Source organism: Pinus tabuliformis, chromosome 1_1 (genome assembly GCF_031772625.1).
Source record: "Pinus tabuliformis cultivar Carrire ecotype Pingquan chromosome 1_1, CPIR1, whole genome shotgun sequence".
Lineage (NCBI taxonomy): Eukaryota > Viridiplantae > Streptophyta > Pinopsida > Pinales > Pinaceae > Pinus > Pinus tabuliformis.
Window position 1 is genome coordinate 262,442,767 of NC_142297.1, and position 72,089 is coordinate 262,514,855.

The window sequence follows — 72,089 nt, forward strand, 5'->3', positions numbered from 1 at the left end:
AAGGGAAGCATGCCCATACACAACATGGCGAAAATTACAGGGTCTTTTGATTTTCCGGTTTCTCCTCTTTCCGACTCTGTTTGCATCTTTGGTGAGTGGATAGTTCCCAAGGTCTAACAATGAACAGGGGTTTCTGTCATTGTCCTATCAGACACGGAAATTAAATCATTGTGTTGGCGTGGCACAATTCATCAATCTGAAATTTGAAATTATCTGCATTCACATGAACGATTGCAATGTATCTACATTTCTGATCCCAAATTCATTTGCTGCAAATATAAACAAATAGATGATATTCACTCTGATTCATTCATTCACATGATTCAAATGTGGGCCAGATTCAAATCACAGGCGATGCATTGTGGTCAGTCTGGTACAGGGTGTGTACATGCTTATGTCATGCTTTGATTCTCCTCCCAATCTAAATTACCATAATGAAACAAGCATTGATGATTTAGATAATTTCTCATATCACGTTGAATCAACCAATGTACGACCAAATAGTGCATTATCTGAAGATGATGGGATGAAACGTGTTAACTCATCTACTCATGAGAAATTGAGATCCATAATACCTACAAATTTAGAACACACATATTTAGATCTACCAAGTTGTTCAATGCACATGCCTGTTCTAAATTTGTAAGTATTATGGATCTCAATTTCTCATGAGTAGATGAGTTAACACATTTCATCCCATCATCTTTAGAGAATGTACTATTTGGTCGTACATTGGTTGATTCAACATTATATGAGAAATTTTATAAATCATCAATGCTTGTTTCATTATGATAATTTTGATTGGGAGGAGAATCAAAGCATGTAAAAAGCTCTATTTGGATTTATGGGCCCAATATAAGTGTTTCATTCAAATAAAATAAAATTCTAGGCTTTTCTGCAATAGGATTAGTGACACTAGGTAGTACATTTTCACCCAAAATAGTGTTACTCACCGACATCTCAACATTCAATACATGTTTACATGTTTACTACAACAAACCTTCCATAATAAATTACGTACAACAACCCTTCCAAGTATAGACAATTGATTGCCTCACTAATGTACTTGGTGAATACTTGACTAGACATATTATTTGTAGTAAATGTTCTAAGTCAGTTCCAAGGGTAGAAAAAAAGCATATTGTGAGATATCAACGAAGAACAATGTAAACTTTGAAACGGGAACTGATACTGTTACCCATTTCGTAGAGATAGCAAAAAAGTGACCTGATTTTGAAAAGGGGTGATGCAGAACGAACATGTTTTTTTAGAGCATAGTTTTTGGAAGGAATGTCATGGGAAGGATAGTTTTATGTACATTACATTTTAGAATGGTAGTGATTTTCATGCTGATTTTTAAAAGTGAGTATTTTGCATCACCCCCTTTTTTTAAAAGACCTATTTTTTGGCTTTAAATTTTCTAATGTATAAAATGTAAATAACTATTTTGTAAATTTGATCATTTTTGAAGTGGTCGTTTTCTTCACATTTTCTTGTTTTTTATTTTAATTTTAACTTTTTTTTAGTGAGGTTTTTATTGTTTTGCATTTTTAAATTAGGAGGTCGATATTTAGAATTTTCGATATTCTACATATTTATACATCCTTAATTAATTTTTCAATCCACATGAAATAATTGTTTCTAAAAAACAATATTTTTTAACAATGGACATAAAAATAACCATTTTTAACATAAATATAACTAAAAAACTACATGTTTTGATAATTTTTTGCTAGAATTGACATGTCAAAATCACAATTTTTATACGATAATTTTAACTAAAAATGGTTAAATAATAGCTTTTTTTATGAATTTCATGTAAAAAAAATAATAATAATCACTTTTTTTTTCAAAAAATAATGATTAACTTAAAAATCAATGCGAAAATCACATATTACAAATATTGAATGTATAACAACCCTAATTGAGTGTTTATTCTTCTCATAAAATGTCAAAGTCAAAACATTGCAAAGCTTGATTTACAAGCATAACTTAAATTTAATAAAAAATGTCACGTAATCCAAACTCTTCGTCCTCTAGAGTTTCATCATTGTCTTCTTCCACAATATTTTCTGTTTCCTTTTGCTCATTTTCCTCTTCTAATGGGTCTTTGATGTCTGCGAACCTTCCAATGTATGTCTTTCCAAACATTCCATGTAATGGTGGTTGGGGTTCCTTTGCCTTTTTTGCCACACGTGATTCACTAAAGTCCCCTTTCTTCAACCCAATTTCTTGCATTGCATCTAGAAGAAATTGAAGAGCATTAATTCTTTGCTAAATGAAATTGCACTGTAATGGATCTTTCTCAATTGCAATGCAATTTCTTCCTTTTTGAAGGCAGCGTGCTAGTGTTGTACCTAATTATCAAGCACAAAAGAAATAATGAAGTAAATTAGTACAATGGCATATTAATTAAAAAAAGAACATATTGAAATTCAAATCCATATAACAAAACTTACTTGAGCCAGAAAATAAATCCAGAACCCAATCTCCTTCATTTGACTGTCGCAAAGACATGGCTAAATCGAGCTCCTAAATAACATTGGGTTACATTGTTTAAGTGCTCAAACAGCTCGATCGAGCGCTTAAAAAGGGCTCAATTGAGCAATCATTTTTTCCACCCAAATGTGCCATCTCTTGCCAAAAAGTGTAACCCAGCTCCATGCTTTCACCCTTATAGATTATGAATTTCTAACAATCTATATCCTAATTATTATTATTATCCAATTTTAAGGTCATAGCCAAGCCAGACACCAAATTGGTGTATGAAACCCCCTTGTTTGTGGGATAAGAGACCCACCTCCACGCAACGATTTGATTATTTTCTACGAAGGCATACCTACTCTAACCCCTTCTGGTTTTTGAACCTACGACCTCTTAGGAGGAAACACATGCTCTTAACCATTAGGCACTTGACCTGAGATGCCTCATGTTTAACTCTAATGTTATAGGAGCATTTTCTCAAGAACTCTATCCAATAATTGGACCTCACACACTCTATTGACCTCTAATTTCAATTTTGTGGCATTTCAAAGTTTACCCTCCAAAACTCATTTAAGGCCATAAATCACACTTAATATTGGTTTACTATATTTTTGAAATTTCTAATTCTTTATAACTAATCATTTAGTTTAGGTTGTTGTTTCTAAAAGGGTATGGCCCAAAGCTTAATTATGTCCAATGTCACTTCATAATCTAATGATATGTAAGAAAGATCTCTTCCACTTGAATTAATAAGACAATAGAAACCTCACATACTCAAAACAAACATATTGAAAACCAATTTGATTCAATAGACCTAATCAAAACAAATAAAATCATTTTTCACATAAATGGCTTATTGAGATCAGTTTTTCATATTGTACAACTGTACATCAATTGGCGTGTTTTTCATTTGATTTCATGGCGTACATTTTGCTAACAATGTTGACAAAATCCAATCCATTTAATGTTGACAAAATACGATCTATTTAATGAAGTAAAAAATTACAATAAAATTTTTGCCTTTTTGGAAATGAAGTTCTAAAACATCTTTAATCCATCTCTTTTACAGGGCATTGACAACAAACAAGCAGTTCACATCACAAGGCTCAACCGACATATTGTTGAGCATAGATGCTATTTTAGATTTGTTTTTCAACCTCTTCAATTTCTTGCAATGATAATATGAATGTGTTGTGCCTTATTTTCATAAAAAGTTCACATCACAGGGCTAATGTAATTTGTCTTATTTTTTTTTTATCTATTGTAACAACGTAAATATCTATCTCTCTTTTTGTGTCTTCATATAATTATGTGTATCTCTATGTAAGAAAGAAACTATATAGGTACAAATAGAAAGTAAATAGTATATCTATCTTAAGAAACTAAATAGTATATCTATTTTAAGAGGAACATGATTATTCACAAATGAATGTACTATCTATTTGTGATGAACTTGATGATATATATTGTATTATCAAGATTCATTGTCTCGATTTTTGTTCGTAGTTAGTCACTTGATGATATATATTGTATTATCGAGATTCATTGTCTCGATTTTTGTACTTAGTTGGCATGTTCTATACATGTTTATTTAATGTTTATATATGATATTGTTAAATTTATTTATTTAATTACAATAGTTTTTTCTTTTCTAACATATTTATATTGGTACACGCATATGTATGACTTTTTCGGGACATTAATCAAGAATTTCCATTGCAAATTTGTAAAAGAGAGATCTCAAATATAGTTTTTACTTCTCTATCCTAAAAAGAGCTTTTTGTCTTGAATAAAGCTTGAATGATCTTGGATCCAGTTTCAAGTGCAGATCAAGAAAAAGTTACAGAGTATACCTAAGTAAGCAGCAAAGCAAAGTCAAAGGTAGATGGTCCTTTCCGTTCTTGTCACGGACTTCCATCCACCACTGTTGTGGCTCTTGTTATAAACTCGTTTCTTTTATCTACCACTGTTGTGGCTCTCGTTATAAACTCGTTTCTTTTAGACAAATTGGTTAGTTTTATCTCACGGCCAGTAGCCATTTGGACACAGAGTTTATGCGATATGTATATATTCCCAAGCGTAAGTTGCATTTTCTTTAACTTCATGATATTTAGCTGCATTTTTTGACAGTAAATGTTTACTTGTCTAAATCTTGTTTACAGTGGATATGACTCTTGGTGAAGACATTTATCAAACTCTATATATAATGTTTATTTCAAGACTGATAAATTCCTTTTCTTTTATACTGGAAAGAAAGAGGATTTCGACCTGTCTATATTGTTCCTACTTTCTTTTCGCTGTTTAGAAAATGAGGTCTCAATTTAGTTGGTTGTAAAACCTCATCTTTCTTCTTTGTAGTTTTATAACGAATTTCTTTAAACAACATTATTCACACATAACCATGATTTTAATTTATTCATAGACCCCACATCATATAATGAAAACATATATATATTAGCTCCACGACTTAGATACAAAATTTGAATTGTGAGGACAGGGTGGACCCACCTCATCGACCCACCAACAGTTGGGGGTCCAAGCCCTTATACAAAGTGTTTTACCTCGATCCAGTGTCGATGGCTATATATATACACGTGGCCTACCTCCTGCCCCCATCGGGTACTTACACACACTGACCATTCCATTGATATCTGGGTCAAGTTATACATGTACTGGGGTCATTTTAATTACATTTATTAATTTTAAAATGAATATATATCACTTTTCTTATGAACCCAAACGATTATTGATTCAATGTTATAGGCAACCTGAGTTGAATGGTTTATGTTGAATTAATCCTGGGCTGAACTATTTACGACATTTTGCACTTATTAATTTGGCATTGTATAATTCGAGTGGGTGACTTCATTGGCCCATTTTAAAGGTGAATAAAAAAACAAAAGTTGCATCTTAAATATGATTCTTTGACTTCAAGACTATACATCATTAAATCAAATTCCGTCAGGATTATGTCAATCCACTTGTAAAAAGTCCACAAAACCCTTATTTTGGATCCATGTCCAGAGATCCTAAAAACTGGTAGTTAAGCACTAACATACCAATAAAAGACAACCATATGTATAGGTTGGCAATACAAAGGAAAGTGTAAAAGAAATGTAAGAACTGACACATAAATAGTCATATATTAAAAAAATTTAAAAATATGTTCAGGTAAAATCCTAAGAACTTTCATAAGGAGATGGTCATCTTTATCATGAAACAACCAGAGCAAATTACTCTTCTAAAATCTTAATATCCACCCTTCAAATCATTAACAACATCATATGGAATAGGTGTGACTGTCTCCAAAACAGCACCCTCAACAAGAAATCCTGGCTTACGGCCTTCAGGCTGCCTCTTGGTACTGAGAGGAGGCTCACCACGCGCTTTAGCCTTTGCCTTCAATCGGTCATTGGTTTTTCTTCTTAACAAGGCATCCTTTGCGCACCTAGATGGTTGCACATGCTCAATTCGAACATGAATTCTCTTCTTGATAATCTTGTTACGAACCTCTTCCACGCCGATGGCTCGCTTGGTGACGTTCTAGACAATGCCCGTGCAGCCATGGTAGAACTTGTGAGGCATCCCTTTGTGAATCAAACCATTGACCTTAACGTCCACGTACTGACCTATCTTGAAGGTCCTACCGAGTGGTGGGACGATTCTCAGAATCGCCCCGCCACCGCCTTGCCACCACAACTGGTGGCGGGCCGGTGGCGGGGTGATTCTGAGAATCGCCCAATCACCCGGTGATGATGTTGTTAATGATTTGAAGGGTGGATATTCAGATTTAAGAAGAGTAATTTGTTGTGGTTTTTTCATAATAAATATGACCATCTCCTTATGAAAGTTCTGCCCAGTAAGCACTGTTTGGGGCGATTCTGAGAATCACCCCACCACCCGGCGATTCTCAGAATCGCCCCAAACAGTGCTTACTGGGCAGAATTTTCATAAGGAGATGGTCATCTTTATCATGAAACAACCAGAGCAAATTACACTTCTAAAATCTTAATATCCACCCTTCAAATCATTAACAACATCATATGGAATAGGTGTGATTGTCTCCGAAACAACACCCTCAACAAGAAATCCTGGTTCACGGCCTTCAGGCTGCCTCTTGGTACTGAGAGGAGGCTCACCACGCGCTTTAGCCTTTGCCTTCAATCGGTCATTGGTTTTTCTTCTTAACAAGGCATCCTCTGCGCACCTAGACGGTTGCACATGCTCAATTCGAACATGAATTCTCTTCTTGATAATCTTGTTATGAACCTCTTCCACGCCGATGGCTCGCTTGGTGACTTTCCAGACAATGCCCGTGCAGCCATGGTAGAACTTGTGAGGCATCCCTTTGTGAATCAAACCATTGACCTTAACGTCCACGTACTGACCTATCTTGAAGGTCCTACCGGGTGGTGAGGTGAGTCTCATAATCGCCCCGCCACCGCCCTGCCACCACAACTGTTGGCGGGGTGGTGGCGGGGCAATTTTGAGAATCGCCCAACCACCCGGCGATGATGTTGTTAATGATTTGAAGGGTGGATATTAAGATTTAAGAAGAGTAATTTGTTGTGGTTGTTTCATGATAAACATGACCTTCTCCTTATGAAAGTTCTGCCCAGTAAGCACTGTTTGGGGAGATTCTGAGAATCTCCCCACCACCCGGCGATGGCGATTCTGAGAATCGCCCCAAACAGTGCTTACTAGGCATAACTTTCATAAGGAGATGGTCATCTTTATCATGAAACAACCAAAGCAAATTACTCTTCTAAAATCTTAATATCCACCCTTCAAATCATTAACAATATCATATGGAATAGGTGTGACTATCTCCAAAACAGCACCCTCAACAAGAAATCCTGGCTTACGGCCTTCAGGCTGCCTCTTGGTACTGAAAGGAGGCTCACCATGTGCTTTAGCCTTTGCCTTCAATCGGTCATTGGCTTTTCTTCTTAACAAGGCATCCTCTGCACACCTAGACGGTTGCACATGCTCAATTCGAACATGAATTCTCTTCTTGATAATCTTGTTACGAACCTCTTCCACGTCGATGGCTCGCTTGGTGACGTTCCAGACAATGCCCGTGCGGCCATGGCAGAACTTGTGAGGCATCCCTTTGTGAATCAAACCATTGACCTTAACATCCACGTACTGACCTATCTTGAAGGTCCTACCGGGTGGTGAGGTGATTCTGAAAATCGCCCCGCCACTGCCTTGCCACCACAACTGGTGGCGGGGTGGTGGCGGGGAGATTCTGAGAATCGCCCAACCACTTGGCGATGATGTTGTTAATGATTTGAAGGGTGGATATTAAGATTTAATAAGAGTAATTTGCTGTGGTTGTTTCATGATAAAGATGACCATCTCCTTATGAAAGTTCTGCCCAGTAAGCACTATTTGGGGCGATTCTGAGAATTGCCCCACCACCTGGTGATTCTCAGAATCACCCCAAATAGTGCTTACTGGGCAGAACTTTCATAAGGAGATGGTCATCTTTATCATGAAACAACCAGATCAAATTACTCTTCTAAAATCTTAATATCCACCCTTTAAATCATTAACAACATCATATGGAATAGGTGTGACTGTCTCCGAAACAACACCCTCAACAAGAAATCCTGGCTTAGGGCCTTCAGGCTGCCTCTTGGTACTGAGAGGAGGCTCGCCACGCGCTTTAGCCTCTGCCTTCAATCGGTTATTGGTTTTTCTTCTTAACAAGGCATCCTTTGCGCACCTAAACGGTTGCACATGCTCAATTCGAACATGAATTGTCTTCTTGATAATATTGTTACGAACCTCTTTGTTCATTTCCACACCGATGGCTCACTTAGTGACGTTCCAGACAACGCCCGTGCAGCCATGGTAGAACTTGTGAGGAATCCCTTTGTGAATCGAACCATTGACCTTAACGTCCACGTACTGACCTATCTTGAAGGTCCTGCCGGGTGGTGGGGTGATTCTCAGAATCGCCCCGCCACCTCCTCGCCACCAGTTATGGTGGCGGGGCGATTCTGAGAATCGCCCCACCACCCGACGATTCTCAGAATCGCCCCAAACAGTGCTTACTGGGCAGAACTTTCATAAGGAGATGGTCATCTTTATCATGAAACAACCAGAGCAAATTACTCTTCTAAAATCTTAATATCCACCCTTCAAATCATTAACAACATCATATGGAATAGGTGTGACTGTCTCCAAAACAGCACCCTCAACAAGAAATCCTGGCTTAGGGCCTTCAGGCTGCCTCTTGGCACTGAGAGAAGGCTCACCACGTGCTTTAGCCTCCGCCTTCAATCGGTCGTTGGTTTTTCTTCTTAACAAGGCATCCTCTGCGCACCTAGACGGTTTCACATGCTCAATTCGAACATGAATTCTCTTCTTGATAATCTTGTTACGAACCTCTTCCACGCCGATGGCTCGCTTGGTGACATTCCAGACAACGCCCGTGCGACCATGGTAGAACTTGTGAGGCATCCCTTTGTGAATCGAACCATTGACCTTAACGTCCACGTGCTGACCTCTCTTGAATGTCCTGCCGGCTCTGGTTGTTTCATGATAAAGATGACCATCTCCTTATGAACGTTCTGCCCAGTAAGCACTGTTTGGGGCAATTCTGAGAATCGCCGAGTGGTGGGGCGATTCTGAGAATCACCCCACCACCCTGCAATTCTCAGAATCGCCCCAAAAATGCTTACTGGGCAGAACTTTCATAAGGATATGGTCATCTTTATCATGAAACAACTAAAGAAAATTACTCTTCTAAAATCTTAATATCCACCCTTCAAATCATTAACAACATCATATGGAATAGGTGTCACTGCCTCCAAAACAGCACCCTCAACAAGAAATCCTGGCTTAGGGCCTTCAGACTGCCTCTTGATACTGAGAGGAGGCTCACCATGCGCTTTAGCCTCTGCCTTCAATCGATCATTGGTTTTTCTTCTTGACAAGGCATCCTCTGCGCACCTAGACGGTTGCACATGCTCAATTCGATAATGAATTCTCTTCTTGATAATCTTGTTACAAACCTCTTCCACGTCGATGGCTCGCTTGGTGACGTTCCAGACAATGCCCAGGCGGCCATGGTAGAACTTTTGAGGCATCCCTTTGTGAATCAAACCATTGACCTTAACGTCCACGTACTGACCTATCTTGAAGGTCCTGCCGGGTGGTGGGGCAATTCTCAGAATCGCCCCGCCACTGCTCCGCCACCACAACTGGTGGCAGGGCGGTGGCGGGGCGATTCTCAGAATCGCCCCACCACCCGATGATTCTCAGAATCGCCCCAAACAGTGCTTACTGGGAAGAACTTTCATAAGGAGATGGTCATCTTTATCATGAAACAACCAGAGCAAATTACTCTTCTAAAATCTTAATATCCACCCTTCAAATCATTAACAACATCATATGGAATAGGTGTGACTGTCTCCAAAATAACGCCTTCAACAAGAAATCCTGGCTTAGGGCCTTCAGGCTGCCTCTTAGCACTGAGAGGAGGCTCACCACGTGCTTTAGCCTCTGCCTTCAATTGGTCATTGGTTTTTCTTCTTAACAAGGCATCCTCTGCGCACCTAGACAGTTGCACATGCTCAATTCGAACATGAATTCTCTTCTTGATAATCTTGTTACGAACCTCTTCCATGCTGATGGCTCGCTTGGTGACGTTCCAGAAAACACCTGTGCTGCCATGGTAGAACTTGTGAGGCACCCTTTGTGAATCGAACCATTGACCTTAACGTCCACGTACTGACCTATCTTGAAGGTCCCGTCGGCTCTGGTTGTTTCATGATAAAGATGACCATCTCCTTATGAAAGTTCTGCCCAGTAAGCACTGTTTGGGGCGATTCTGAGAATCGCCGGGTGGTGGGGCGATTCTGAGAATCATCTCGCCACCGCCCCGCCACCACAATTGGTGGTGGAGCGGTGGCGGGGTGATTCTGAGAATCGCCCCACCACCCGGCGATTCTCAGAATCGCCCCAAACAGTGCTTACTGGGTAGAACTTTCATAAGGAGATGGTCATCTTTATCATGAAACAACCAGAGAAAATTACTCTTCTAAAATCTTAATATCCACCCTTCAAATCATTAACAACATCATATGGAATAGGTGTGACTGTCTCCAAAACAGCACCCTCAACAAGAAATCCTGGCTTAGGGCCTTCAGGCTGCCTCTTGGTACTGAGAGGAGGCTCACCACGTGCTTTAGCCTCTGCCTTCAATCGGTCATTGGTTTTTCTTCTTAACAAGGCATCCTCTGCGCACCTAGATGGTTGCACATGCTCAATTCGAACATGAATTCTCTTCTTGATAATCTTGTTACGAACCTCTTCCACGCCGATGGCTCGCTTGGTGACGTTCCAGACAACGCCCGTGCGGCCATGGTAGAACTTGTGAGGCATCCCTTTGTGAATCGAACCATTGACCTTAACGTCCATGTACTGACCTATCTTGAAGGTCCTCAGATATGCGCTGATCTGGGCATATCCCTTCTTCCTGAAGGGCCTGGCGAACAGATCCCTCGTCCGATGCAATTCCTAATGCAATTCCTAGCACACGCTGCATTTTGAAATAGGTAACAACTCTCATCTCATCGTAACACGTTGGTGTTATAATTATATAGTTTTTTTCCATCCTACGCAGCTGGAATCAAATCATAAGTATTTTCCCTTAGCATTTTCAAAACACTATATATCACTATGCAATCCCTGGTAAAACTATATATTTATGGTTTCGCGACCCTTCAAATGAACAAATCTTAGTTTATGGTTCTTTTCGATTGTGATTATGTTTTTGGCAAAGTGAAATAAATACGACTCAGGTAAACTCTGGGTATTAATGAAAATCTGAATATATAAGTTGAGCATATTATTATCGAGTTATGTGATGTGGCAATACACTGATTTTCATATTGTACAACTGTACATCGATTGGCGCGTTTTTCATTTGATTTCATGGCATACATTTTGCTAACAATGTTGACAAAATCCAATCTATTTAATGTTGACAAAATACGATCTATTTAATGAAGTAAAAAATTACAATAAAAATTTTGCCTTTTTGGAAATGAAGTTCTAAAACATCTTTAATCCAACTCTTTTACAGGGCATTGACAGTAAACAAGCAGTTCACATCACAGGGCTCAACCGACATATTGTTGAGCATAGATGCTATTTTAGATTTGTTTTTCAACCTCTTCAATTTCTTGCAATGATAATATGTTAGTGCCTTATTTTTCATAAAAAGTTCACATCACAGGGCTAATGTAATCTGTCTTTTTTTTTTTTTATCTATTGTAACAACGTAAATATCTATCTCTCTTTTTGTGTCTTCATATAATTATGTGTATCTCTATGTAAGAAAGAAACTATATAGGTACAAATAGAAAGTAAATAGTATATCTATCTTAAGAAACTAAATAGTATATCTATTTTAAGAGGAACATGATTATTCACAAATGAATGTACTATCTATTTGCGATGAACTTGATGATATATATTGTATTATCAAGATTCATTGTCTTGATTTTTGTTCGTAGTTAGTCACTTGATGATATATATTGTATTATCGAGATTCATTGTCTCGATTTTTGTACGTAGTTACTCTGTTTTATCCATGTCTCGATTTTTGTACTTAGTTGCCCTGTTCTATCCATGTCACGATTTTTGTACTTAGTTGGCCTGTTCTATCCATGTTTATTTAGTGTTTATATATGATATTGTTAAATTTATTTATTTAATTACAATAGTTTTTTCTTTTCTAACATATTTATATTGGTACACGCATATGTATGACTTTTTTGGGACATTAATCAAGAATTTCCATTGCAAATTTGTAAAAGAGAGATCTCAAATATAGTTTTTACTTCTCTATCCTAAAAAGAGCTTTTTGTCTTGAATAAAGCTTGAATGATCTTGGATCCAGTTTCAAGTGCAGATCAAGAAAAAGTTACAGAGTATACCTAAGTAAGCAGCAAAGCAAAGTCAAAGGTAGATGGTCCTTTCCGTTCTTGTCACGGACTTCCATCCACCACTGTTGTGGCTCTTGTTATAAACTCGTTTCTTTTATCTACCACTGTTGTGGCTCTCGTTATAAACTCATTTCTTTTAGACAAATTGGTTAGTTTTCTCTCACGGTCATTAGCCATTTGGACACAGAGTTTATGCGATATGTATATATTCCCAAGTGTAAGTTGCATTTTCTTTAACTTCATGATATTTAGCTGCATTTTTTTACAGTAAATGGTTACTTGTCTAAGTCTTGTTTACAATGGATATGACTCTTGGTGAAGACATTTATCGAACTCTATATATAATGTTTATTTCAAGACTGATAAATTCCTTTTCTTTTATACTAGAAAGGAAGAGGGTTTCGACCTGTCTATACTGTTCCTACTTTCTTTTGACTGTTTAGAAAAGGAGGTCTCAATTTAGTTGGTTGTAAAACCTCATCTTTCTTCTTTGTAGTTTTATAACGAATTTCTTTAAACAACATTATTCACACACAACCATGATTTTTATTTATTCATAGACCCCATATATATATATATATATATATATAGTATTGGATGCCCAGTAAGCACTGTTTGGGGTGATTCGTAGCACATAAAAATTTGGTTTTACTAGCATTTTTTTTAAAATTTGAAAATTGACCCTAAAAAAAAAAATCATCGTTCCAGTATATCACTTTTTCGTTTTGAAGCTATATTTTGCACGAAAATTTTGTAGTAAATTTCGTAGTCACTGCCATTTTTAAAACATGTTCAAAATTGACCCCTAAAAAATAAAATCATCGTTCCAGTATACACACTTTTCGTTTTTAGCACTGTTTTTGATGTTTTTTCGGGGTTTTTTGGCCAGAGTTCCCGTTTCAAAGTTTACATTGTTGAAGAACCATCCACTATTGCCTGGTACGATAGAAGGAATAATGTCCACCTGATTGCATATACAATTTTTGACTAGGGAGGTAGTGAGAAAGATGGAAGGAGCACTACAGGAGAATGTTTCAGTTTAGGATCTTCCATGGTCTCATGGATGAGTAGAAATTAAGATACAATTGCTTTGAGTAGTGTTGAGGCTGAGTATATTGTAACCTATGAAGTAAGCAAAGACACAGTCTGGTTAAGGAAGTTGTTATCTGACCTATTTGAAAGACCTATGGACCCTACAATGATACATTATGATAACACCAGTTGTATATGATTGTTTGAAGACCCAATATTTCATGGAAAGACAAAGCATATCAACAACAAGTATCACTATATTCGGAAGCTAGTACAAGATGGTGTGTTGCAACTACAGTATATCTCCACTCATAAGCAGGTAGCTTACATACTGACAAAATATCTTCCTCATAAGAAGCTTGTGTATTTGAGAGACAAGCTTGGTTTGGTTGATGTATCCTCCCTAGTTGAGAGGGAGAGATAGGAACATCATTCTTGTCTCCAGTTGGGAAGACAGAATAGAGGATTGGGTAAGCATATGGCATATGATACTCTCTAAGGATGTGGTAGGGCATCCAAGATGAGAGTAGTCATGGACTGATAGTCTTTGAGGATTGGCTATCCAAGATAAGAATAGTCCAAAGAAGGTCATACTTTGTGAACACCCAGGTGGAGTATGTACCTTGAGAGACAATGATGATGGTGTTTATAAATCATTGGTCTCTCTAGCATTGTGCTCTGATCTTGTGGAGAGATACAACTGTCATTCAAGGCCTTGCTATGTGACAATGCTAGTTGGTATGATGCTAAACATATGGGTTACCAATCTGACTCTTCTTATGAGATATCTTCATATTGAGAATGTCCATGTACCATTTATGAATACCTCCCTAGTTAAGAGGAAGTGTTGAAAAATGTGTAACTAGTTTTGGTCTTCATAAAGATGAAATGTACTTTTGATTCTTGTAAAGTGTAAAATGAAAGAAAATTATTATTATTATTTTTGGAGCATGGGTTTCATGCTCAAGGTATTTTATTTTATAGGTCAAGCACGCATTGAGTGCTTCTAAGGTTTGTCCTAGGTCAATAAGTCAAAAGAGTCATTGTCATAAGTTGAAGACCCCCATTTGACACATTGTAACTTGTAAAGAAAATTATTTGTGTCTTGAAAAGTTTCCAGATACCCTCCAAGACCATGTTATTCTAGAATTTGGCAAATTAGCCTAAAAGGAAGAACCACATCCACCTTGAAGAGCATATATATAGGAGGAAAATTGTCTTCCTTGAGAAACATTCACTCATCTCTCATTCTAGAGAAGAAGAAGGAAAAAGAAGGCAACAAAGAAGGAAGAGGACGAAAAAGATCTTTGTTTGGGTTGTTTATCTCTCACACATGCTAAGGAGAAGTAGGGTTTCTACAGGAGATCTAGGGTTTCTATATACAAGTTCGATCTTGGAGAAAAGAAGGCAAGTAGGTAAAGTGAAGGTCACCATGGGTCATACTCAAGCTCAAGAGGTGAGGGGAAGGCAAGGGAAGGTCAAAGGAAGTCTCAAAAGGTAGACTGAAGCTGAGATGTGTGGTAGTAGCAACTCTTGGGGGGGGGCCAAAATTTCAGATCTGCGTTGAAGGCCAAAATTCTACAGCTCGAGGTCGAAGAAGTGCTATCGGAAGAGATTTTGACTAGGCTTGACTGGATCAAGGTTAGAACATCGTAAAAATAGGTTGGTATTGGTCTTGGAGGTTTTTGAGGTCAATCTTAAGGTCTTAGAATTCATCAATTAGAGAATCTATACAGAAGAGAAGAGATTTCTCATTTTTCCTCTCAAGTGGAGAGGTTTTTTCCCTGGCTTTCCGCCTATATTATGTGTTCTTGTTCTTCTTGTTTTTGGTAGTTGTTTAATGATACATACATATAATAATAAGTAAAAATACATCACACGCGGCTATCAAGGAAAGAGAAATCACTATAATTATTTCCCTATAGATTCCTCAACACGGACTGTGTACCCCATACCGACGGAACAACACACCTGATATTCAAAGCTCTCATCGAACTAATCCAATGTCACGTTGGTTATGTGGCATTGATACGTCAAATAGGCCACTCTATGCCGACAGAAGGAATCATGAGAGAGATAACACTCCCATCGCACAATCTAGGTAGATCGTCGATTATACGATGACTAAACGTTGATTTTTCTCGTCGGACTAAAGTAACGAATTATCGAATATATGATAGAAAATTGTCGTAATTTTTCAAGTCTGGGGTGACAGAACGCAACACGGGACCTGTAGGATATTCGATGGTTCGTGCATCATATATCAGATGAATTACAACGTCGAAAAACTGACTTCAAAACGTCGATTTTTTTATGACAATTTCAACAATTTTTTGTGTCAGATAATCAATGTTTATACTGAAGAATATTAGACGTTAACTAAAGTGTTGACTATTTGACACAATTCCATCGATGGGTTGTTGAGCCCTAATATGTCGGATAACTAACACCAATAAGTCACATATTTGATGAATTGTTTTCATTATTTGGCCCCATTTGTACTAGTGATCGATTGGCATTTTATAGATGTCGTGGGATATATATATAGTGTATTGTAATACTATAAAGAAAAATTTACTGAAAAATATTTCTATTTTTCCCGATTTTGGGTTTCCAGGATAAAATCTCTATGTTAATGTGTGTGTTTTCCATTGTATCTTTTTTGTCTCATTAGAATCTATTTCCAAAAATTAATTCTATAGGGTTAAAACATACATGGAAAACCCTGAATTTAACTAATTGGCCTCAAATAAAGTGTTTCTTTGGCTATCCAATTAAGAAAGACTCCATCCTCCAGTTCTTGTTTTTCTATATCTAAATAAATTTTGTGATATACATACTTTTCAGTTTTCCAACATTGAGATCCAAATTTTGATAATTTATAGATTAAATAAATTCTTAGATTTTGGATCCTCCAAATATCTAGATTATTTATATTAACATAAAAGAACAAGAAAGAGATGTAAAAGGTGAAAATTTTGAAATATGTGGCACAATTTGATGAATCTAAGCCATCATATTGTGAAAATTGACAGGAAAAGAAGATTTGTGTGCTGAGAGACATATATCTCACTATCTAGATTCTATCTATTGATCATCAAAAGGCATATTTACAAAATGAAAGGGTGAATAAATGAGAAATCTAACAATTGATGGATACAAAGTACAACAAAGTGTGCACAAAGAATTAAGTTGAAACAAGATAAAGGAGATCAATCTTCAAAAAGCCTCAGAACCTGCATCAAATATGGAGGAAAATATTAGCCATAGTTATCCTACAAGTAATCATTGAAAGAATAAAGCTCAATATTCCAAAATTGATCCAATAGAACCAATTAACAAGTAATCAAAACATAATAGCATGATGGATGATTATTTGGAAACACTTATTGTTTTTCTCCTAAATGTTAGAAGAGTCAAATTTTATTTTTGGAAATTCAGGCCTAAAATATTATTAAAATAGAAAATATAGTTAGCAAAAGATTTTGTTATTTTTGGAAATTTAGCCTTAAAAAATTATTGAAACATCTAATATATTTAGCAAAAGATTTTCTATTAAGGAAAACTAGAGCGCAATGCCAAAATATGCCATAGACGTAGATTTGATTACTCATATTTTATCTATTGATGAGAAAAAAGCTTATTTACAAAACAAAAAGGTGGATATGAGAAATTTATCAATTGATGGATAGAAAGTACAATAGAGTGCATAGAGAATGAAGTAGATACAAGATAAAGGGTGATCTCCAAAAACTCAGATTCTGCATCAAATGTGGAGGAAAATGGTTAGTTATAACTATCCTTAAAGTAATCATTGAAAGAATATAGCTCAGTATTCTAGAATTGATTTAATAGAACAAGTTCATAGGTAATTAAAAAAAGAAAATGGCTAGTTATAGCTATCCTTCAAGTAATCATTTAAATAATATAGCTCAGCATTCCAGAATTGATTTAATAGAAGAAGTTCATAGGTAATAAAAAATAATAGCACGATGGATGTATATTTGGCACAATTATTATTTTATATCCTAAATGTTAGAAGAGTCAAATTTTATTTTTGGAAATTTATGCCTATAAAATTGTTGAGATGGCTAATAGAATTACCAAAATATTTGGTATTAAAGAAATCTAAAGCTCAAGACCAACGGATTTAGATTATTTTTTTTTTGAAATCAAGGCTAAATCTTTTCAAGAATAGTGAAAGAACACTAATAAATTGTAATTACCCATTTTTAAGATTCAATTTTTTCAATTTGTATTAATCTATAAACCTTCTAAGTTATTGCATCTTTTCTTGGATATCCAGATCATTTTTAGTCTATGTATTTGAGACCTCATCTATATAAATAAAGCTTTGAAGATAGCAATTTGATATTACTTCCCCTATTGTAAATACATTTTTATTGATTTGATGAATGTATAATATTTCATGAATGATACTTGAAGTATCTAATATGACTTTACATTATCATTACAATCACTTTGGTATACTTGTGTATTCGCCGAAACACATTTTATATTACTACTGAACTCTTTATGCTCAATATGTATTCATCTTAACAAGAGCTGTAAATTTGTTTGCATTAACATGTTCATCTCCTTATTTTTGTTCCTTGTATTTCTCTTTACTATCACCCAACTTGTAATCCTTTTTTTCTTAAATTAGCCTAAGAGTTTAGTTATTAAAAAAATGATATTATAGATTAAGGAATTATGAGTTGTATTAGTGTCTTGGCATAGTTTCCTAGCCAATACATCTCAAGGAACAACATGTTGATTTGGTGTTGAAATGGTAGCCTACATGGTAGTTTAGGGAACACAGTGGTCATAGGCTCACAAACATGTGCACATGTCTAAAAAAACAAGCATGTATGTGTGCATGCACATTCCTATACACCCCATTGCCACTTTTTTTACCATCAAATTTGTGTGATCACCCTCTATAATATCGTAATTTTGAGCAATGTGATGGCTTCAAATCCATTTTGGGTTAGGTTTAGTTATCTAGGGCTCCTTCCAGTAGTGATCTTCAGTAAAGCTTCAATATCTTTCTTGCTTCAATATTACATAAGAAATTAGGCATAAATAAGCGAAGTTACAAATTGGGCAACCTTTTAAGCATGGAAAATATTCACATCATCAAACCTTGCTACTTTGTTGAAAGAGATACTTGGCCATATGAAGCATAACTTTTACAATTTTTTGTACACACACACACACTATAAAAGCAATGATATATCTTTACTTTGGTTGTACAAAATGTAAAACGACCTAATCAACTTATAAATCCACTATGTTAAAGCTTAATTTTATCCAAAGTAATTAAATATAATTTATATTGTTATGATTAAATCCATGCACGTTTTTTTGTCAAGTCATATGAGTTCTCAGAGATTACATTAGGCTTGACTTGTGGCCTGAGAAACCGCAACCTAGGGGCATCTAAGATGTCAAAATCACCTGGGGATTGCACCCAACCTAGGCCACACCAACCCTTAACATAGATGGAAACCAATGACCTTCACACCATCATCTATTCTATGCCCCATAAACCATCATAAAGCCATGTGCTTTTAATAAAATTAAACATAAATTAAAATAATAATAACAACACATAATTTAAAAAAAAAAAAATCACACTAAATGAAAAATATAATAATATATTTTAAAACTACAAATGTTTAAAATATAAAAATTAAAATTATAAAATGACAACCATTATAATAAATATCATAACAATAAAACAAAATAATCATAGCCATAAACATAAATAAATATTTATAATACAAACTCGGGAAGCAAACCCACTTTTCAACATTATTTTCATCTCTAAAATATCACACTTTCATCTCAACTAAAGTTATAACATTATTATAACATTGTATCAATATAGAATAAACATCCACTCCAAAGAGTTCGTGCTCTCAACGGCCTCTCAAGTACTTCTTTGTATTCTTTCTTCATTTATAAATACCTTTCACTAACTTTTTACAATGCAAAAGGAGATAAATGCCCTTTATCTCATTTTACTCTCCAAAACCATTAATTAATTATTCTCTCCTTTACATGACAAATTCAATTTGACCATAATTCATGAGCCAACCTACAACAAATGCTCAACCTATCACTAACTATTGTCATGAATAGACTACCAGCCCATAAGTCCCATAAACCAATGAGAGTTACAACATTCATATGGAAACATAAGAACTTGTTTACATATGTATACTTATTGCACTCATGGATAAAAAAAAAAACATTCAACACTTATGCAACTCCTTAAGTGTCTTGTATCCTCTTGGAAAATTGGTGCCAGAAGAATTGCTAAAATCATTATGGAATCTTGCATTTGCTGCACCGGATTTTGACATCCAACTCCTACCATTGATGGATCCCATGTGCCCTCCTGAGGTCTGATGCCAGGACCAAACTGAACGCAAGCCTCACGGAGGGAATAACATGCAACGCCTTCGACTCCACCCTGAACACAAACATAATGCAATCATTGAATGAATTGTGAACGAATGGGGTGCCACGAAGCTCTCAATGCTTCCGGCGCTGATTTGCTGCATCATCTAGTGAATGCCAAAATACACTACATAACCTAAACATAAATCATCCTTCAGATTAACATAGAGGCAGGGAACCCACAAGCGTAGGGAAAAGAAGGCATTGTGGGACTCTGTGATGTTGCGCTTGTCCTTGAACGCCAAGTCCAACCCGATAACCACAAGGGTGGTTGCGATATGGAGACTGCACTTGACCTTTTTGTCCCTTATTATGTCCACGGGAGCCGACAGGAAGGGAAGATTGAAGGGATGATCTTCCAGGAACTTCCCCTACTCCGCCATCCGCCTGCCCATGAGCATTGCCATGGTTGTCCCGAGGGAATGCCTGACGATCCACATGTTCTCTCGCCTGCGATTGAAACTTATTTCTTCACCATGTCAAATTTCCTCCAGAACCAGGTAGTCGTGTGGAGTGTGTTTCTTAGGATCTGGAGATCCAGCTTGATGTCTCCGGCGAAGGACCCAGGTTTGGTAATCGTTCCTCTAAAGGCCACCACAATCTTGGGCATGCCCTACGGGTGGAACTAGAAGCCCGCAACCTTCTTGCTCCATTTGTATACGGCGCTGAAAATGCAATCGCCCTCAACTAAGTCTATCAGCGGTTGAAGAAGCTTTAAGTTGAAAAAACCCCACCACTTCTCGGCCAGAGCATTGCGACCGAACCTACGGTATTGCCGATCGCGTTCCAGGATGTACACACCCTGTACCAGACTGGGGGAAATGCATCACCTATGATTTAAACTCGACCTGCATTTGAATAATATGAATGAATGAATCAGACTGAATATCATCAATTTTTTTATATTTGCAGCGAATTAATTTGGGATAAAAAATGCAAATACATTGCAATATTTCGTGTGAATGCAAATAAATTCAAATTTCAAATTGAATCAATGTGTCGCGCCAACACAATGATTTAATTTCCACGTCCGACAGGACATTGGCGATGACCCTTATTCGTTGTCAGACCTTGGGAACTATCTACTCACCAAAGCTGCAAATGGATTCGGAAAGAGGAGCACCTGGAAAATCAAAAGGCCCTGTAATCTTCGCCATGTTGTGTATGGGAATGCTTCCCTTGGCATGACAGTATAATGTATGATCATCCATGGGAATGTCGTATCATTTTCCAAAAAGTCGCATTATAGACTACTTTTTTTACAAAGGGATTTTTCTGCAACCAGCTCATAAAACAAAATAAAAGATAGATCAACGACTTCAAAATCAGTCTCTTCAATGGGTAAACCTCCTTTACATTACACAAATGAACAATTCTTGGATGATACAAATGAAAAGACCTCCTTTCTATATATATGAGTATAAGGGGTCACAATATAATCAGAGCCTACATAACAATAATATTGTAAGGGCACAACAATAACAATAGTGGGATTCTATGGGGCACAATAATAACAATATGGGGACTACATGGGCACAACAATACAATAAGGGGGTTTCACTAATAACAATAAGGGGATATACTAGTAGTATAGGGACCTAACATGCCCCTCTCCTCCAAAAAAGTGTTGTTCTCAACGCTTGAGTAGTTCTATATGCTTCTATAAAATTCTCATCCTCCTACGTGGAATCTTCAGTGGTTAAGTTCTTCTACTTGATGATATACTCTGAAATCGATCGATTTCATAGCTTTCGGGTTCTTATTTCTGTGACCTCTTAAGGTTCCAATATGATTTTTCTTTCCTTGTCAAGTTCCAACAATATTGTTTGAAATGGGAGCTTTTCACCTATAACTTTCTTTAAGCCTAAAACATGGAAAACTCGGTTCACTCAAGAAGATGTAGGACGCTCCAATTTGTATGTCATAGTACCAATCTTTTGCAACACCTTGTAAGGACCATAGTACTTTGGTGATAATTTATTATCATTCTTAGCCTTTCTTGAGGGACATTTGTCTGTATGGTTGTAGCCGTAAAAATACCAGTCACTTACATCAAAACTTCTTTCACTGTGATGTTGATCTGCATGTTGTTTCATTTGATTCTGCGCAAAAGTTAGGTTATCCTTTAAGAGTTGGAGAACTTGTTGTTGATGCTCGATGTGATATTCCACTGCTTGAACCTTAGAAATTTCTCTTAAAGATGATGTGATGGATGGTGGATGATATCCATAAAGTTCCAATGCATTATAATATATGGTCGGATTCATTTCTTCTTTCTCTGGGGTTGGTTCCTGGTGTATATCCTCTTCTTTTGATGTTTCTTGATCCTTTTCTTCCTCCCTTTCACAATCTATGAAAAATAATTTATTCTCAACACTCTTATGATCGTTAGTGTATTTTCTATCACAACTGTAACAAAGCCCTTTTTCTCTTTTTTCCTCCAACTATTGTGGTGTCAACCTTGTAGGTTGTGGAAGGTTAGGATCAACAACACTTCTGTCTTTATAGTTGTGAGTGATAGACTTCCTTGTTTCCATAATTTTGCTTTCCACTTTTCTGGCCACCCTGAATGCCTTCTCCAATGAATCAAGTTCCCAAAGGTGAACCACATGTTGGATGATAGTATGTAAAGTCCCTATGAAGACATAAATCCTATGCTCTTATGGAATATCCTTTACCCTTATGTTCAAGTTTTGGAAGTCCTAAATGTGCTCTTCCATTGAACCCTGTTGTTTGAGATTTATCAATTGGCTAAAGAAGGTGTTTCTCTTTGTATCCTCATAATGTGCTATCATTTTCTTCATAAAAATGGACAAGGTGACAATTTTTTTACGAGAGCAAAGCCATCGATACCATAAAAACAGATTGGGCTCTAAATATAAAGTTACAATACGCACTTTTTGTGTGTTTTTCACATTATGGAGATCAAAATATTGCTCCATCTGTAGTATCCATGTTACGAGATCCTTGCCATCAAACTTCCTCATATTGATATTTGGAATATGGAAAGTCTTCAATCCAACATTAGATTCTATGAAATTATGATTAACATTTCTTTTGTTCTCATCATGATTTTCGTCTACTACCTTTTCGCCATTAGGAAGCCTTTCTTGTAGCAACTTTGTCCAACCTTTCTTCAAAACTTCCATGTCTTTGTTCAAATATTCCATGTTGCCTTTAAATTTTGCTTCTATACCATCAATATTAGCTTCCATTCCATAGATAAAACCATTTATCTTAGTTTCGATCGCATTCTTCAAATCATCCATCCAATTTTTCTTACAAGGTGTTTCTATTTTCTTGATTTGGGTCATTTGTCTTCTTGATTTTAGGAGCTGTATATTGAAATGATTGTAAATCTATAATATAGGATCTCCAAGTTCTGAAATTTCGTCCTTTGGTAGCCCTTTGAGTCCTCTTTCCAGCCCAAGTCTGATCAAGATTGGATTCTCCAAGAAATATTTATGCCCAATCTCCCATGTTGACCTGATTATAGACAGGTTCAACAGAGAGAAATTGTGTGACATGCCACGTGTCACTATTTCGACCTTCGGCCATGAAAATGATACCCAAGAAACTAAAGTCTGTCCTCTTTCTGTTACTTTTTACGATATTTAAATCTGATGCTCAGAGATAAAGTTATGACGATTTTCTTTAGGTCACCTATTTGAGATGGAATTCTAGAGCCTACAAAAACACTAACGTCCTCATCTCATATCTCAGCAAATATAGTGAGAAACAATCTAAAATTTAGACACGAAATTAATCAATATTTTGGCTCAAATGGGTTTTAATTTTAGCTTCTGAAGTTTCGTACAAAAAAAGTTATAGCGAAAATTTCACGATGACTTGTTTGAAGTAGCGAAACCCTAGAATTCAAAGCCCTGATACCGAATGTTATGCAACCAACTCATAAAATCATTAGGGGAGTTTTGAGGTATAAAATGGGCCTCCTAAGGAAATTATAAAACAATAGTGGAAATAATAAAACAATATTAGATTACATCATCAAATTTTAGAGGGAAAAAAGAAAAACATATTTTTCAAGTTGTATTTTTAACTTATTTCCTTATGGCTTTACTCAAATTTCGAGTGGAAACACTCATTGGATGTAGAATTTGATTCCTCATCCAAGGATCACCCATGTTGCATACTTTCGATAGGCCCTGCTACACGAAAAGTAAGAAATACATGAAAAAACGTGATTGCAATCACGTCTTTTCATGTATTTCTCATTTTTCGTTTAGCAGGGCCCATCAAAAGTATGCAAAATGGGTACTCCTTGGATGATGAATCAAATTCTTCATCCAGCGAGTACTCCTTCTCGAAATTTGAGTAATATGTTAGGGAGATAAGTCGAAAATACGAGTTGAAAATATAGTTTTATTATTTTTTAATCTTTTTACTTTTTTACTTCAAAAATGGTGAATCATCCCCCATGGTTGACATCATCATATTGAATCCTATTGGTTCTTATAAATTTTATTTTGGTTGTACATTTTTCTTAGGAGACCCATCTTAGACTCAAAATTCCCCTAATGTAGAAGAAAAGATAGATCAAAAACTTCAAAATCAGTCTCTTCGAGGGGGACAACTCCTTTACATTACACAACTCAACAATTATTGGATGATACAAATGAAAAGACCTCCTTTCTAGATATAGGAGTCTAAGGGGTCATAATATAATTAGAGTCTATATAAAAATAATATTGTAAGGGCACAACAATAACAATAGTGAACTTGTATGGGGCACAATAATAACAATCTGGAGACTACATGGGCACAACAATACAATAAGGGGGTTGCACTAATAACAATAAGGGTCTACACTAGTAGTATAGGGACCTAACACATACACACCATTCATTTTTAGACACGTTACTCAGACATGTGCTGACCGTCAACGACTCCCACCGATCTATTTGGTTGTTTGGTCAACACACCTTATAACCTTCTAACCCATATTTTTAAGTATACATTCTATTATATTGATATTAATAAAGATAAAGAAAATAGTATATTTTATATCATTTATATAATTAACAAAGTTTCACAAGTATGGAAGGATTATTAAATGTATTAAGATGATATTTTTTAATTTTTAAAAAGGTTTGTAATATATAAATTGAGAATTAAGATATATTTAACATTGATTCTTTATAATACTATTTATATTTTATATAAATTTTAACATGTAATATTATATTACAGATATAAAGTATCATTATTTAATTTATATGATAAAATGAAATTATACTTTATAATTATACTCTATATTTTTTATTATATTTTCCTATTTTTTTATATATTCACATTTTTAGACATTGAAATATTTTTATTTCTAATTCTATTAAAATTATCATAATACACAAGGTTATATTAAAACTTCATGTGAATGCCATACCATATATTATAATAAAAATAATACAATGTAAGATAAACTTTAGTTAATGCAAAATAATATAACATCACAACAACTTTGTAGTCAGGATAATCATAGTATGCATCACTTTCACAACACCTCAACCTTCATTTCCTTGAAAGCACAACCCTATAGCCATCATGCACATTGCCTTCACAATTTCATCTTACATAATATAACGCAACTTAACATAGGCTAATGACCACCCCGGCGATCTAGGAAATGTGGAACCAAATGGAGACTTATTTCATATTACTTAGCTCGAGTAGGAAGACAAATTTCTACGTAAACCATATAGTCACATCATATTAGTGTTATTCAAATGTAAGTGATTCAAACAACTCCTTATCAAAAAAATTGTATTAAAAAATTGAATCCTCTATCATTCTCGAAGTGGATCCTAGGTACCCAACACAAAAGGAATGAAGCTCTAGGTACTTGAAATAACTGGATAGGATTGATTTGGTACCTAGGATTGACCCAACTCAATCCTAGATATTTCTTTCAAGTCGTTAGAGTTTAATTCCTTGTGCATTGGGTACCTATTTAAAAAAAAAATGTTTCGAAGAACATTATGGTATCAAGCCCCAACTACCCTTGTAGTCTCTATCTGAAAACAAAATAAAATAACATATGTTATTGCTCTATCTATATTTCTTGCATGTAATTCCTCTAACAAAATTAAAGAATTTATGTAATTTCTCTATCTATACCTCTCACATGTATAATGTTGAAATTAATTGTAGATTCAATACTACTCATGTAATGTTCTAAAACATAAGACTCAAATCTACTCTACTCATTTGTGGAAAGAAATTCATGATTGAGAACATATATCAAAATCATGAATCATGATAACACACATACATGAGGATTTATATAGGGGAAAGCAACTGCTCAAAACCCCTTACTATCTATATTGCATTAGTCAGAAAATAAAGAAGAATGCAATGCTTGCTCAAGCCTGAGAAACCTCCGCACAAGTATAATCTATCTCATTTCTTCACAAGCCAGCTCTGGTCAATACTTAACCAAATTATTGCATGCCAAAGTCCCTATTTCCTTGCATTGTTCAATTAGGAATTAGCCCCTATTATTTAGGGAAATTCCCCATCCAGAACTGCGCAATCCCTATAGGCCCTTCTCTGACTGTATGCACATCTGTACAACTTGAATAATTATACAATTGATAGTACACTTCCCTTGAACTCGAATTTCATGCATGCATGAGTTGATTAAGGTTGATTGATAAGTTAACTGGTTGAACACTGAAGCTAATTAACCCCATTGCTAGACCTCCTACTAGTTACTCCAATAGTTGAAGCTAATTTAACTGACCTTAACTCAATTTAACTGATTTAAATTGTTACAACTGAAATTAACTCAACCTGGGCTCCTAACATTTTGGAATCATCGTACAAAATGCAAGTTAAGCCCTCAACTTGAATTAACTAAGCTAACTGAGTGATAACAACTTAGTTAACTCATTCAAGATGTCTTGTGATGTGGAATTACAATTTTCTCCTAATTTAATTCAAAGGAAAATTAAATTAGGAATTTCTTGCTGCATTTTCAACACTCCCTCTCAACAAGAAAGGGATTATCAGATACCCCAATCCTACCTCTATGGAACTCGAATTTTCCTCTTGACAAAGCCTTTGTCAAAATATTTTCATCTTGTTCCTCTGTAGGAATGTATTCTAATAACATGATCCACCTCTGCACACAATCTCGTAGATGGTGATACCAAATGTCGATATTCTTTGGTCAGTCATGAAAAACTTGATTATCAGAGAGTTTGATACAACTGTGATTGTCATAGTAAATCATAGTGGGATCCATCATCTAGCCAAATAACCCAACAAGAATCTTCCTCATCCAGATAGCTTGACAAGTTTCTTGACTGGTAACCATGTACTCTTCTTCTTCTGAGTTGAGTGCAACTGATCTCTACTTCCCGATGTACCAAAAAATTGTTGCTGACCCAACATTGAAAATTCCTCCTAATGTGCTCTTCCGATCTGATGGAATTCTCGCCCAATTTGCATCTGTGAAGCCTTGCAGATTCTCTCCCTCTGTCCATCTATACCAAAGACCATACTGAGTAGTGCCTCTGAGGTATCTCAACACATGTTTTTCCAACTACCAATACAATTTGGTTGGCTTAACCATTGCTTGACTAAGTTGGTTAACTACTTAACACATGTTTGGTCATGTGTTCACCAAATACATAAGTGAACCCACAAGTTGCCTGTAAATAGTGGCCTCCACTTCCTCACCTAAAGTGGCATCTTCCTTCCTCCAACTGCTTGCTAAAGGAGTGTCCATGCGTTTACTACTATCCATGTGAAACTTCTTCAGTATCTCATTTGCATTCTTTCCCTGAGAGACAAACAGTTCCCCATATCCTTTCCATACTTCTGAACCAAGGAAATAATGCATGAGTCCCATGTACTTCATTTCAAATTCTCCTGCAAGATCCTCTTTACAAGCTTTGATCAACTTCTCATCTCCGGTTAAAATAAAATCATTGACATATAATACTATAATCAACAATTTACGTTCAACAACAATATGGTAAAGGTTTGCATCCACTTCACTTTTGGTGAAGCCCAACCTAGTGAAATCACTATTGATCCTAGTGTACCAAGAAATGGGTGCTTGTTTCAATCCATACAACGCTCGCTTGATTCTGCACACATGTGACTCTCTGTCAAGGTCTCAAATCCTTCTGGTTGTTTAATGTACACCTTCTCCTCAATTACTCCACTGAGGAATGTTGTCCTCACATCCATCTCGTGGATCTTCCATCCCATTTGTGCTGCAATTATTAGAATTGATATGATATACCTTGCTATAGGAGTAAATGTCTCCTCGTAGTCAATTTCCTCCACCTGAGAGAACCCCTTGGCCAGAAATCTAGCCTTGTGTTTCTCGATGATTATGTTTGTTGCTTGTTTCTCCTTGTAGATCCACCTCTAACCTACCACTGACTTGCTCTTTTGCCTTGGGACCACTTCCCAAACATTGTTTCTGACTATGGAATCATATTCCTCTATCATGGCATCAACCAATACTGTTTGTTGCACTACTTCCTTGAATGAGGATGGTTGTGTCTGTACTAGCTCACTCATCAGAGCCATGTAGCCTTTGTACCAATCTGGTGACCTCCTATGTCTTCCCTGTGATGTGGGTGCTCCCACATTCTCTTTAGCATCATGAAATAATATGTCATCTTCCTTGGTGCGCTTCCTTCCTTCTCTGGATGTCTCTGCATGAGTGGGCATCTCCACTCTCTTCTCCTCTTCTTATGGTTGCTCCACAATATCTTGAGGTTCTTCCTTTGGAGCCAAAAGCTCCTCATCTGCATGCAACTGAAGCTTCCTCTCAAGGGAACACCTCATTGCCTTATCTTCCTCGAACTTCACATCTCTACAAACAACTATCATCCTGAGAGATGGCAAGTACACCTGATAGTTGTGAGGTGTATCAATGTACCCCAAAAATATGCCTAACTTTGTTATCGACTCTATCTTTTTCCTTTATTCCTTGCAAACATGACAGTAAACTAATGAACCAAAGATCCCGAAGTGTGACACATATGGTTTCTTCCCTGAAAAAGATTCTTCTGGTGTACTCATTTTGAGAATCCGATGAGGATTCCTGTTCTGCACATATACCATTGTGTTGCATGTTTCAACGCACAAGTGTAGAGGTAGGCCCTGATCATGCAACATCGCTCGTGCATATACCACAATACTTTTTTTCTTGCTCTCAGCGACCCCATTTTGTTGTGGGTTATGGTGTGTTGTCAACTACCGTTGAATGCCTTCTTTTTCACAAAAGTTCTTATACTCATTCAACACATATTCACCACCATTATCGCTCCTGAGAGCCTTCACTTTCCTGCTAGTTTCTTTCTCAATAAGTGCTTTAAATTTAGCAAATTTGGAGAATGCCTAGTATTTCTTCTGAATGAAGAAAATCCAACACTTACATGAGAAATCATCGACAAATATAACATAATACATGTTCTTGGTCATGGAGGCTATCAAGAAACGTCCATGGACATCAGAGTGGATCCTTTCAAGGATTGCATGCGCCCTTCTATCTCGATCATTGAAGGTGTCTTTTATGTACTTCCCCGAGATACACCCTTTGCATGTATTTTGCTGCTCTAGTGCTCCGTTGGGGAGTTTTGTGGTGATCTGTTGCATGATCTTCAAAGATCCATGGAGAAAATGGCCAAGTCTTATATGCCATAATTCACCAACATCTCAGCTCTACACCTTCTTCGCCTTTGTGCTCAAAGTAGTATAGTCTGCCACATCCAACCTGTAGAGGTTCTTCACCTGAACCTCGATCTTCTTCACTTGTCCCATGGAGATGTGCATTAGGAATACCTTTCCTTTGCTGAATATCACATCATATCCATGGTCTTCCAACACCACAACGAAAACCAAGTTCTTCTTTAGACCCAGAACAAACATCACATCCTTGAGCTAGAGAGGGGAGCCAGACTCCCTCTAAAAAGTAACTCTACCAATGTGAGTCGTGTTATACCTCCCATCATCTCCCATTGTGATGTGCATATGGAGATCCTTCTCCTGCAAGTCATTGAATAATTATTATTTGCTCGTCGTATGGAATGAGGCACCACTATCCAGATACCACACACTACCCATCACTTGGCTTTCCATGCATGCAATGAGGGTAGAATCCAACTCGAATTGTGAAGCTATAGATTCACCTACCACTCCTCCTGAGGGATTCTTTCCAGCCTTCTTGTGTGGAAACTTCGTGGCATAGTGTCCCAATTCATGATATTGAGAGCACATGATTTTTGACAACACTTTCTTCTTTCCCCCTTGACTGGAATCTTCTTTGGATTGGTATTTCTTCCCTTTCTCTTTCTTTTCCTTTCCATCCAAGGCACAATTATCCTCATCCTCAACCTTGGATGAAATCTCATCTCTGGTGTTCCTCCTGAACTCCTCCTGTACCAAATACGACCATAATCTTTCCTAGTTTGGTAGCTTCTCCCTCCCATTTAGTGAATCCTTGTAGTTGTTCCAACTCCTTGGAAGGCCTAGAAGTGCTAGGCCTACTAGATCATCTTCTATAACCCTAACACCAACACTCCCAAGTTCATCACGACATTGTGTGAACCTGCTCATGTACTGTGGTATTGTGTCACCCTTCTGCAGTTTGATTTTCTAAAGCTTGTCTTTGAGTGCCAGCTTCCCGTGGTTACTATTGTTCTGGAAAAAAACTATCAATGCTTTCCACATTGCATACAGAGTCTATTTCCCATGAATATTAGAGAAAATATGGTATCGTACTCCCTCCAATATGGTCCTCCTTGCCTTGGCTACACATTTCTTCCAATCTGCTATATTCTTAGCATCAGCTGTTGCTGGTCTCGGGAAATCATTATCAAATAATTCCTTCAACCTATTATCTTGCATGACTTCTGTTAGCTACCTATACCAATAGCTTTCATATTTCATGATTGGCAAGGAAAGGTCCAAATATGCTCTGCTTTGATGATACAAAGATCCCATATTTCCATAAGGAGACTAGGTTTGTATATAGTTTGATGTGGACTCAATTTTGATGGATGGTCCAACAGCCTAATCTGGATCATGCCATGTTTTAAATTTTTAGTTGTAGAATAGAGAAAGAGGTCTGTCCAAACTGTTTAATCTTGGCAGACAAGTAGTTTAGGTAGAGAAGAAAGGCTCCCAACTGCGTAATCTGGGACCTTGGAAGAAATAAGGGTAGAAGTAGATAGAAAAACAAAAGAAAAAGCCAAAGAAAAGAAAAGGCAAATAAGGGTCTGCAAGCCTAAGTGCACCCTCCAATAAGAAACAAAAAATGCTAGGCAAATAGATGGGTAGGCAGTTGGGGTTGCAGAAATATGAATTCTTACAAATTGCTTATGTGGTAGCCTTGTTCATAAAGCAAAATCAATGAATTAATAAGGTTTTCTTCTCCATCAGGTTGCAGCAAGGAAAGAAGCATGTATAACCTCCCTTCCTCCCCTCTTCCCGTTCATTACTAACATCCCATCATCAGTTGAGATTCATGGAAGAATTGGTGGTTTTATGGTGGTTCTTAGTCCTATTGGAAACCACATTTCTTGTCTAAAACTCTTTTTATTTTGATCTACTCCCTAAGCTAAGTTATTTTCAAATAAACTTAGTGTTATCTCCCCTCATCCACTCCTTTCATCCATATTAACCCTAACTCTACTATATAATTCCCCTATGCTACCCTTTTCCCTAGTACTATAACACCATGTTGTATAAACCCCAAAACATTGTATAAATATCCCTCCCCTTGGCATTATAGCCAATAAGTCCTCTGTCAGGGATCAAATGACATCTGGTCACTTTGATAAACCTAAGTCTAAACCCATCCCCTCTTTTGAATTCATTTGGCCCAGTAAAACCTTCATTTGCTAAAGAAAACCCTATAAAAGACCTTTTTTACCCATACCCGCTTTAAGGTGTTAAATAAACACAAAAAACCCACTTTTTTCATTTATCCAAAGTATGGGCACCATGTTATTTTTATGTTAAAAGGGCATTGGAAAACCTTTATAAATCCGCCTATACCAAGAGGTCTCCACCAAGCACAGATCCCGAAATAAATATTAAAATAACCCCACCCCCTTCCTTATTGTCCGATCATTTCTCTAACCCGTCAATCGTCGGATCGGACCCCTTTGATCCGACGGCCCTCATTCATATCGGAGCGGCCCCGACGTCCGACAGATACCTTCCGATATCTGTCAGAGGGTGACGTCAGGCCTCTGCCACACGTCATCCCTACAGCTTATCGGAGGTACGTCTGACAATCCCCTTTTCTGTATCAAGAGCGGTGCGATGAGAAACCGCTAACCGCTTCCGGTTTTTGGTCAATCCGCCCGGCCAACGTCACCACCACGTCATACCCACGTCAGTGCCACCCCGCCGTCGCGTCAGCTCCTTCGTCCACCTCGCGCCGATATGTCCGCCACCTCATCATCCCCGTGGACCAATCATAGCTCGCCACATCACCCGATGATGTCATGCTGACGTCATCCGACCTTGACCCCACCCGATGACGTCATCTAAAAAATGCGCCAATATGCCAAAAATCCATATTTAGGCCAATTTTCGCATTTTTTCATACTTTTGCCAAAAGCGCTGTTGCTGTCTCTGCATGATTTTTACGTCCTAACCTGCACAACCCTGCTGAAATCAATTTGGAGACCTCCGGTGCGCCATTTCTACAGACATTCGTGACCATTTCTCACTGTTTACCAGGTATTTTCCCTTATAAATCCTTCATATGCCTACTTTTTCTGTGAATTCCCTCAAAAGAGCTTAAAAGACAAAAAACTTGCAAAATCACCGGCAAAATCTCTGTGCCTAGTCCCCAGTTACAACTGTGAGCTCGAAAAACACCAGCTGAGCCTTGTTTACCCACATTTTCATAAAAAATTGTACTCTGTGCGCGCAATCGCGAAACAACTTACTCAGACTGTAATTACCTGCTAAAAAAGACAAATTGAGACCACACATTAGTCTTATTTGAACTTCAAACAGTATCTCAATTGCTGCAGCTGTTTCACTCACCCTCTGTTCCATATAATTCACAGTTCTCCCTCAAAGAAAATTCTTTGTGTTGCTCTGCATAGTAACTCCATCCATAAACTTAGGAGAAATCATGGACCCACCAGTAGCTCCAATAGTGTTGAACGTTGCTCCACTGAATGCCCCTCAGAGACAATTGGACTGGCAGTCTCTGGCAGACATGGACTATCAGAGTTTAGAAGAAATGCTGATGAGGACTAAGTTCCACATTCACCTACTCAATGAATTGAAGACCAAGCATGAGACTGGAACAGATGTGCTGGGCATATGGGACTCATTCCTCCCTATTTTTAAGCTCCCTCAGGTTAGACAATTCCCTGATTTGATCCATCTGTGTGCTGAAAACTATGACCCCATTCAGAGGGAAGTTCTCGACCCTTCAGGATCAGCTGTGTTTTATGTCACCCCAGAGGCTATCAAGGATATGCTCTGCTTCAGGACTGAGAAGAAACTGGTCCCTCTATCACTTGTAGACCTGATAAATCAAGGAGCCAGAATGACAGATGCTCAGGTCACCAAATTAAACCAGCTATACATTGACTCTGATTCTATGATGTATCCTCCTATCAATCAAGTATACCTCAACCAACTGGGCAAAGATCTTGCAGACATGATCAGTCCCATTTTGGGCTACAACTCAATTGAGTTTGTTGATCAAACTGTGCTGGTAATGTGTTAGGCCCCTATACTACTAGTGTAACCCCCTATTGTTGTTAGTATAACCCACTTATTATATTGATGTACCCATGTAGTGCCCATATTGTTACTATTGTGCCACATAGAAGCCCACTATTGTTATTATTGTACCCTTACATTATTATTGTTATGTCGGCTCTGATTATGTTATAACCCCTTAGACTCCTATATATAGAAAGGAGGTCTTTTCATTTGTATCATCCAAGAATTGTTCATTTATGTAATGTAAAGGAGGTTGCCCCCTCGAAGAGGCTGAATTCTAAGGCGTTGATCTATCTTTTCTAGAGCTGGTTTCATAACATTTGGTATCAGAGCTTTGGATTCTAGGGTTTCGCTGCTCCAAACAGGTCATCGTGGCATTTTCGCTATAACTTTTTTTCTGTGACGTTTCAGAAGTCGCAAAAAAACACCCATTTGAGAAGAATTGACGCTGAACCTTCGGTCCAAATTTCAGAGCTTTTTGCCTGATATTTTTGGAGATATGATCTAAGGAAGTCGGTCTTTTTGCAGACTCCTGAATTACATTCAAAACAGGTGACCTGGGGAAAATCGTCATAACTTTCTCTCTGAGGATCGGATTGAAGTTTCGTAAGAAGGTACAGAAAGAGGACGGACTGTAGTTTCGTGTGGGTGTTTTTCAGATCTAAAGGTCGAAACAGTGACTCGTGGCACATCGTACAATTTCGCTCTACTGAACTAGTTTATAATCAAGTCACTGTAGGAGATTTCGCATAACTCTTCCTTGGAGAATCCAATTTGGGTCAGACTTGTGGCATTGGAAAGAGGACACAGAGGGCTACTGCAGGTCACAAATTCAGAACTAGGTGATTGAAAGGTACAGAGTTACAGTCGTTTCAAGGTCGAGCTCCTAAAATCAAGAAAAAGCAAGATGAGGAAGTTTGATGGCAAGGATCCGGTAAATTGGATACTTCAAATGGAGCAATATTTTGATCTACATGGTGTACAACTGTTACAAAAGGTACGTATTGCATCTTCATATTTAGAACCAGATCAATTTTTATGGTATGAAGGGCTTTGTTCTCGTAAAAAACTTGTTACGTGGTCAATTTTCACGGAGGAAATGATAGCACATTATGAGGATACAAAGAGCAACACCTTCTTTAGAGAAACACCACAACAATTGGAAAGAGTAAAAGGGATTTTGGAAAGAAAAATTATGGAAACCAGGAAGCATACCCCTCACAACTATAAAGATGAAAGTGTTGTTTATCCTAGCCTTCCACAACCTACAAGGGTTACACCACAACAATTGGAAGAAAAAAGAGAAAAAGGGCTCTGTTACAATTGTGATAGCAAATGCACTAAAGGTCATAGGTGTGCTGAGAAGAAATTTTTTTACATAGAATATGAAGAGGAGGAAGAAAAGGATCAAGAAACATCAAAAGAAGAGGATATACGCGAGGACACCACCTTAGAAAAAGAAGAAATGAATCAGACCATATCTTGTAAAGCATTGGAAAGAATTACCACTCCTCAAACTCTCAAGATAGAAGGACATATCAAGAAGAAAAGGGTGCAAGTAGTGAAAGATCACATCGAGAAAGAAGAAATGAATCCAACCATATCTTGTAATTCAATGGACGAAATTACCACTCCTCAAACTATCAAGATAGAAGGACACATCAAGAAGAAAAATGTTCAAGAAGTGAAAGATCACATTGAGCATCAAGAAATGAATCCGACCATATCTTGTAAAGGACGGGAAGAAATTACCACTCCTCAAAAGATAGAAGGACATATCAAGAAGAAAAAGGTTCAAACAGAGAAAGATCACATCGAGCATCAACAACAAGTTCTCCAACTTTTAAAGGATAACGCCACTTCGATGCAAAATCAAACGAAACAACAGGTAGATCAACATTGTAGTGAAAAATGTTTTGATGTAGGTGATTGGGTATTTTTACTGCTACATCTCAAGCAAGCTATTTATGAGAAGGAAATGTTGGCAATACTACATGCACTTAAAAAATGGCGACCTTACCGAATGAGAATACTCTTCAAGGATGAGGATGTGGAAGCATTGTTTTTTGCTATTTATATTATCCAACCAAATTGGATAAACGAAGCAAGGGATGAATGGAAGAAGGACGAAGAAGTATGGCCACTTATTCAAAAGTTGCAAAAGATCTCAATTCAAGCAATATTGTCAGAAATTGAAGAGGAAGGAAAAATCATATTGGAGCCTGGAGCAGTCACAAAAACAAGAACCCGACAGCTACGAAATCGATCAATTTCAGAGTATTTCATCAAGTGGAAGAACTTACCCGCTGAATATTCCACATGGGAGGACAAGAATTTTATACAGAAGCATCAAGAACTACTCAAGCATTGAGGACAACGCTTTTTGAAGGAGAGGGGCATGTTAGGCCCCTATACTACTAGTGTAACCCCCTATTGTTGTTAGTATAACCCACTTATTATATTGATGTACCCATGTAGTGCCCATATTGTTACTATTGTGCCACATAGAAGCCCACTATTGTTATTATTGTGCCCTTACATTATTATTGTTATGTCGGCTCTGATTATGTTATAACCCCTTAGACTCCTATATATAGAAAGGAGGTCTTTTCATTTGTATCATCCAAGAATTGTTCATTTATGTAATGTAAAGGAGGTTTCCCCCTCGAAGAGGCTGAATTCTAAGGCGTTGATCTATCTTTTCTAGAGCTGGTTTCATAACATAATGATGCTCATGTTTGCTCCTGGCAAGTCTCCTATCTGCTATGACTATGCCACCTATATAGCAGACAAAATACATGAGCAGCTAATGAACCTGGCAAGAGAAAGAATGTTCAGATATACCTCTTACATTTACCACTTGATCTTATATCATCAACATCAGAAGTTCTCTTTTCCAATCAAAAGAGAGGATGCCCAAGGCAATCCAAGATCAGTGGTCTATTGGTCCTCTGTTTTCCACTCTAGATTTGAGTCTCCTTATGCTTATTGTGAGTTCATAGATCTTTTCATCCACCCAGCTATGTCAATGATGATGGGCTCACCTCCTCCAAGGCTCACTGATGAAATGCAAAGGATCCTACAGTTATCCAAATCATACAGCATTGGGGACTGGTACTTTTACCAGAACCAGACCGTCATCAGCATGTATGGGTGTGAATTGCCTCCCTACAGGCTACCCAAATATGTGCCCATGAGGCTGTTTGCCCTAGAATACTTCAGGCAGTTTGGCAATGTTGATGTGCTTCACTTTTCAGGCAAAGGCAAGAAAGCACAGTTGAAAGTCAGGAACCAACTTGGCCACTTTGTCTATAACCACAGGGAGGAAGGTTGGAGAGAAGCAGACAGGATACTTGAGTCCCTTGGCCTTCAAACCAGTTTCCTCTGGAAACCTTATGACCCCAACCACTTCATCACTTTGAGAAGGCTCAAATATAAGCTCTCTGGCTATGATCATGTAAAGATCCCTCACATTGAAAAACATGCAAACCAAGCAAAATGGAGGAGAGGAACCCTAGAAGAGTCGGTTACACAAGAAGAGCTGAATCAAAGAGCGGTGAGGAATCTAAAAAAGATGGCTGACCTTGAACTTTGTTCACAGGTGTTTTCCCTTCCAAGCACACAAGTGGGAGCAGTTGCATCCTCCTCGACTGTAAATCAACAAGCACCCAAAGCCACTGAAGATGTATCAAGCAAAGGCAAGGAAAAGGAAATGGAGACCGAGCAGCCACTTCATGAGAAGGTACAGCAACAGAAGCAGTAGGTACAACAACAACAACAACAGGAATTGCAGCAAGAAGAAGGGCAGCATGACAAAGAGCAGCCCCCACAGCAAGAAGGGGCAGTTGAGGCCCCAATTTTCACAGAACAGCAGGCACAAAATACTGTGCCTCCTACGCAAGAAACATCAGTTGATGCATCAATCCTCCAAACTCCACAAAAGGAGGATACCAGCAGAAAAAGGGACAGAGAGACTCCCTTGACCACATCAGAAAGTCAGGGTGAAAAAAGACAGAGATTGAATCCTTTCTCTGAAGAGGAAATGCCAACAGGGCAGTCTTTGGGCATGGGCCCACCTAGCAGGGAAGCATTTGCAAGTTCCTTCCAAGAGGAACAGAATAGAACTGTGGGAGGAGAAGTCAGCTCCTCTAGCCAGCAGAGAGAGGGTGAACTGAGTATTAAACAGCAGTTCATAGACATAAAGAAAAGAAATGAGCCCATAAAAATACAGCTGTACAATCATTTGCTAAAGATGGCTCCCACTAACCAGCAAAGACTGATGTCTGCTTTTGATGTTAGTGAAGGCAAAATGATCATGAGTCATTTTTTGCCAGCTGTAGCACAGCCCCAGTCTCATGCAGATTATATAAAGACCAATCTTGAGGTCCTTGCCAAAGACATCCACCCAATGGATAAAATTGAGTTGCACAAACAAACAGGTGAGATGGTCTATGCCTCCTTGGCAGATAAGACATTAGATAACTACAGGCTAGAAAATAGCCTTAATAATACAGCTGCCCAACTTGAATTGGAAAGGGCATCATCTCAAGAAAAGGACAACAGAATAAGGTCCTTAGAAGATATAATTATTGACATTGGGCATGATCCCAAAGATATCAAGGGCATACAGGAAATATTAAAGTTAAGGGATGCAGACATGGCTGCTTTGAAGAAAAAGATCAAAATGGCAGCCACCATTCACCCTCAAACAGATGAGGTTGCCTAGCAGAGGCATGATCAAGAGGCCTCAACCTTGCTGGTGTCTCTATATAAGCAGTTAATCCAGACACAAGAAAAGCTGGGAGAATCAGAGGCTGCACAGGCAGTATTACAGGCAGCTTTGAAGCAAAGAGAAGAAGGTCAGACCTCCTAGCCTCCTCCTGAAGTAATAAACCTGGAGGAAACTGCTCCAACTACTGTTCCTCCTCCTCAACAAACAGAACAGGCAGCAACATCCACCTCAGCAGCCCCACCAGCAACAGAGCAGGCCCCAAGCTTGGACATGCAAAAGCTGAGGAATGAGATCCAGGCCCTGGAAGCTCAAATGAGAGAGCTGAATGAGACCAGGGATAAATTGGCCAAAGTAAATGATAGATATGACAAATCCAAGCAGTCTGTGGCAGAAAAGGGCAGGGAGATAAAAGCCCTCAAAGACAGGATCAAAGAGCTAGAGAATGAGCTCAAATTAGATAAGGTTGTGGCTGAGCTAAAAATAGTGTTGTGGGCTAATATTGGCCAATATATTAATGACCAATGGCAATATATTGAAACAATCCATGAGCAGTTAGAGCTCATTCCGAAAGCACAGACTGAAATTCAGAGATCAAGAGCTGCTCTAAGCAATATGCCTGAAATTGCCACCAGGATGATTAATGTGCTTAACAATAGAACAAGTACTCAGTTGGCTGCCATGGGAATTTCAAACAGAACTGAGCACATTCAATTAATCAAGAGGGTTCTCACCCTGAGAAACTTGGTGCAGACATTAGAGAGTAGAACCCAGGACATGCAGACTGAGGTAAACAGGTTTATGGAGAAGTTTCAGGTATTGGAAAACAGAGGGCTCCCTAGCTTACTGAACAGCGCAGGGAGACTGTTCACTCATGAGCAGTATGCCAAAAGGGTTAATGCATTTGCTACAAGTCAGATCAATGAGAAGCCTAGCACATCAGAGGAAACAGAGCCAGCCACAGGACAGACTCTCTACAATAGAGTAGAGAGTTTATTTTTTATAATGAATGAAATCAAACACCTGTTTGAGGTGCCTCCCAATTTTTACAAATATACAGAGGCAGAAGAGACTGTGGATGCAATTCTCAGGCATCAAATACCTACACTAGAATGGTGGACTAAGGCCATACAGATGATTTTATAAATAGGAGGCCATTCTAAAAATTTTGTTCATAAAAATGCAAATTGTCATACACAGGACAGTTTAAAAGAATCAGCATGCATTAAAGATGAAAGCTGAGCCAACTCAGCAGAATGTACGGCCAACAAGGCAAGGTGATAAGCTACAGGTGTCCAGGCCGAGAAGCTACAGCAGAGCAGCTCCAAAAGCGCATTTCTCAGTATTAATGCAGATCACTCTAACCGACTCAGTGGCCTCCAAAGGCCAAAATATCTTCTGACAAGCATAAAGATGCATTTACTTTGTATTCAATGATGTAATAACTTTCTTATCAAATATCTTGAAAAGTTGGTGAACGTATTCATTTCTGAGATAACTTAGCACTCAGATATTTTGTATAACCGATGGTATATATTTGCCCCTCGCACAAGCTTGAGGGGTTGTTGTTGATTTCTCTTGAAGAAGTTCTTATGCTGTAATCCTTTCAAAGTTTAATAAAGAAAGTGATGGAATTTCTCGGAGTTCTGAAGTGTTGAATGCGTTCTGGTGTCTGTTGAAAAACTGCAGGATTCCTGTGTACCTCATAATACAATAAGTTTTTCTGTAACTCTCTTTGTTATGTGTTTCAATCTCTTACAATCCATATGTGTTTCTAATTTCTAAGTGTTTAGCAACAAAGAAAAAGAATAACCTTCAGGACTTATTCATGCAATACCCTGAGTTCAATCTATGTTGTTAATGAATGTTTTCTTCAGCTATAATCTTGATAAGTGTAATTCTTAATTGCTGCACTTTCAGAATATATCTTTCACAGTGACCTTTGTTTCAGGAATTCAATTTTGCTCCTGAGCCACATGTTTCACTTTCACTTCACCAGCTTAATGGGGAATTCTTAATTTCTTTCTGTTGGCTGACCATACATCACCATTTAAGTTTAAATTTTGTTTGTTGAGATACCCAATAGGCCCTGCAGTCTGAACATCATCACTCCAGCATTTCAAAACATTTCACAGCTCTAGACTCCATTGCCCAATGATATACTACTGTCTGAACACTACATCTTAAGCACTGAAAGAAGTCCTTCAACCAAAACATAAACCAAAAACCTGAGCATAATAGCTAGCCTAAAACACTATCAAAATAGAGACAAATCATAAAGAGAGAGCCCTCTCTGATTACAGTTTGGCTAGGAACTGTGATCCAAAGATTGGTTAGTGGTTACCCCGGCCGTATTCCCTTGGGAGTCACAGGGAACAACCTGGGTGTTAACATAATTGGCGACTCCACTGGGGAATTCCTCAAGATTTTCTAATTTCTGTTTATCTCTTGAAAGCTGCTCATTCTCGTTGCTGCTAGCTTTGGAAAATATACAGTAAGTTCAAAATCTTGTCTGGCCTCTGTAGACACAAAAATATTCTGCAAAATAGCAAAAAGAAGTTTAGGAACTGGCTCCTAAAAGGGAAACCAGACACACTAGGTCAAACCCTGACCCAAACCAACAAGCTGTTTTTGAAAATCCTAATATAATCCCTAGAATAATTAGAAAGCAGCAAAGGCAGGAAGATCCTAGTGATTTGAGTCCTGAGACAGTTCACCCTGAACCTGTTTCAACCCCTATTAAGGTTCTATTTCGCTCTACTCCTGTATCCCCCAGTTCACCATCTACATCCCAAAGCCCTCCTTTCACATCCTCACCCACTGCACATATCCCCTTGAACAATACTCCAAGTGTTGCTACACCTGTTACGCTTGTAGTACACACCGTTCCTTTTATCCTAGTTGCCCCTGTAAATCCCCCAAACCTTGTGAATATGGCTAATAGATATGCACCCCTGCAAATACCAGCTAATGCTGCAGCTTTACCCCAGGATTACCAAACCAAAATCTCATATTTTGACTCCACTGGCCCTTTGACAGCTGTTCAGCATGCCAAAAGGATGCAAGACCATTTTGAGACCTATGAAATAGATGATGACAGTGTGAGAATGAGGATGTTTGTTCAAAGCTTAACTGGGGATGTAAGGACTTGGTTTAGATCTCTGAATGCAAATTCCATCACAACTCCTGATGAGCTTTATCAAGCCTTTACTAGCAGATGGGAGAACAAGAAGGATCCTCTGCACATACTTGGTGAATACGACACTATCAAAAGAGGTCCCCAAGAGACTGTTTTGGAGTATTGTGCAAGATTCAACAATGTATATAATGCAATCCCACAAAATTTAAGACCCCCTCCTGATTTAGCTTTGTACAAATTCCCTGATGGTTTTGACCCTGACATGGCCTATCAGTTAAAGGAAAGAGACCCTCAAACCCTTGCAGAGGCCCAAAAGGTTGCTGTCACAGTAGAAGCTAACCTGATTGCCAAAAGAAACAGAGCAAGGTTGGAAAAGAGAACAGCCTTCAAAGAAGAACCCTCTGCTTTTGATCAAAAGCTGGATGCAATACTTAATGGAATGAAAATATTGGGTGATAGAGTGGAATCTGTTGAGAGAAAATCATCATGGGAAGCACCTCAAAACAACCCTCCTAGGAATCCAAATTTTAGGAGAACCCAAAACCCAGGCATTGGCAAGCCCAGTGCTGACCAAGACATAAGACCACCTTTCCAAGAAAATTATGCAGAGACTTCCACATCAACTGAACCCAATGAAGATCCTCAGATTAATTTGATGGGTCTAGATGGTGAAAGTCAAGTCTTTTTAACACAAGAAGATCATGAGGATGATGAAATCAAATTGTTCCAAACCAAATCAGGTGAATCCTTTGACTTTAAACAAGGCTATGACACTGCTGTTTACGAGGTCCATAAAAAATACAAGCTAAGGAGCAGAACAGTGAATGTAAGTCAGCCTGAAAAGATAAAGGATAATCAGCAGCCTAAAAGAACCATAGTCACAGAACCTAATGACAAAACAAATTCACCTGCAGAAGAAGTAATCATTGAAGAGGTCACTGAACCATTGTCTTTAAAATAGCAGCCTATGGCTACTTCATCCTCTCACCCTAATTTAAATACTACTCCTCAAGAGATAAGTAAAAAGGACAAGTCCCAAAAACAAGATAAGAATCAAGAAGAAGATCTAGTGAACAGGGAAAGGACGGTTATCCATAACCCTAAGACCCAATCTGAAAAACCTTTTGACCTAGAAACTGAAATTGGCAAACTAAAGATAGCAATTCCTCTCTCAGAACTAGCCAAGCATGACATTTATAAACAATAGATCAAGAAGTCCCTTCAACTCACTAGCAACAAAGATGATGTCAATGTGTTGGATGACACCCCGGAATTACTATTTGGCCCAGAAGTGGATGGAAAAACAGTAGTCACAGGGGTATTACCTTTTTATGTCAGCTTACATATTCATGATAAGATATTACATAACGCAATGTTTGATTCAGGTGCCTCTCACAATCTCTTGCCAAAAGCAGTCATGGAGAGATTGAATCTAGATATAACGAGACCATACAAGGACCTGTTTTCCTTTGACTCCAGCCAAGTCAAGTGTTTAGGTCTCATAAAAGATTTATGTGTGTCTCTGGTTCAATACCCAAACAAAACAATTCTAATGGATGTTGTAGTTGCTGATATCCCACCTAAGTATGGGATGCTGTTATCATGATCATGGGGAGCTAAACTCCAAGGTTCACTACAATTAGACATGTCATATGCCACCATCTCTGTTTTTGGGCAACCAAAAAGGCTGTACAGAGAAACACTCATGAAATACATGGTCAGCAGTGAAGAAAAGCCTCAAAACTTTCCCATATATGTTGTCCATTCAGACATAGACTCATACATTCTCTTCAATGACAGCACAACTTTCTCAAAAAATGATGTTGAAACCAAAATACTCATACAAGAGGAAGACTCTAATCAAAGAATTATCACTCATGAAACAACAGTCAATCAATCACTAGACACTGCTGCTGCTCTAGTTGTTAAGCATATTGAATCAAATGATGAGACTGTCCTAGAAGACAAGCCAGATGAAAAACCAGAACTTCAACTTACATTGCCAGTCCATCAGCAGATCATTAAATCTCCTTCACAACAAGACATTCTATGGTTCCTTGAATTTGATGGCTCAGTCAACAAATTAGGGGCAGGAGCTGGAGTTTGGGTACACAATAAAGAAAATAGTCATGCAGAAGGCAGAGCCTATAGATTAAACTTCAGATGTACAAATAACATGGCAGAATATGAAGCTCTTTTACTAGGCCTCAAGTTAGTAAAGTGCTTGCAAGCTGCCAGGGTTTCAATCATGGGTGATTCAGATTTAGTTATCCAACAAGTGAAGGGAAATTTTGTCACCAATGACAAAAGACTGAGGTCTTATAGGTCTGTTGTTGCTGAAGTACTAAACTTTTTCGCTGAATTCCAAATCACTAAAATTCCTAGAACCCACAATCTGCATGCTCATAGTTTAGCCACATTTGCAAGTACCTGCAAGCTGCCTTTTGAGCCCCATCATTGCTTTACAGCTGAGGTAAAACACAGACCCTCCATTCCAAACAATGTTAATGATTGGCAAGTATTTGAGGATGATATGCAAATAAACAATTTTTTAACGCTGCAACAAGAGTTTGCAGGATTAAATATTGACACTGATAGAGCAAGTCAATCACAAATACTTGACAAAGCAAGTCAATCACAAATACTTGAAAGAGCAAGTCCATCACAAATACAGTTTGAACAGATCAACCACCCAATATCACCTAGAACAGCAAAACAAATACTACATCCAACCATTTTCAACAAGGAAAACATTCAGCAAATTCACCAAATCAGTTGTGAAGAAGTGCCCAATGCTGAAGCTGAAATCATTGAGCTGAAGGATAATTTTCTTCCAACAGGCCTAACTCCATTAGAGGATATCTTTGACTCAAATGACATCCCTAGAAAACCGAAAATGCAGCCCCTTAACTCTGCCATTGAAGAATGCAACATTGGGACTGCTGCACAACCCAAAATAATAAAATTGTCTGCTTCCTTACCTCCTGACCAAAAGCCTAAATACATTGACCTCTTTAAAGAATTCCAGGATGTTTTTGCATGGAGTTATGAGGACCTAAAGTCCTATGATACCTCTGTTATCCAGCATACTATCCCTCTCAAGCCTGATCAAAAACCCTTTAAACAAAAATTGAGGAGAATCAATCCTATGCTTCTCCCAGCAATGGAACAAGAGGTACAGAAAATGTTCAAGGCAGGCATCATAGCACCAATCAGATTCTCTGAGTGGATTTCAAACTTAGTCCCTACAAGAAAGAAAACTGGTGAAATAAGGTTGTGTGTGGATCTTAGGAACTTGAATCAAGTATCCCTCAAAGACAACTATCCCTTACCCAAGATGGATCACATTCTCCAAAGAGTGGTAGGGGCCTCAAGGATCTCATTACTTGATGGATTCTCAGGATTTAATCAAATCTTAGTACACCCTGATGATCAAGACAAAATTGCATTCACAACCCCATGGGGAACTTTCAAATATGTAAAAATGCCTTTTGGATTGAAAAATGCAGGGGCAACTTTTCAAAGAGCAATGTATATTGCTTTTGCAAAGGAGATTCATGACTTCTTAGTCATTTACTTAGATGACCTCACACCTTTTTCAAAATCTGACCAAGAACATTTAAAACACTTGAGGCAGATTTTCTTAACATGTAGGAAATATGGAATTTCCTTGAATCCCAAGAAGTCTCTATTTGGTTTGGAAGAAGGTAAGCTACTAGGACATATCATTTCAAAAGATGGCATTAGAATTGATCCAGACAGGATACAAGCTATCCTACAAATGCCCCACCCAAGAAATATCAAAGAATTGCAGGGATTTTTGGGAAAAATCAATTTCTTGAGAAGGTTTATCCCAAACTTAGCAGAACTAATCAGATTACTAAATAACATGCTAAAGAAAGATTCAAAGGTAAAGTGGACAGTTGAAGCAAATCAAGCCTTTGAAGGTATAAAGCTGGCCCTTACCCAAACCCCAGTCTTGACCAATCCTCAATTTGACAGAGAATTTATCATTTTTTCCTTTGCCTCCCAGCATACTATTGCTGTTGTTTTGTTGCAGAAAGATGACCAAGGAAATGAGAAGCCAATTGCTTTCTTTAGCAGAGCTCTTAGAAATGCACCTTTAAAATATCAAATCATGGAAAATCAAGCTTATGCTTTGGTCAAAGCCATCAAAGACTTTAGGATTTACATCCTTTATTCACATGTTATAGCATATGTGCCAAGTCCTATTGTAAAAGACATACTCACTCAAGAAAACCTAGAGGGCAGAAGAGGAAAATGGATTGCCAACATCTTGGAATTTGATATTGAGATAAAACCTACAAAACTAATAAAAGGGCAAGGTTTGGCCAAACTAATGACAGAAGCAAACTTCCAAGCCTTAGACATCAACCAGCTGGACAGTGAACCGGAGCTGGCGACTCCAAAGATCAATGTAGCCTTTGAACAATCCCCTTGGTACTCCGATATATGTTAAGTATTGCAAAACCTGTGTGCTCCCCCAGGATTGTCCAGAACTAAATGTAGGTTCTTGAAAATGAAAGCTTATAAATTTTGTGTTATGGATGGGAATTTATTTTGGAAAAACCATGAAGGAATATTGCTAAATTGCCTAATTGAGAATGAAACTGACAATATCATAAAAGAATTTCATGCAGGTGACTGTGGTGGACACTTGTATTGGAAGTCCACTGTGGATAAAATACTAAGGGGTGGTTACTACTGGCCCACCATGTTCTCTGATGTGAAGAAATTTACCACCTCATGTCATAAATGTCAAGTGTTTGAGGGAAAGAGACAGTTACTGCCACTTCCCTTAAGGCCTATTGCAACAGAGAGACCTTTTCAACAATGGGGCTTGGATTTCATTGGGGAAATTCATCCCTGATCTTCAGGCCAACATAGATGGATCTTAACAGCCACAGACTACTTCACCAAGTGGATTGAAGCTGCTCCATGCAGACAAGCAAATGATTCAACAATCATTCAGTTTTTGGAGAATAACATATTGGCTAGATTTGGTTGTCCTGACAAAATAGTAACAGACAATGCTGCTGCTTTCAGATCCAAGAAGATGGTGAATTTCTGCCATAAATTTCACATTACCTTGGGCCATTCTACTGCATACTATCCCCAAGGAAATGGCCTTGCTGAGTCATCAAATAAAAACCTGGTAAACATCATAAAAAAAGTGCTAGAAGAGAACAAAAATAATTGGCATAAGAAGCTTGTGAATGCTCTATTGGCAGATAGACTAACAACCAAGAGATCAATTGGGACTAGCCCATATGAGTTGGTTTATGGATTAGAAGCCAAATTCCCTTCATCACTAGGGGTGCCTGTTATGAAACTCCTTCAAGAAAGCCAAGCTGAACCAAATGATATGCAAAGAAGGATCAATCAAATCATATGTTTACAGCAAACCAGAGACCAAGTTTTCAGCAGAGTCCAAGTTCTGCAAGAAAAATTAAAGAAGGCCTTTGACAGAAGAACTAAGGCAGAAGATTTCAACATTGGTGACAAAGTCCTCAAGTGGGATTCAAGAAGAGAGGATAAGGGAAAACATGGAAAATTTGATTCCCTTTGGAGAGGACCATTTGATGTCCAAGCAGTACAAGGAAACAACACTTATTTCCTTAAAAGTCTTAATGAAACTGATTTGGATGAAGGTCCTGTGAATGGCAGGATGCTCAAGCACTATTTTGACTACCACCCATAAGTGCGGCCTGAGTTTCCCTTGTACATATCCAGATGTATATATTATTTTCTGTTAGGATGGAAAAATGCAATTTCTCAAAGTTTATTAACTACCAGCAAAAGGTAAATAGGTTCAGAGATCTACCAAGAAAGAAGAGCACAATTTTGCATTTTCAAAGCAGCATACTTCAAGTTTGGTAAAAGAAATCAAGGGCCAAGGCATTCTGACCTGCTGTTCTTGGTCTTTCAAATGAAAAGCCATCCCCATGTGGAGCCACTGTTAGCTACCTATACCAATAGGTTTCATATTTCATGATTGGCAAGGAAAGGTCCAAATATGCTCTGCTTTGATGATACAAAGATCCCATATTTCCATAAGGAGACTAGGTTTGTATATAGTTTGATGTGGACTCAATTTTGATGGATGGTCCAACAGCCTAATCTGGATCATGCCATGTTTTAAATTTTCAGTTGTAGAATAGAGAAAGAGGTCTGTCCAAACTGTTTAATCTTGGCAGACAAGTAGTTTAGGTAGAGAAGAAAGGCTCCCAACTGCTTAATCTGGGACCTTGGAAGAAATAAGGGTAGAAGTAGATAGAAAAACAAAAGAAAAAACCAAAGAAAAGAAAAGGCAAATAAGGGTCTGCAAGCCTAAGTGCACCCTCCAAGAAGAAACAAAAAATGCTAGGCAAATAGATGGGTAGGCAGTTGGGGTTGCAGAAATATCAATTCTTACAAATTGCTTGTGTGGTAGCCTTGTTCATAAAGCAAAATCAATGAATTAAGAAGGTGTTCTTCTCCATCAGGTTGCAGCAAGCAAAGAAGCATGTCTAACCTCCCTTCCTCCCCTCTTCCCATTCATTACTAACATCCCATCATCAGTTGAGATTCATGGAAGAATTGGTGGTTTTATGGTGGTTCTTAGTCCTATTAGAAACCACATTTCTTGTCTAAAACTCTTTTTATTTTGATCTACTCCCTAAGCTAAGTTATTTTCAAATAAACTTAGTGTTATCTCCCCTCATCCACTCCTTTCATCCATATTAACCCTAACTCTACTATATAATTCCCCTATGCTACCCTTTTCCCTAGTACTATAACACCATGGTGTATAAACCCCAAAACATTGTATAAATATCCCTCCCCTTGGCATTATAGCCAATAAGTCCTCTGTCAGGGATCAAATGACATCTGGTCACTTTGATAAACCTAAGTCTAAACCCATCCCCTCTTTTGAATTCATTTGGCCCAGTAAAACCTTCATTTGCTAAAGAAAACCCTATAAAAGACCTTTTTTACCCATACCCGCTTTAAGGTGTTAAATAAACACAAAAAACCCACTTTTTTCATTTATCCAAAGTATGGGCGTCGTGTTATTTTTATATTAAAAGGGCATTGAAAAACCTTTATAAATCCGCCTATACCAAGAGGTCTCTGCCAAGCACAGATCCCGAAATAAATATTAAAATAACCCCGCCCCCTTCCGTATTGTCCGATCATTTCACTAACCCGTCAACCGTCGGATCGGACCCCTTTGATCCGACGGCCCTCATTCATATCGGAGCGGCCCCGACGTCCGACAGATACCTTCCGATATCTGTCAGAGGGTGACGTCAGGCCTCCGCCACGCGTTATCCCTACAGCTTATCGGAGGTACGCCTGACAATCCCCTTTCCGTATCAAGAGCGGTGCGATGAGAATCCACTAACCGCTTCCAGTTTTTGGTAAATCCGCCCGGCCAACGTCACCACCACGTCATACCCACGTCAGTGCCACCCCGCTGTCGCGTCAGCTCCTTCGTCCACCCCGCGCCGATATGTCTGCCACCTCATCATCCCCGTGGACCAATCATAGCTCGCCACATCACCCGATGACGTCATGCTGACGTCATCCGACCCTGACCCCACCCGATGACTTCATGCTGACGTCATCCAAAAAACGCGCCAATATGCCAAAAATCCATATTTAGGCCAATTTTCGCATTTTTTGATACTTTTGCCAAAAGCGTTGTTGCTGTCTCTGCATGATTTTTACGTACTAAACCTGCACCAACCTGCTGAAATCAATTTGGAGACCTACGACGCACCATTTCTACAGACATTTGTGACCATTGCTCGCTGTTTACCATGTATTTTCCCTTATAAATCCTTCATATGCCTACTTTGTCTGTGAATTCCCTCAAAAGAGCTTAAAAGACAAAAAACTTGCAAAATCACCGGCAAAATCTCTGTGCCTAGTCCCCAGTTACAACTGTGAGCTCGAAAAACACCAGCTGAGCCTTGTTTACCCACATTTTCATAAAAAACTGTACTCTGTGCGCGCAATCGCGAAACAACTTACTCAGACTGTAATTACCTGCTAAAAAAGACAAATTGAGACCACACATTGGTCTTATTTGAACTTCAAACAGTATCTCAATTGCTGCAGCTGTTTCAATCACCCTCTGTTCCATACAATTCACATTTCTCCATCAAAGGAAACTCTTTGTGTTGCTCTGCATAGCAACTCCATCCATAAACTTCGGAGAAATCATGGACCCACCAGTAGCTCCAATAGCGTTGAACGTTGCTCCACTGAATGCCCCTCAGAGACAATTGGACTAGCAGTCTCTGGCAGACATGGACTATCAGAGTTCAGAAGAAATGCTGATGAGGACTAAGTTCCGCATTCACCTGCTCAATGAATTGAAGACCAAGCATGAGACTGGAACAGATGTGCTGGGCATATGGGACTCATTCCTCCCTATTTTTAAGCTCCCTCAGGTTAGACAATTCCCTGATTTGATCCATTTGTGTGCTGAAAACTATGACCCCACTCAGAGGGTAGTTCTCGACCCTTCAGTCTCAGTTGTGTCTTATGTCACCCCAGAGGCTATCAAGGATATGCTCTGCTTCAGGACTGAGAAGAAACTGGTCCCTCTATCACTTGTAGACCTGATAAATCAAGGAGCCAGAATGACAGATGCTCAGGTCACCAAATTAAACCAGCTATACATTGACTCTGAGTCTGTGATGTATCCTCCTATCAATCAAGTATACCTCAACCAACTGGGCAGAGATCTTGCAGACATGATTAGTCCCATTTTGGGCTACAACTCAATTGAGTTTGTTGATCAAACTGTGCTGGTAATGATGCTCATGTTTGCTCCTGGCAAGTCTCCTATCTGCTATGACTATGCCACCTATATAGCAGACAAAATACATGAGCAGCTAATGAACCTGGCAAGAGAAAGAGTGTTCAGATATACCTCTTACATTTACCACTTGATCTTATATCATCAACATCAGAAGTTCTCTTTTCCAATCAAAAGAGAGGATGCCCAAGGCAATCCAAGATCAGTGGTCTATTGGTCCTCTGTTTTCCACTCTAGATTTGAGTCTCCTTATACTTATTGTGAGTTCATAGATCTCTTCATCCACCCAGCTATGTCAATGATGATGGGCTCACCTCCTCCAAGGCTCACTGATGAAATGCAAAGGATCCTGCAGTTATCCAAATCATACAGCATTGGGGACTGGTACTTTTACCAGAACCACACCGTCATCAGGATGTATGGGTGTGAATTGCCTCCCTACAGGCTACCCAAATATGTGCCCATGAGGTTGTTTGCCCTAGAATACTTCAGGCAGTTTGGCAATGTTGATGTGCTTCACTTTTCAGGCAAAGGCAAGAAAGCACAGTTGAAAGTTAGGAACCAACTTGGCCACTTTGTCTATAACCACAGGGAGGAAGGTTGGAGAGAAGCAGACAGGATACTTGAGTCCCTTGGCCTTCAAACCAGTTTCCTCTGGAAACCTTATGACCCCAACCACTTCATCACTTTGAGAAGGCTCAAATATAAGCTCTCTGGCTATGATCATGTAAAGATCCCTCACGTTGAAAAATATGCAAACCAAGCAAAATGGAGGAGAGGAACCCTAGAAGAGCTGGTTACACAAGAAGAGCTGAATCAAAGAGCGTTGAGGAATCTAAAAAAGATGGCTGAGCTTGAACTTTGTTCACAGGTGTTTTCCCTTCCAAGCACACAAGTGGGAGCAGTTGCATCCTACTCGACTGTAAATCAGCAAGCACCCAAAGCCACTGAAGATATATCAAGCAAAGGCAAGGAAAAGGAAATGGAGACCGAGAAACCACTTCATGAGAAGGTACAGCAACAGCAGCAGCAGGTACAACAACAACAACAACAGGAATTGCAGCAAGAAGAAGGGCAGCATGACAAAGAGTAGCCCCCACAGCAAGAAGGGACAGTTGAGGCCCCAATTTTCACAGAACAGCAGGCACAAAATATTGTGCCTCCTAGGCAAGAAACATCAGTTGATGCATCAATCCTCCAAACTCCACAAAAGGAGGATACCAGCAGAAAAAGGGACAGAGAGACTCCCTTGACCACATCAGAAATTCGGGGTGAAAAAAGACAGAGATTGAATCCTTTCTCTGAAGAGGAAATTCCAATAGGGCAGTCTCTGGGCATGGGCCCACCTAGTAGGGAAGCATCTGCAAGTTCCTTCCAAGAGGAACAGAGCAGAACTGTGGGAGGAGAAGTCAGCTCCTCTAGCCAGCAGAGAGAGGGTGAACTGAGTATTAAACAACAGTTCATAGACATAAAGAAAAGAAATGAGCCCATATAAATACAGTTGTACAATCATTTGCTAAAGATGGCTCCCACTAACCAGCAAAGGCTGATGTCTGCTTCGATGTTAGTGAAGGCAAAATGATCATGAGTCATTTTTTTCCAGTTGTAGCACAGCCCCAGTCTCATGCAGATTATATAAGGACCAATCTTGAGGTCCTTGCCAAAGACATCCACCCAATGGATAAAATTGAGTTGCACAAACAAACAGGTGAGATGGTCTATGCCTCCTTGGCAGATAAGACATTAGATAACTACAGGCTAGAAAATAGCCTTAATAATACAGCTGCCCAACTTGAATTGGAAAGGGCATCATCTCAAGCAAAGGACAACAGAATAAGGTCCTTAGAAGATATAATTATTGAGATTGGGCATGATCCCAAAGATATCAAGGGCATACATGAAATATTAAAGTTAAGGGATGCAGACATGGCTGCTTTGAAGAAAAAGATCAAAATGCCAGCCACCATTCACCCTCAAACAGATGAGGTTTCCCAGTAGAGGCATGATCAAGAGGCCTCAACCTTGCTGGTGTCTCTATATAAGCAGTTAATCCAGACACAAGAAACCCTGGGAGAATCAGAGGTTGCACAGGCAGCTTTGAAGCAAAGAGAAGAAGGTCAGACCTTCTAGCCTCCTCCTGAAGTAATAAACCTGGAGGAAACTGCTCCAACTACTGTTCCTCCTCCCCAACAAACAGAACAGGCAGCAAGATCCACCTCAGCAGCCCCACCAGCAACAGAGCAGGCCCCTAGCTTGGACATGCAAAAGCTGAGGAATGAGATCCAGGCCCTGGAAGCTCAAATGACAGAGCTGAATGAGACCAGGGATAAATTGGCCAAAGTAAATGATAGATATGACAAATCCAAGCAGTCTGTGGCAGAAAAGGGCAGGGAGATAAAAGCCCTCAAAGACAGGATCAAAGAGCTAGAGAATGAGCTCAGATTAGATAAGGTTGTGGTTGAGCTAAAAATAGTGTTGTGGGCTAATATTGGCCAATCTATTAATGACCAATGGCAATATATTGAAAAAATCCATGAGTAGTTAGAGCTCATTCCAAAAGCACAGACTGAAATTCATAGATCAAGAGCTGCTCTAAGCAATATGCCTGAAATTGCCACCAGGATGATTAATAACAATAGAAAAAGTACTCAGTTGGCTGCCATGGGAATTTCAAACAGAACTGAGCACATTCAATTAATCAAGAGGGTTCTCCCCTTGAGAAACTTGGTGCAGACATTAGAGAGAAGAACCCAGGACATGCAGACTATGGTAAACAGGTTTATGGAGAAGTTTCAGGTATTGGAAAACAGAGGGCTCCCTAGCTTACTAAACAGCGCAGGGAGACTGTTCACTCATGAGCAGTATGCCAAAAGGGTTAGTGCATTTGCTACAAGTCAGATCAATGAGAAGCCCAGCACATCAGAGGAAACAGGGCTAGCCACAGGACAGACTCTCTACAATAGAGTAGAGAGTTTATTTTTTATAATGAATGAAATCAAACACCTGTTTGAGGTGCCTCCCAATTTTTACAAATATACAGAGGCAGAAGAGACTATGGATGCAATTCTCAGGCATCAACTACCTACAATAGAATGGTGGACTAAGGCCATACAGATGATTTTATAAACAGGAGGCCATTCTAAAAATTTTGTTCATAAAAATGCAAATTGTCATACACAAGACAGTTTAAAAGAATCAGCATGCATTAAAGATGAAAGCTGAGCCAACTCAGCAGAACTTACGGCCAACAAGGCAAGGTGATAAGCTACAGGTGTCTAGGCCGAGAAGCTACAGCAGAGCAGCTCCAAAAGCGCATTTCTCAGCATTAATGCAGATCACTCCAACCGACTCAGTGGCCTCCAAAGGCCAAAATATCTTCTGACAAGCATAAAGATGCATTTACTTTGTATTCAATGATGTAATAACTTTCTTATCAAATATCTTGAAAAGTTGGTGAACGTATTCATTTCTGAGATAACTTAGCACTCAGATATTTTGTATAACCGATGGTATATATTTGCCCCTCGCACAAGCTTGAGGGGTTGTTGTTGATTTCTCCTGAAGAAGTTCTTATGTTGTAATCCTTTCAAAGTTTAATAAAGAAAGTGATGGAATTTCTCGGAGTTCTGAAGTGTTGAATGCGTTCTGGTGTCTGTTGAAAAACTGCAGGATTCCTGTGTACCTCATAATACAATAAGTTTTTCTATAACTCCCTTTGTTATGTGTTTTATTCTCTTACAATCCATATGTGTTTCTAAATTCTAAGTTTTTAGCAACAAAGAAAAAGAATAACCTTCAAGACTTATTCATGCAATACCCTGAGTTCAATCTATGTTGTTAATGAATGTTTTCTTCAGCTATAATCTTGATAAGTGTAATTCTTAATTGCTGCACTTTCAGAATATATCTTTCACAGTGACCTTTGTTTCAGGAATTCAATTTTTCTCCTGAGCCACATGTTTCACTTTCACTTCACCAGCTTAATGGGAAATTCTTAATTGCTTTCTGTTGGCTGACCATACAACACCATTTAAGTTTAAATTTTGTTTGTTGAGATACCCAATAGGCCCTGCAGTCTAAACATCATCACCCCAGCATTTCAAAACATTTCACAGCTCTAGACTCCATTGCCCAATGATATACTATTGTCTGAACACTACATCTTAAGCACTGAAAGAAGTCCTTCAACCAAAACATAAACCAAAAACCTGAGCATAATAGCTAGCCTAAAACACTATCAAAATAGAGACAAATCATAAAGAGAGAGCCCTCTCTGATTACAGTTTGGCTAGGAACTGTGATCCAAAGATTGGTTAGTGGTTACCCCGGCCATATTCCCTTGGGAGTCATAGGGAACAACCTGGGTGTTAACAACTTCCTCCACGCATTCCTTCCAAGAAATATAATACGAGCTACCCTCAAGGGCATACTCAAGCCTTAGACCATAGAACACCATCCTGCTAGCTCTGAAGAATATATCTGCAAACTCATTCCTCCTACAATGACAACTTCAAATTCTCTTCTTTACTTTGAATCATGCTCTGATACCATGTAGAAATTAATTGTAGATTCAATACTTCTCATGTAATGTTATAAAACATAAGACGGAGGGCGATGAAATTCGAACCATGGTTTAGGGTTTGACAGCTTCGGCGATGGCAGCCTACCCATTGGCCTGGACAGGAAATGTTAACCACATGCTATCACCTTCACGAGCGTTTACCATCTTGCATTCCTGCTGACCACCTCTGTTTGTAGATCATCTGGTCTATTCGCGGTGACCTGCTCTATACACCTCTCTAACCCAACATTTGTCAGTTGGGGCATTTCTTGGGACGGTTATTTATCTGTTGTCGGTTAACATGGAGGGCGACATTGTTGATTATTCCGAGGATCCGTTCGCACTGGACCCCCACTGGATTTTTTTTCCTCTGCATCTTCCGATCACCTCCTCGAACATCTCGCTGGAAATTCCCACAACCCTAGCTGGAGCACCTGGGGTTTACTCGGTGCCAGAATACCCTGCTTTCACCATCTCGGCTTAGCAGTCTCATCCATTACCTGGGTCGTCATCTTCTTCTTTTCCGTTTCCCAGATGCCCTGAAGCGGTGGACTTCCCACCTGACTCTGACCTCCCCCCTCTATCCCCGGCCTCTCTACAGTTTATCTCTTCCTGTCTTAACCTGCCTGATCCCCCGTTACCCTTTGAACCTCACTCCATCCTTTCCCCTAGAATATTCCCTCATCCTCCCTCCACAAGCTCCGCATATGCATCCACCCCCTCCACTGGACCCTACGATCTCGTCCTCCTCCCCCCCCATCCCCAACCCTCCCACCTCCGGATGCTTTGCAGACTCATCTCCTCCTCATCAGGGTTTGACCGAGAACCCTTGTTGGGAGGCCAATGCGATTCCATCTCAATCACAACATACTAGGTTACCCCCAAATTGGCCTGGGCATCCTGCAAAGTGTTTCAAAGGGGTGAAGGCGGGCAATAAGAAGATACCCCTCACATTTGGTGTCGACATTCAAATGGGGGAAGTACTGGATACCTCCAACCGGGTTTTGGTTGGTCGTGTTCAGGGTAGGGCATACTCGGCCACGTGATTGAAGCAGTGGTTGCTGGAGATATGGGGACAAGTCCGCACCAAACTACCGTCAGTGGTTACCCTCTCTCGCAGATGGTTCACTTTGCGATTTCAGAGGCCTGGGTTTATTCCTTGGGTTTTATCAAAACACTGGCACATTGAATTGGCTCTGGTTCTCCTCAAATGATGGAGCCCCCTTTTTTATCCTGAGCGTGAACACCTTGGGGCTGGACCCATCTGGGTCAGATTTCTTGGCCTCCCACTACAATTCGAGTTGGAAGATATATTCAAGTGGATTGGGAATGCCCTTGACAGATACATGGATTACGACAAATCTTACATGTTGACTAGGAATATGTCCATGGTTTACATCCTAGTTTTCCTTGATACAAGGGAAGGTTTGGAGGAAAGTATGCAGCTACATTGGAGGGATACATGCAGGGTACAGATATTGGACTATGAGGGAGTTCCATATCGTTGCAGGAGATGTCACAAAATTGGACATCTGTATAAATATTGTCCCCTACTTGCATCTAGCTCTGCTTCGGTTGCACAACCTGAACAAGCCACTGCAACCCTAGTTCCTGATCTTCATGGGAAGGCACCTGTTACACATGAATATGATCAACTGATGGACACTCAGGCAGCTCATGGCACTAGCACTCGCAAGGAGTAGATTCGTCCCCCATCCCCATGTATCACCAGATTGCACGCGGCTATGGCGGCAGCTACCTTTGAAGCGGGTACCATCTCTAACCCTCCATCCCTCCAATTGTTGTCATCTGTTTACTCTCCTTGCACTTCATTTTGTCATGATGGTACTGTGCATTGTTCCCCCTCTGTTTTATGTACATTGTTTCCATTTACACCTGTTTTCTCCCCCACTCCTCCCACCATCACTTGGATACCAGATTCTCTCTCCCCTACGGAGCCATCCATTGACTCTAATTTGGGACATTGTTATAACCTTCGGTCATTATCTCGCATACTCCTGGGGGAAGGTAGTGGAATTGGAATTACTCCCCTTCCTTCGCACTCCAAGACTGCCCGTGGTAGACAATCCAACATCTCTAAAGCCATCCTCCAAGCGGGACTGGATGTGGTAAAAGGGCGACAACAACCCATTGATAAGGTCCTTAGAGCATTGACCTTCCCCCCCCCTGGTTCTCCATGAAGTGGCTCTCCTACAATTGTTGGGGGTTGGATAGCCCTGCAAAGAAATTAGCCTTCCGTCGTTTGATGGAATTGGAAACGGTGGAAATTATATTCTTACAAGAGACACTTGCATCTGGAACATAAATTACACCCATTCTTGAGGCTATATTACCTGGATGGCACTTCACTACACTAGATGCCCGAGGGCGATCTGGTGGTTTGTTATTGGGTATTGACCCCAGATCCATTAGACTATTAAACTCTTGGGGGGGATAGGATTCATCGGTGCTGATGTCTACTCAGTAGATCTTGGTAGGGAGTTGTTGGCTTGATGGGCCCTGACCCATTTTCAACGTTAATTAGGCAATCAAATCCCTATACGACTAGCCCTTTCGGCATCAATCTGCGGAGCACAGACTGAAGTATCACCCAAAGTAGTATGGGAGGATGCAGGAACCAAGTTTCTACACCTTAAGATGGCATTGATGTTGCTCTATACCCTAACCCTTCGTTCACATAGATCAATAAGCCTTTTAGGGCTTATTGATATACTTCCCTTAGTCATCCTCTAGACCTCCGCGAAGGTCTATGACTATCTTTCGTGTACCCTAATTAGATGATTCAAACACTTATGCACCTCTGTAATTACTCTTACTACTGTATTTACCTAGATCAGCTTAAGTAGTGGATAACTTCAACATGCATTATGATTATCTTTGCGTAAATAGATATTCTTACTTGCATTCATATAACAAAGTAAAACACATAGATTCGCGCATCAATACAACATTAAATAATAAACCCAGTATTCAACATAACATAATCACATGCATTCATAACAAAATTAAAATAGCTCATACGTAGGTAATTCCAGAATAATTCTCTTTGTTGATGTTTAGATCTCCTTTATAGACTCTAACTACCCTGTGCACACAACTGTAGGGGTCTACGCACTCAGCTACGTACTTCTACCCTAGGCCTCTGTGCACACAGCTGCAGAGCCTATTTCCTACGCTAAGACTCTTCGCTCCTAGCTCTCACAGACCCATTACATCAAGGACTCTTCAAAACATATCTAAACTAAACTAAAAATGCCTTAGACGCATCTAAGACTTCCCTTTTTATACAATCCCATAGTCCATGGACCATGGGTAGATCTCCTAAAGCCGACATGACCTACATTAAACGAAGGGCGAAAACCCTTTATGACTCTTTACATCTTTTTTCTCCATGACCACAAAATGCAGAGACTTTACACTTCTTATACAAAACTTGTGCTTTCTGCCCCAAAACTTGGGCTTTTAACCCCAAAATTGACCCTAAGGGAACTGTTCCCAACAGGCCCCCAACACAAATATGGTGACTCGCCCCTAGTTCACTCTACTGGGGTAGATATCTTGTCATGAAGACCTACCAGCTCCCCCTCTACTACTGCAACCTCAGCGGTACACTGCGTCGTCACCTGCTTAACCTGCTCAACTAGCTGCTCTGTCACTGGTCCTGCACTATCTGCCTGTATTTTCTACTATGTTTCCTAAAGACTAGCCAATTTTCCTTCAATGGTGGTCGTGAGAACATAGGCTTCATCTAGCCAAGGCCCCAATCTAGCCTTCAGTACTTCCTCCTTGCGTTGTGCTACGTCCACCTATTCCTTCAGTGCCTTCGCTTCCTATAGCTTCGCCAACCTCTGTGTGATGGCGATGTTGTGCACCGTCGCTTTGACTTCATCATACTTCTATTGCAGTTCCCTTGCCTCTGTTTCTAGCCACTACACATTGGGATCTTCCTGCAAGCTGGTAACTACTTCGAGCGACTGCTCAAAGAGTGAAGTGCAATCCTTCACTGCGGCATCCACTGCGGAAACTGCATCCTTGACAGCTGCCTCACACTACTCTATGACTTCTAGTGGAGCCAAAGGTTGGGCCATCAACTCGAGCTCTATGATCTTAAGGTTCAACTCGAACTGAACCTTAGCTAGCTCTGTCCTTGCGTCGCACACACCTACAACGAGCTTCCGAATTCTAGCATCAACTGGTGCATCTTTTGGGATATTTAGCTCCAGACAGTTCTACAGGCCTCAGCTACCACAACTGTGGTGCACTCATTCTTCTCTGTGATATTCTTAAGGATATCAATCGTGGAAGTATTTTCTACGAACATCTGGGCATTGTTGACCTTCTACTCCCTGATCACATTTAGCACGCGCTGCTCTCTGGCCCGAAGTTCCACGATCACACCGTCTTGAAGGGTGTGAAGGGCTTCACTTGGCAGCATGTCCAAGTTCAACCTAACCTTCTTGAGAGTGCTGACTATGGCCTTTTCAGCTTCCACTTCTGTAGTTAATGCTCCGTCCAACAGCATGACAGCCTAAGGATCCAAGGAGCGAACCAGCTTCGCTGCTTTTGAGGTCCCAGGCGCCAAGCTAATTGACATCGCACTATGCTGTCCTACACTGGTTTGCACTTGAGTGGCCTGAATCTGTAGCTTGTTCAGACTTGTATGAATGGAGACCAAGGCTTGCTACTCGAACTATTGCAGCAGTTCCGTGGTTGCGTCCCTCACCATGTCCCCGATATCATTCAAATCACCTTCAATCAAAGTGATCAGTTCAAGTAATGATTTTCTAGCCTTATAATTCTTCTGCGACCCTACTTTTTCCTGCTCCCTAGTGCTCTTAACCCGGAATGGAGTAGTCTCTGGGTCTACACCTCCCTGTCCTGATTGCTGCTCTTCTTCCTCCATCTGCGGCGAAGGAGACTTCTAACTTCTGTCAGAGTCGTGCTCTTCCTCTTCTTCTTCCTCCTCTTCCTACTTCTTAGCAGTGCGCTCTACTTTAGCTTTGTCTTCGGCCTCCTTTTTCCTTCCATTGTCCAACTACTACATTTTTAGCCAGGCCTCTTCCTTCTTTTGCTTCGCGATGGACTTACTAGATCTAGCTCACAAGTCTGAGGCCATGCGCCACTCTGATGGCCAACTCTCTAGGACCGCTGCGATTTCATCGTCTGTTGCCAGGTATGGAATATCATACCATTTTTTCTCGGGGTCCTTCTGTGCCCGGATGGAAACACAGTGGAAGTTCGCTTTCAACTCTACATATCCTGACACCTGCTCAAAGACAGTTAGGGATAACCTCGGTTTGCAGTTTATCGTGGCGCGGATGCTTGCCTCCATCAGCACCCAAAATATTTTAGCATCCTTGACCCTCACGGCATCCTTGGTGGCCTAGAGTGAAGCGAACTTCATTGCTTATTGTAGATCTGACGTGACTGGAGGAAACTAGTTGTCCTCCAGTAATTCCCATGCAACTAGCACAATTGATAACAGTAACCAAGAGTAGTGAAAGGTTTTACTCTAGTCTTGCGCTTCTCTGTAGTTTGCGAGGAACTCACCACAAAGATAGCGTGCCTAATTAAATTGTATGCCCTCTGCACACTGAGCCTCTAATGACACAACTGGTGCCAACACTTCATCTGCGCGACACTTCCTCATTATTTTCCCAGCCAAAATATTGGTGGCGACCTTAACCACAGGGTCAGATATGCTAGAAATTAAGTATCTGCACGGTTTCTTGGCAAGCTTGAATTTTCCCTTCATTCACATGGTGAGGTTGTGCTCGCCCCTCTTTCTGCCAAATGCCATGACTGGATTCAACCCTAAATGCGGTAGCAATGTGACCCTATGGATCAACATATCTGTGATGGGTATCGGTTCTCCTAACCACAAGCACCCATTGTGCACTAAGCACAGCAACTGTTTGATCACCATCAAGGTTATGGGCGCACGATGGTAATGCGACACCCATAGTAGGTTTAACATTCCTACCTTGTCCACCCATTTAATCCATTGTCGTGGCTCCAGCGCAGTGACACCATAATCTTTATAAAACACACGGGTCATAAAGGTATCTGTCACCAAGTGGGGGAATCGCTCTGTGTCTGCCAAGTCCCAATCCTCCAACTTTAGAGCGGGAATGTGCACCAAGCACGACCCTTCAAACGTGATCTGGTCTGGTAGCAATGGGGTATTTAGCAAAAATTTCCCCGCATCTGGGTCCTTCGGGACCTTCACCTTACCCTGGCACGGAGGCATGTACTTGGGTAGCTTTGAGATAGGGTCTACACCCTCAATGTCAATGTCCTTTGCATCCATATCCATATCTTCGACGCCCTCCTCAGATTCTAAGTCTACCACCTTGCCTTTCTCCTGTGCGGTGGGCTTTTCCTTCTGGTGCTTTCTTGGTGACTCACACACCAGCTGTGTTTCTTTCTACTTAACCTTCTCTGTCTTGGGACCCTCTTTAGGTGGCGTAGGCCTCGGCCTGGGTGACCTCTGTGATTTTGGCACTTCTATGGGCACTTATACACTTGCAATCTCAGGGGCAGCTCCCTCATATGTCATCGATCCTCCAGCACTTGCGGTTTCCATGAGTGCCGACATGAGTCTAGTAAGAAGCTCCTGGGTTGCTCTAGGCAACTTTTCAAATACTGAACTAGCCACCAAAGCCTCGAAATTCTCAAGGTTCATGCACACTTGATAGCTCAACACCTCAATTCTCAGAATGCAAAGTGTTTTTCATTGGGTAGTCATCTGTAATTTATATGCAAATTCGAATTTGAATCCAACTGTTCCCCCCAAAATCCACTCATAAATGCTAGAATGGCAACAGATTTTCACAGATCTCACTCTTAAATTCTGACTTAAATTCCGCCCCCTGCTCCACTTAGCCATTTTCCCACTGTCAACTCATGAACAGTGACCATAATAGTCACTTTTTGGCTGCCCTGCATGGTCTCTCCTTCTATAGCGCAGCTCCCTTCATGGTTCTGTCGATACTATGACATTCCTCCCTTTCGCGCAGTCCCCTAGTTGCGCAGCTCTACAACCCAGGGAGTGTAGTTTATAGTCCTGCGCCTCCTTCTAGCTGCCTAGAGCGCTAAGATTGTGCCTCCACCATATAGTCATCTAGCTGAATCCTAAATGTATGGCTTCAATCAGCTGCCATTCACCTTCCCTGGAAATGGCTCTCCATTCAAATTCACCAGCTGAACTACTCCACCATCGGTAATCTCCTTGATGACATAGGACCCCAGCCAATGCATCTGAAATTTTCCTGGAAATTTATCAAACTTGCGGTCATATAATAATACTAAATCATTTACCTTGAAGGTGCAGAATTTGATGTGCCGATTGTGCCATGCCTTTTTTCTCTCCTTTTGAACTTGTTGATGGAATCCAGCCAAAAATCTATCCTCTTCTAGCTCTGTCAGCTGCGCGAGACTTTATTCTAGGGCTCCGCGATCTGCCATTCCTGTGAATGCTGCTATGCGTAGACTAGGTACAATGTACTCCATTGGCATCACAGCTTCTATGCCATAAACTAGCCTAAAAGGCGTTTGTCCAGTCATCTTTTTGCAAGTCGTTCTGTAAGCCCATAGCACTGCGGGTACGTGCATATCCTAGTCATTCCTTTGTACATTGCAGACCTTCGTCAGCACATTCTCCAATATATTATTAAATGCTTCCACCATCCCATTAGCCTTCGGGTGATATGGCATACTCTTCTGATGATAAACCTGGAACTCCTCCGTCAGCGCACTGATCGTCTCATTAAGGAAATGCATACCACAATCGCTCATCAAAATATTCGGGCAACCAAATCTAGTCAATACATACTCAAAGATGAACTTTGCTTTTGTTTCCCTTGTACAGTCCTTCATAGGTTGCATCTCCGCCCATCTGGTCAAATACTCAGTCGCGGTGATGATGTATTGCACACTCATCTTCCTTCCTAGACGCTGAATTGGTCCCACAAAATAAATTGTCTACTTCTCAAATGGATGTAATGATATCTGTGGACTCAGAGGTAGCTCATCCCTCCACGATGGCCTGCATGTCCTTTGACATGCATCACATGCCCTACAATAAGCCTTGGAATCCTTATGAAGCGTCGACCACCATAGCCCAGCGCGTAAAATCTTTTGCGTTGTAGCTTTTCCTACATAATGTCCTCCCATGACTCCTCCATGAGCTTCAGCAAGGATGTTGTTTCATTCAAATTCAGGTACATAACGTCGCATAATTTCATCCGAGCCCATTTTATATAAATAACCTGCGATGACAAAAAAGTTTGCCGCATGCACCACTGGCTCTTTCTTTCGTTGACTAGTACACACTTTTGGAGCGTCCCCATCGTCAGGAAGTGTATGATATCTGCAAAGTGATTGTCCATGACATGCACTGCAAAGAGCTACATGTCAACTTTTCCTTTCTCCATATTAGTAGGCTCCTGTCCTATTTCAATGCACGACAAATGATATGGTCTAGCATTCAATTGGCCTGGCTTCACAATAACTTCGAAATCATATTCCTCAAATAAAAACAACCATCCGCATATCTTCCCCCCCAACACATGCTTGTTAACCAAGTACTTCAATGGGGACTAGTTTGTATACATCTTAAAGTGTACGCCTAGCAAGTAGTGTTTGAACTTCTAAAGCATGTACACCATGGCCAACCCTTCGCGCTCTGTCGTTGAATAATTCTTCTCAGATTTGGACAACTTCCTACTTGAAAATGCTATAGGATGATCCAAGTCTACCTCACTGGCCTATGTTAGTACTGCTCCTATCATAATACATGACGCATCCACATGCACACGAATATCTTTCTTCCAATCCGAGAAGACTAGGATCAGTGATGTGACCATTATTTCCTTCAACACATCTAAGCTTTGCTGACAGTCTTCATTCCAACAGAACGTAGCATCCTTTTATAGAATCTTATCCATCAGCACAGTAATCTGGGCATAGCTTTTGATGAACTTTCTATAGTATCCTGTATGCCCCAATGTTGCGCACAACTATTTCACACTTCTTGGTGCTTCTAAATTAATTATAACTGCTATCTTAGCTGGGTCAACCATTAGTCCTTGTCTGCATGCCATGTGACCGAGTAAGATGCCAAAAGGGACAAAGAACAAGCATTTCTTCAAATTGAGTGCGATTTGGTACCTCCGACATGTATCTAGCATCAAGTGTAAAGTAGCTACATGGCATTTCACCAGCCCAAATACCATCCAATCATCAAAATATAATTTGAGAAACTTGTGAATGAAGTCCTTAAACATCGCAATGACCACACGCAAAGATCATCTTACTTCTATCCTCCAGTGCGATCTTGATCTAATGGTACCCCGAGAACCCATCCATGAACGAATATGCCTCATGTCCTCCTACATTATCCAGCACCTCGTCAATGAACCGAGTTGGAAAGGGATCATGTATGTAGATATCATTCAACTTCCTGAGATCTACACATATCCTTATTTCATCCTTTTGTTTCTTGTCCTAAACTACTATTGGGCTTACTCAATCGGACTCTTCTACTAGTTCAATGATGCCCGTCGCAAGAATTTTATCCAACTCTAAGCAGACCCTTTCTTTATACTTCGGATTGAGGTGGTAAGGCCTCTGATTGATCAGCTTTGTGTCTGATTTTAGTGTAATTTTCATAACCCCTAGGTCTCCTATTATCCCCTTTAGGTCTAAGAACTTCGTAGGGAACAAGTCCTGGTATTCGCAGAGCAATTCAATGACCTTATCTACTGTTGCATCATCCCAGTAGTCCCCAATTTTTTCAAATTTTGGCTCTACTTCTGTCCCAATGTTCACTTGTCTTGTTTTTAGCGGCGCGGTGATATCTGGATTCTCAATTTGCGGTCCTTCAACTTCGCGGTGACCTTCAGTCTCTGGGATGTTAATGTTCCTTGGGTCCTCGTCCTCTTCTTCGACAGTCACATTGTAGCACTCCAATGCGTGGCTCAGCTGGGTGGTCCAATCCGGTTGAATTAAGTCCAAGGGATCCTATGGTACTTTGAAGATTGCTACCTTAACTTCTTGCAATGCCTTGTTAATACTTTCAAACCCATCCTCAAAGCTAAATGTCATCAAGAATCCCTGTCGCAAAATGTCCCATTCTTCAGTGCCATGGCGGAGCTCTATTTCCAAGTACCAGTTCATTGGTATTACATCCAAAGTATGACAAAATAGATGTACCCATTTAGGTTGAGGCTCTGCTCCATAAACCTTAGTCTATTTGGCTAGGTGATTGCGTGGGTCATTCCTTCTATCATATTTCTCTATTAGTCGCACTTGTGGGTGACCAAACCACAATCTCGTCATCTTTTTTTACACACACCAATCATCAAAACTATCTTTGTGCATACCCCACCATCTATCCAAGGCCTGGAAGTGATGCTCCTCTGGCACTTCCCTCTCAAATTTATCCAAAAATTTATCAACGTCAGTTAAACCATCATAATAAGGTAGATTCCTTACCTCCGATGATACATAGTGCAACGATTTAATCATCATATTACAACACAACGTAGATACTTCATGCAATCGGTTATGCCAGTGTTCCAACTCCTCATCTGAATCTGAAGTGCAAGATCTTTCGTGGTCCCATGAAATACTTCGATCCGTTGTCGGATTCACCTAATCCTGATCTCGCGCCATTATCTTATAAATTTGGACCAAGTCATCGTCGCTTTCATAATCGCGAATGGGTTCACTATAGCATGGTCCTTCTGCAGGGTCTAGGGGCACTACTACGTGGAGTGATTTCTTCTCAAATATCATCTTCCACTTCTTCAAATTGATTACCCCATCCATGTTAATGGCCCAATCAATCCCAAGGAGTGCAGGGTAGGGATTGTTGTCAGCCACAATCTCTATCACTTTGAAGTTAGCCAATGCATTTGTACCCTCAATATCCACTACCACTCCCTGCGACCTTCCCATGGGGATAATTTTCTACTATTTTTCCATCCTTAACTGAATCAGAGACCACTGCAGTGAAAGTCTCCCCATCCTTTCCCATGTCTGTTTAGGCAGAACATTTGCGTTTGACCCTAGATCCAGAATTACTTGATCCATCTCATATTCTCCTATCTCTGTAGTGAGCCTCATCTCATGCCCCGTTCTTGCCTTATGCTTACCAATCTTCCTGACTACACGTGGTCCATCGGGAGCATTTTCTTTCCCAGCACACTTATTTATTAGTTTCTGTAGTCCTCTCACGTCCTTGATATTGCACAACAAATTCATATAGGTATCCAAGAAAGTAGTAAGCATGGAAGGGTCCATCTCTTCAGCTGGCTTATCCTGACTTCTTGAGGTAGAGGTCTCAATGAAGCTTTTCTTTCCTTCAATAAATTTTTCTCGTGCGCGTTTTAGATAAAACTTGACCTCCTTTTCTGGAGCTTTTCAAACCCATTCACTTTCTTCAGGTTGCTTCCCCTTGTCATCGCCAGTCGTCATGCCACTCCGCAGCATAATATTTACCTTGGGATCCTCTTCATGAGGCTTAACCCTCATCATCTGCAGGTTCTAAGTTGGTTGTGGAAGCTGCGCCTCCTTTTCATGTATCTTAGCTAGCAATATCAGGCAATCTTCAGTTGCATGGTCAAACTGAGTACAATATCGACATGACAAATGTGTCGAATTTGGGTGGTTTCATGCATAGTGTCTTGGTCCTCCACAATTGTAACAAATGATCTTTCCTCAACCTCTACCAGGTCCTCCTCCACCTTGGCCTCATTTGTGCCCCTTATATTTGCCTCTCGCTCCCCCAGCACCTTAGTCTGGGGGCCGTGTTTCTGCCTGCACCCTATATGCAGGTGTTCTATCTATCCTTAACTCAAAACTATGGAAATTGCACTCATCATGACCCACTGATTGACAAAAGTTGCAGAAGAGCTGTTACGGTGTCTGTAAAAATTTCTGCAGCAAATGGCAATTGTCTGTCACGTGTTTTCCAACTACCTGATAGAAATCACACCATAGTGTGGGCCCCACACTTGGCCATACTTGAGCCTCCGGCCTCAGGATTTGGTCCTCCTACTGCAACATAATTCGCGAAGACTGGGCAGTGATCTTTGTCATGCCCCTGGATTTTCCATTTCAGGCACCAAACTTCTTCACGCACCTTTGGCCGAACTATTCTATCATTCTTCATACTCTGCATTTCTAGGCAAAGGTTCTACAACTACGCATGAATCTATTGAACCCCCAAATTAGCATCCTTCATCAGTGTCTCATGCAATATCATCACAATTTCCATAGCTTCTACCTGGGTCCCAATCTTTTGTTGTGATAGCGCAACCCTTAGATGACGCAGGAGCGAAGCCACAAACCATTCACAGTGCTGCCCATCTGTTAGATTCATGTTAGTTTCACGGATTGTACACTTCAATCTCTGATCCAGATCCTAGGGTGTCTTTCCAGGCTTCATCATGATCTCTTTGAATCCCAAAATTGATTGCGCTTCAGACTTAGGTCTATTGAATTCCTTATTCAGCGCAGTCTAAATATCTGCCAACGGAGATGTCGAGTTATCAGTGCAGTACTTAATGTACCATGTTAGCGCATGTTACTGTAAAGAACTAACCATTAGGGTATTTTTGAGGTCTGAAATGGGCCTCCTAAGGAAATTATAAAATAATAGTATAAATAATGAAATAATATTAGATTACATCATCAAATTTTAGAGGGAAAAAAGACAAAACTATTTTTTCAACTCGTATCTTCAACTTATCTCCATATGGGTTTACTCAAATTTCGAGCGGAGACACTCATTGGATGAAGAATTTGATTCCTCATCCAATGAGTATGCATGTTTCATACTTTTGATTGACCCTGTTACATGAAAAATGAGAAATAGATGAAAAACGTGATTGCAATCACATTTTTTCATGTATTTCTCATTTTTCGTGTAGTAGGGTCCATTAAAAGTATGCAACATGGGTACTCCTTGGATGAGGAATTAAATTTTTCATCCAACGAGTACTCCCGCTCAAATTTTGAGTAAAAACTTAGGGAGATAAGTTGAAAATACACGTTGAAAAAGTAGTTTTATTATTTTATTATATTTTAATCTTTATACCTTTTTACTCCAAAAATGGTGAATCATCCCCCATGGATGAAATCATCATCTTGAATCCTATTGGTTCTTATAAAGTTTATTTTGGTTGTACATTTTTCTTAGGAGGCCCATTTTAGACCTCATAAATCCCCTAATGCAACGTTTCTTTCTTAATTTGATCAACTATGATACCCTGAGCTTCCCACACAGCCTTCGTGATGAACCAAAACTAGTCCTCATTTACCAAGCCCTTGAACACAGGTATCTTTACTAATTTCACCATACTGAATTGTGGCGGAGGTGGTGGTGGTGTAGGTCAAGGTGTATGCGGCAGAGGTGAAGATGGAGGCGGTGTGGGTGGATGGGGTATTCGCGAGAACCCTTGCTTTATCAACTAAACAACGCTCTACGGAGAAGCCTGTGTTGCTTCCTCGTCACCACTCAGAGGAGGTTCAATCAACAAGCTATATTCAGGGCCTCTATTCCTGAAGGTCTTTTCACTTCGCGTATCTCCAAACATCAAGGTAGTTGCATAACTCGCTTTTCACACAAGAGCATCTTAATCCAGGTATTTAAAGACCTTAAATAATTACCTCATGGCCCCTTAAAGAAGTGGCGCTCTGCTTTGCTGTAACTGACCGAGGTATCGACCGTGAACTCTGTCACGAACCAACCTATGATACGACTGAGCCAATGATCTACAACATGTGCGATCTTATCTTCAGAGGCTTCTAATCTCTGCACTAACTCCAGGGTCCAGGTTATTGAACTGTCAAGCCTCCACCTTCCTTGGTCATCGACCAATTTCGTGATCCACTAGTACAATTCGACCGGGAAGGAACATACGAAGATCTCGTGTATCTCTGTTTACAAATATCTTTCCAACCACTTTTCTTTCGTCAATTGGGGATTCATGTTCTCTTGTGCCACGAATTCATGGATCTTTCTATCCAACCAGTCTTCAATATCCTTCTTAGTTGGATTCCAGTGATGCTACATCATCTCTTTATGCAAATCCCGATCTCGGAAATGGAACCATTTTTTGGCTCAATGGGCCCTGACCCAGGTTCAACGTTAATTAGCCAAGCAAATCCCTACACTGCTAGCCCTTTCGGCATCAATCTGTGGAGCGCAGACTGAAGTCTCACCCGAAGCAGTATGGAGGGATGCAGGAACCAAGTTTTTTCACCCTGAGATGGTAGTGATGTCACTTTATACCCTAAGCCTTCCTTCACATAGATCAATAAGCCTTTTAGGGCTAATTGATATACTTCCCTTAGTCGTCCTCTAGACCTCTGTGAAGGTCTACAACTATCTTTCACGTACCCTAAATAGGTGATTCAGACACTTACGTGCCTCTGTAATTACTCTTACTACTGTATTTACCCAGATTAGCTTAAGTAATGGATAACTTCAACATGCAGTATGATTATCTTCACGTAAATAGATATTCTTAGTTGTGTTCATATAACAAAGTAAAACACATAGATTCATGCATCAATACAGAGTTTCATAAACCCAGTATTCAACATAACATAATCACATGCATTCATAACAAAAGTAAAATAGCTCATACGCAAGTAATTCTAGAATAATTCTCTTTGTTGATGTTCAGATCTCCTTTACAGACACTAAGTACCCCACGCACACAGCTACAGGGGTACGTGCACTCAGCTGCGACTTCTACCCTAGGCCTCTACGCACACAGCTACAGAGCCTCTTTCCTACGCTAAGACTCTTCGCTCTTAGCTCTCACAAACCCATTACATCAATGACTCTTCAAAACATATCTGAACCGAACTAAAACTACCTTAGACTCTTCTAAGACTTCCCTTTTTATACAATCCCATGGTTTGCAGACCATGGGTAGATCTCCTAAAGCCAACATGACTTACATTAAACAAGGGGTGGAAACCCTTTATGACTCTTTACATCTTCACGCTCCACGACCACAAAATGCGGAGACTTTACACTTCTTATACAAAACTTGGGCTTTCTGCCCCAAAACTTGGGCTTTTAACCCCAAAATTGACCCTAGGGGACCCATTCCCAATAGGAGCTAAGGATTATTAATGTCTATGGACCTTGTAACAACAGGCTCATTTTTTGGCAGCAGTTACTCGATTTTGAATACTTTCAAGCAGAGAACATCATTATAGGGGGGACCTCAATTTCTCCCTGGGACATGCTGAATCCTGGGGCATGAATGCTCAGATGGACTTGCTATCGGATGGGATCTTGCCCCTACTAGAGGATCACCAGCTGATTGATATACCCATGCCCTGCTTAAAGCCCACCTGGATAAATCAAAGGACCGAGGATGCAACACTAGCCAGAAGATTGGATCGCTTTCTGGTTAAGGAGACTTTAATGGATCAATTGCCCCTTTATCGATAATGGGTGGGAACAGGGGGTTATCAGATCACCATCCCATATATATGGAGATTGCAAGCAGTGTAAGAAAACCCAATGCACCTTTCAAGTTCAATTCAACCTGGCTTAAAGATGATAGCTATATACAAATGATCACACAGAACTGGAATTCCATTAGTGCTCAGCAGGGTCTAACAACCTCCGAGATATTTGCAAATAAGATGGCAATCCTAAAACATAAATCTATTAAATGGGCAAAGAGTAAGAGGATCAAAGATTAGCAGAGCCTGAGAGACACTGAACTGGAAATTGAAAAATTGAGTGGATCAGAGAGCCGAGGGTTCATCTCTGTTGATGCTAAAGAAAATTTGATTTGACTTGAGATCGAGCGGAATAGGATCTTGAAAGACAGGGAGGAAACTTGGCGACTCTGAAGCAAGGCCATCTGGTTAAAGGAGAGGTATGAGAACACCAAGTTATATCACCATGTTGCAAATGGGTGTTAGTCCATTAATACCATTTGGAAACTTGTGGATGAGGAGGGAACTCCTGCAAAGACCTTCCATGAACTGGCCAATCTTGGTATAGCACATTTTGGGCGATTATTCAAAGCTCCCCTGGAGGCAAATCTTGCAGAGATCATTAGGGTAGCTGGACTTTCCCCCAGATATGTGGACCAAGATACGGGTGAAGAACTACTTACTCCAGTATCCATGGGGGAATTAGAGGCTACTATAAAGTGGTTTAAGAAGGATAAGAGCCTTGGACCAGATGGATGGTCGATTGAATTTTACATTGCATTTTTTGACATGATTGGACAGGAGCTACTTCAGATCATAGAAGAATGTCAGACTAGTGGGCGAATGTATAATTCTTTCAACTCTACATTTATCACTCTCATTCCCAAGTCTGATGACCCATAGAGCTTTAATGCATATAGGCCCATATCCCTGTGCAATTGCATATACAAGATAATTGCCAAGATCATTGCAAATCACCTCAAGCCCATATTATCTGAGCATATATCTTCAGATCAATTTGCATTCCTTGACCATCAAAAAATTCACGAAGCATTGGGCACATCACAAGAAGCCCTTCACTCCATCAAATCAAAGAACCTCAAAGGCATGATACTTAAGATTGATTTGGCAAAATAATTTGATCGCACCTGCTGGCTATACATTCGAATGCTATTAACCCATCTTGGATTTCCCCTACCATTCATCCAATGGATTATGTATTGCATATCCAATATATCATATAGCGTTTTGATCAATGGATCAACATCCTCCTTCTTCAATGCAGAAAGAGGATTGAGACAAGGATGCCCACTTTCCCCTCTACTTTTTCTAATGATCATGGAAGGTATGAGTAGACTCATCTTGGCAAATCGAATACAAGGTAGACAGAGGGGTATCAAGATCACAAACAATTTCATTCTCACACATCTCCTATTTGTGGACGACATTCTCATATTTTTGAATGGATCATTAGGGGATTCCACATCATTTGCGGCCACATTTCGATTATTACACTTCACTATAGGTATGCAATGCAACAATCATAAATCCACCCTATCAACCTTTGGATGCAAACAAAATGAGATCCATTCAACACTTTAGCATTTCCATTTTATCACTCTACAGATTGAGGAGGG

At 39.7% G+C, this 72,089-nt stretch overlaps 5 pseudogenes; all 5 read right to left on the reverse strand.

Moving 5' to 3' along the window:
* Positions 1–6,492: 6,492 nt before the first annotated feature.
* Positions 6,493–6,912, reverse strand: LOC149212540 (large ribosomal subunit protein eL21x/eL21w pseudogene; annotated as a pseudogene).
* A 345-nt stretch (positions 6,913–7,257) lies between these two features.
* LOC149212541 (large ribosomal subunit protein eL21z/eL21y pseudogene) lies at positions 7,258–7,960 on the reverse strand (annotated as a pseudogene).
* Positions 7,961–8,619: 659 nt separating this feature from the next.
* LOC149212542 (large ribosomal subunit protein eL21x/eL21w pseudogene) lies at positions 8,620–8,955 on the reverse strand (annotated as a pseudogene).
* Positions 8,956–9,248: 293 nt separating this feature from the next.
* LOC149212543 (large ribosomal subunit protein eL21z/eL21y pseudogene) lies at positions 9,249–9,584 on the reverse strand (annotated as a pseudogene).
* A 929-nt stretch (positions 9,585–10,513) lies between these two features.
* LOC149212544 (large ribosomal subunit protein eL21x/eL21w pseudogene) lies at positions 10,514–59,878 on the reverse strand (annotated as a pseudogene).
* Between the last annotated feature and the right edge of the window lie 12,211 nt (positions 59,879–72,089).